This window comes from Phalacrocorax carbo, chromosome 25 (genome assembly GCF_963921805.1).
Source record: "Phalacrocorax carbo chromosome 25, bPhaCar2.1, whole genome shotgun sequence".
Lineage (NCBI taxonomy): Eukaryota > Metazoa > Chordata > Aves > Suliformes > Phalacrocoracidae > Phalacrocorax > Phalacrocorax carbo.
Genome location: NC_087537.1, coordinates 7446251 through 7517725, shown reverse-complemented (window position 1 = coordinate 7517725; position 71475 = coordinate 7446251). Strand labels below are relative to the sequence as shown.

Below are 71475 nucleotides of genomic sequence, written 5' to 3'. Positions count from 1 at the left end.
CATAACTGCTCAAACTTGTCTCCAGTTGTCCCTCCTTCACTATGTGATGGGGTTCAGGTTCTTGGTCCTTCAGGGTCAGAGAAAGTCTGTGTTGCTATTCTGTTCCTCCTGCCTGACAGTGCAGTCTGTTCAACTCTTTCCACAGCTCCCTCATCTGGTACTCAAGACATCAACTGAAACACACATCATCCATGTGAAGCTATCAACATTCCCAGCCTCAGGGAGAGACACAAGGTACTCCTTATACCCAGAGACCTAGATGCTTCTCTCTCAGGAATTCTGTCTGGGTAAAGGCCTCAAGGACAGTTGGTTCAGATGTTGCCAGAGATGGTGTCACTTGTTTCTCTAATCTGTTCATTCATACACTCTGAATCCTGTACTGGTTAATACTTAGCCCAGAGGAATCCCAGCAGAGGCAGAGATGGCTGCTTGACTTCCTTTCTTGCTACAAATGCTCACCATGTGGGTGTGGCTCCATAAGACAGTCCAGCATCTGCTAAGATAATGCCAAAATGAAAGCACACTGCCAAAATCATCAGAGGGAAGCTTCTTACCTTGTGATTAGTGCCCATGGTGTATTTTCATTCTGACTGCAGACAGGGCCACAATATATACATTTATGTAACAGCAACTTTTGATTAACCAAAAGAAAGTCTCAAATATGAATCTTCCTACAGATGTATGTATTGGACAGAAGAAAAAGGGTTCCATTCAAATGAAAATAAACCAGCCAATAATACAAATGAAAAATTTGTTTAACTGAGAATCAATTCATAAGCATCATTTTGGAAGCAATCTTCAGCTGGTAAAGCTACTGCAATAGTTTGCAACATCACTGCACATAACAAAGATCTTTGATGCTCCAAGTCCCCATTGCCTCTTACTGGATCTGTCATGACATGAAACGCACTACCATAAAGTAACTTAAACATTATTAAGGTGTTTTAATATTAAAAAGCTTCATAATATATTGAAAACAATGAGATGTTTGCTCACAGTTCTCCACATGCACATAGGCATGCAGAAAGACGTGTCATAAGAAAATGGAGTTCAGTGCTACGAACATCGTTGGAGGACCTGCCTGGGTGAAAATAATGTGGTGTCCTTCAGTGGTGTTTCTAATATGGATTAGATTACTAATCTAAAAAATTACATATTCTGAGGTTTTCACTGGGGAAAAAACTTTGTTGTTCCACTTCAGAAGAATCGCAGGACTTAATGTAGCCTGTGTGCAGCTTAGATAATTCAGGAACTGAGTGGGAAGGGAAAGGTAGAAAGATTCAGTCTGACACTGTAGTCACTTTCAGTAGCCCTTCTAAACTGTATTTCTTAAATCATTGAGACCTATATATTTTGGATCCCTTTGTAACTGCTTGTGAAAACTCATCTGTTTTACAATGTCTTAATTATAGAGCCTGGAATCAGGTCAGAGTACGATACTGTGGACTGGTGGGCTTTGGGTGTGAGAATGTCTGTGTCTATAGGGAAAAAAGCATGGGGAAGTCAGCTATGGGACCATCTGCATGTATGTGTTTGTGATGGTCTGTAACAGCAACTGGAGTAGGACTGCTGTCCCAGGTGCTTGTATGTCTGGATGCCAGCAACTGGGAGACTGAACCTGGGCCAGCTACTAGAAAGATTGAGTGACTGAACCTGACTGCTGGAGGAATACACCTTGTACATGTGTGTATACACACACACAATATATATATTCTCACTGGTGGACGTCCATTCTTCTTAGCCATACAGGGGAGCAGGGTGAGGCCATTGGTGCTATGTTTGTGTAGGTGCTCCGAGTGTCTGTGATCTGTGTGGCCAGCCATGAACATGTGTGCATATATGCATACATGTATGTATGTATTGTATATGTGTGCTCTGTGTGCATGGGCCTGCTGGGGATTCAACTTCAGCCCTGGGGGACATGGAGTCACAATAGCCTTGTCTCTCTCAGGCTATTAAATCCAGCATGATATATTTTTCTCTAACACTCAAAACATTGGAATTTGTGACTAGAGGCACATATCCTTAGAGATATTAAAAACTTTACTGAACAGGTCCCTGGGCAACCTGACCTAGTTTGCCATGCTGCCAGTAGGAGTTCAACCAGACAACCTCCAGAAATCCCCTCCAACCTAAATTATTGTATTATTCTCAAATTAATATGTTTGGGATCAAGCAGAGACACTCTATTCCCAGCATCCCCTTTGGGGTTTATGATAACATTTGCTCTCTAACATGTAGGACATATACTGTGATGTATTTCTAGCAGCCTCTTTTACAGTTTGTTATAGAAATGTTCCTCTTATCAACCCCATTATTAATGACTGGTTTCCAGTTTGGAGTGAGTGCGGACAGGGGAAGGATTTCAAAACCCCTTTTCTAGAGACTCTGCTGCAGCTAAAAGTAGCATTGGATATCAGGAAATTAAAATCAGCTCTTATAATCCCTCTCTGATAAGCTACTTGATTATGTCTGCTAATAGTGAGAGGCAATCAGTCAGAGCACAGCCCAAATTCTGGCAGATGGTGCCTGGGTGTGGATGGAGGTTTAGGAAATTCCAGGACACATTAGTTACAGACAGTTTAGAAATATATATCTAATTTAAGAGTGTAAAAGACTTTAATGTTAGAGACGTGGTTCTTTTGTATGCCAGTTGGTCTCAAAGCTAGAAAATGGTCTTGGTACATTTTATTTGCCAATATAGACTGCTTAACATGTTGACTCACTGGTGCATCACCACTGAAAAAAAAAAACGAGTAAATCTTTCTGCTCCAGGAATGTGGAGTTCCCAGAAGGTCCTGTTTTCCAATTACAAGTGCTCCACAGACATCTCAGATATCTTGAGGCATCTAAATAGCTATAGATGCCTTCATGTAAGTACCTGAATCACTCTTGCATACCACTCACAGAATCCAGTTTGGGGTGAGTCCTACCCAGTGATATTCTTACTCCTGCAACCCAGTGTTCCATTATGAACAGCTGCTCAGGTTTTGGTTCATGTACTGTCTTGGAAAATCCTCCTTTAAAAGAATCAGGTCCTTTGACAGAAGAACCTGATTGTTTTTTACCATTGTTTGAGAGAGTAGCACCAGGATGCAGAGCTATTCCTCGTTTGACAGGGATGACACAGGGAAGACCTCTGTCTTACTATGGTCCTTTCTCATGCAAACATAGTGTGTCTAATGGTCTTACTTCTGACCCGTACTGCTCTGAATGAAAGGAAAATTGGTCTTTTTCTGTTTGTGAGAAAGTGTATGGAAATCATGAATCCAAATCAGTCCTCTGTTTCTGGAGCACAGATGGTATGAATTAACCTATCTGCTCTGAAACAAGACAATCATTCTTGTGCTAAGAAGCAAATTATTTTGACTTTAAATTGGGACAGATCAGGAACTAACTGCAGTGTGACAGTGTTCACACAGATGACAGCCTCAGGTGCACCTAAGGTGAGAAACACTGATGCATTTTAGACACGGGGCAAATAACAGCAGGGTTTGGACCTCAGATTTTCCAAATGATATTAAAAATATCTTGAATTTGCATGTCTTTCAGTTTCTCCAGCTCTTCCCCTCTGCCTTTGTTCACAACCCTTACTTCTTTTCCCCTTTTCCCAAGACAGTGAAGTTTCTTTCCAAGATGCTGAATGCATTCATCCCAAGGCACTAGAGTTTCACCAAATTTTAACTAGGCCTTTGTGCTTAGCTGAGTCCCCCCCCAGGGGAGGCACTGGGCTGTAGAGAATTGGGGAGGGGGCCAGTCAGCAGCTAGGAAAGTTTTTAATTGCAGCAGTGAGTCTAATCCCAGAAGTCCTTGTTAGCTCCAGTTAATTGCTCTTAGTTTTTTACTGAAAACAAATATTTCATTGTCTGAAGACAAAAAAGCAGCGTCACTTCAATCCAAATCTAGATGTGACTGGAAACACCAGTCTCTCTGACATTACACCCTTGTAACATCAGAGCTGGAGAGTTAGGGTTTTTCAAAAACTTCTGAACAGCTCCGAGGGCTGTCAGGACATTGCACTGGGGTCACTTGGCCAGCATGCAAATAGGGCCTTGCTTAACCCTGGCCAGAGAAATCATAACATTATTTAACAACCCCCAGGAGCAAGGATCAAAGGCAGCAAATATTGCTTCTCGCAAGGGAGAGAAAACATAGGTAATATTCCTGGCTGGTGTAAATTGCTTTAACCAAAGCTGATGCACTCCTACTGAGTCAGGCCACATGCTCCAGTGTAAACAGAAATATCTCCACTAGAACCAGCAGGGCAGAATGTCCCCCTGTATCTCATAGTGTAAAATAGCAATGAGTGCCCTGGAAACCCTCAGACTAAACCTCCTCTTTCTCACCATTGCCAGTACATAAGGAGGTATATTACAAATTGTTCCTTTCCTTTCAATGTACTGATTTCCTTTTTTACACCAGATTCCCTCACTTGGTCTGTTGTACCAAATACAGTTCTTAGTTGTCTGGCTTGTGTTGCCCAACTTCAGTGTCCCCTGCTCCAGCTGCTGTCTGAATTAATGGAATACCCTTGCCTGGCCTATTCACCATGCCCCATTGTCAATGACTTAGTCTGAACTTAGTCCCCTATTGACTCTAACCATTTCCCTAGCCTTCTCTATTAATTTCATATTATTTTTTCCTACTGCCCCAATATGGCCTGACCATTATGCTCTATGCATTGGCCTTGGTGGCCTTGGACATATTCCTCATCCTTCTGTCCTTGTACTGTCCATACTATCTCTGCTCTGGCCTTATCCATTTTTCATTCCTTCTCTACCTCAGTTCAGCGCATCTGGGTTAACCTATTGATGTAGCCTTTTCCACCCCTGTCAAAACAGATTCTTGTCTAGTGAACACATTTGATTCCTCTGTCATACCAGACCCTTGACCCTAAATCACTGTTCTAAAATTCCCCATTCTGTTGTCCTGACTTGGTCTGTCCACTTCATTGTATGCCTTTATCCTGCTCCAACTATGTTTACCACACCACTGACAGCTGCGACTTCATCATGCATCATGGCTGTTTGAACAAGACCTTCAGCCTTCAGAGACATACCAACCATCTGTCCTTGTGCTATACATCCCTAATAGCCTTTTCCCTCCCAGCCATGTCCATTTTTGCCTCCCCCTACGCCACCTGAGTCCATCATTGCTCCATGGTGGACTGAAATACCTCTTCCATGCCTTGGTTCCTCCATTTCCACTTACCCCTTAGAAAATCACACTGGATTAAAACTGACTGAAATCAAGGTCTTGTTCAGCAAATAGAACTATGACAGTCAGCATCAGCTGTGCTCTACTGTGTTGATAACCACACATGCAAAACCCTTTGGATTTCTTTATCCACAATTTTCAGTATGTATCTACAGTGTGAGCCTCCTGATGTTTTGTCATGCAGAGAAAACCAAACTCTGCAGGCATGGATTAGGAAAATAACCTTGAACATGCTCATATGTAAGAGGTTACCAGTAGGATGAAAGAGGTACTAGTTGCCTGAATTGATGGTCTGGGGCAACTGGAAGCAGAACTGCAGAGCAGGAAGAAGTGTGAGTGTGGAAGAGTATTTCTGCTGAAACCCAGCAGTACCTGACTTGAAGAACACAGCCTATTCCATCTTAATGAGCTAATCACATTTGAAATTGTCTCCAGATTTGCCTGGGAAGACAGCTGTTTGCTTTCCTTGCAACATGTGTTGTTATAAGCCTTACCTCATTCTTCAGTTGTGTATTATGTTGTGATTCGATCCCCTGAACATAAATCACAGCCTTTCCTTAGCTTGCTCCATCACTGTTTCAGCCTCCACATTACACCACTCTATAGAGTGTTAACCTAACTGCCAAGTCCACCACTAAACCATGTCCCTAAACACCACTTTTAAATACCTCCAGGGATGGAGACTCAACCACTTCCCTGGGCAGCCAGGTCCAGTGCTTGACAACACTTTCAGTGAAGAAGTTTTTCCTAATATCCAATCTAAACTCTCCTGGTGCAACTTGAGGCCATTTCTTCTTGTCCTATCACTTGTTACTTGGGAGAAGAGACTGACACCCACCTCACTACAACCTCCTTTCAGGTAGTTGTGGAGAGCAATAGGGTCTCCCCTCAACCTACTTTTCTCCATGATAAACACTCCCAGTTCCCTCAGCCATTCCTCATAAGATTTGTGCTCTAGATCCTTTACCAGCTTTGTTGCCCTTCTTTGAACAGTAGTTCAAACCCATAGTTTCCAGATGCCTGACAGCAGTGCAACATCTTCTTTGATCTAGTGTATCCATAGTGACTCTCAGCTGCTTAAGTCCTCCTATTTGCTGGATAACCCCGGTGCAGTAGGGCTAGAGGAAGATTACTTCAGGCTGCTGCTTTCTGTTTGTCATGCTGGCTCACAGGCAAGAAATAGCTTGCAATGAACGCTGATGGGCAGTAGATGGAAGCAGTAGCCTAAGTATGTGCTGCAGGCACCATTTCCAGAGACAAGCGTGCCAAGTGCTAGAGCTGCTACTGCAGAAGGAAGAGCTGCGGGAGGGGGTGGGTGGTTCATCAGAATTGCAGGACTGTGCCACAAGTACTGGAGTTATTTCTGAAGGTGGCTTAGTGTACAACTGGGAAATTCATTGGCAGTGGAGAACAGTGTGGTGAGAAGATCGACTTTTGTCTCCTTCCTTAGCTTGACTCACTTGTCTATCACAGCTAACGTCATCTGGCTTCATATTTTGACCACTACCCCGATCGTTATGAATGCTGCCCTGTTCTGGTACATTCATTTTTACTTATAGCCTAGCCTGGTCCATATATATTTTCTTAGAAGCCTGGATATCCCATGCCCTGGTCCTATCAAACCTGACCCACAGCCTAGCATCTCTATTTCGAGTCCATACTTTCCATCTTAAGCCACTGATTTATCCTACTATAGATTAATCCACAGGTCACAAGACACTGTCCCGTTCTGATTCATACTTGTCACTGACTTCTTGGTCTGTTCCACCTTATCAGCTTCACACTTAGCCTGTTACATCCACCACAATTCCCTGACATAGCCAGTCCTTCTGCATTTACCAGCTGGACTGGTCTGGTCTGTTAGTATTCCACTGCCCTGGACAGGTTCAGCTACATGCCTTTTCCTCCCTCAGGTGCCAATGAAAATACACTGTCCCCCATTCACTCAGTATCCCTTGTGAGAAAACTGGCTCCTGCTTGGGAATTCTTTTGGATGCATTGCATCAAATTTCCTTCAAACACTTAGCTGACAAAGTCTACCAGAGAGTGAGTCTGACCTCTGAAGGCAACAAAGTGTGAGTCCTATCTTACATTCTCTGGCTACAGATCCACCTGCACTTCAGATTCCTGCAGCCAATGGATACAGAAGCTTGTAATGGACTTATATAAGCTCTAGGTGGCGTTTATAACCTAAAATATGCAACAGGCGGCTAATGTGCTAGCTGCAAGATACATTTTTCCAGGAAGAGGAATTTATATAGGAGTCTTCATTCTCCTTCATTCTCCTTCAGAAAGTCCTGAGGCTTCAAGAGCCTTTGTCTTACAGGGCCTCTGTCCTTTAGTGTCAGGTGTTAAAAGCCAAAGATTTCTGAAGGTGGCACAACTTTTAGTAAGAAGACAAACAAGCAGAAAATAATTAATTCCTACTGGGAGCATGGACCAATAACTTGTACTGCTGCCTTGCCCTGATCCATTCAGTTTAACAAAATGACAGAACTGGCCTACTATAGCCCTTTGATTTGGTGTGTTGAACCCTAATGCAATTCCTGGCTTGGACAGATCTTAGTACATAAAACAAACATGGTTCCAAAAATCAATCAACTGCCTCAACTCATTCAAAAAGAAAAAAAAGGGGGTGTGGGGGGGCAGAAATTACTATTACAGCCTTGTCCACTCCGAATAATGTAGTACCTTGGCCCAATACATGGAAATAATTGTGATGACCTGAGTTAGCCCACCCAGGGTACACCAGTCCCTAGCCTAGGTACCTCTGGTCATCATTCTTCTCTAGGGAAGCTGATTAACTTAAGATAGAGGATTAATCGATTAGTTGGTTAATTAAAATATTATGAAGCAGAGCTCTGATGCCCATTATTATAATCTGGGACTTCTTTGATCTGAAATTTTACCCTTATCTTTACAGAAGTGGGGTTAGCTTGTTGGCCCTAAAACATACTGATCTTGGATCCACTCCTGAGGACTAATCTGTCTAGTCATGATTGAAAGTCCTACAAGCTAATCATTGGTGGCTTGGGACAAAGGTTTTCTAAGAGCTCTTAGCCAAATATTCTAGCCCTGTATCAGCTTTATTACAAGCAGGGTGAAAATCATAGCACTGTTATTCTACATCAGTAATAGATATGAGTGCAGAGAAAGCAGTGGAGCTATCTTGATTACATTAACTTGACATTTTCTCTCATTAAAGATGGTTAATGGGATCTGGATATCTGGTGCACATTCTCTGCCTTGAGAGCAAAATTCTTTACTTCTTATTTGAGTCCTGATGGAAGCAAGAACTGTGAGATTATCTTCAAACTATGTCCTGGCTTTATCTATAAATTTTATCTTTCTGCTCTGCCTGGTCCTATTTGTTACTGTTTGTGCTCAATTTTGATCCAGGTTAGTTCCAAGTGTGAACATCTGCGCCTAGTCCACTATTCTTATGTGCCAGTCAACTATCCTACTCATTTCTTGCCCAGATCCATCACCCTTAGTTCATTTGTTTAGTTTGTTTTGTTCATTTTACACCCACTGCCACAATCTGGTTCAAATCTGTTGTTTCACTGACTTCCACTAGCCCCAACAAAGCAAAATAGAGTCTCCTTTGGGCTGACTTATCCATGTGCAGTTCCTATACACTATTCAAGAAAAGATAGTAGAAAAGAAAAGATAGTAGAAAAGAAAAGATAGTATTCAAGATAGTATTCAAGAAAAGATATAGAGCAAGATTTAGTGTGGATGGAGAACAAGAGCATTGTGATAGCAGTAGATTATCCATATTACCTGAACCTGAGATTTAATAAGAAGCTTTTAACATACAAACATGGGCACCTGGCTCTCATTCACTCAAGCGAAATAATCTATTTTCCTCCTACAGGGACCAGCAACTTTGTTACCCATTGAAGTATGCTGGGTTACACCAGTGAGATCTTACCTCACTCATACCAAAGAAGTAGTAATAATTTACCTCAGAGATATCACTAATGTATTTCAGGAGACCTACTCTACCTAATTTATGTCACAGAACACTTAAGTAGAAAGATACTGAGGGAGTGACAGAAATCTACTCCAGCTCCCAGTTTGAGCCAAAATACCCTGGCACATATTCAAGTTTGGTGGAAATCTGGACACAAGTTTTTCACTTGCCAATTCAGTGTTGACAAGTACATGGAGCTAAAAAGATCCCAGATATTTGTTCTAGACAGCTGGGACTACTGAGGAACCTAAGGAAATGAGGAGACTGGTTTTATTTTGCCTCTTCAATTCTCTTTTAAGCTCTGAAAGGCATCCTGGTTGAGCCTTACTCCTAGGTTAGGAGCACTGAAGACTTTCTGCACTGTTCTGACCTATCAGTTTTAACTTTCTCTCCTGGGTTCTTTTGCCCACATTATTGCAGTGTAACTCACTGGCATATCCCAACTCACTGTCTGGCCTAACATGGTTATGTCAGCTCCTTATTCTTGCCTGACCTCTCAAGCTAAACAACTCCATCTGGTCTCTACATATCCTCATTACTAGGTCCTTATAGCTCTTCCTGTATGAGAGGTGGAACAGACCACAGGAGTGGGTTACAATATCCATAACCCGTTCCATCCCTAATAATGGAAGGCCTTGGCCTTGTCAACACACTATGACCTGCTAATGTGTGTCAGATGGTCCAGGAGGCTAAACTATTTGTTAGCCTTTAGAGACTGACTTCTTATTCCAATGGGCCCAGATTTGGGAAGCTAGTGAGGATAAATCTCACCAGAAATCTTTATAGTGCCTTAAAAGTTTGATTGCAACTCAGCACAGACAAACTATTAAACCATCCCTTGCAGCTAGGTGTTTGACTGAATGGAAATCATAGTAAATGACATTTACTATGACCTTTTGGTATCTGGCCCACACTCACTCTCAGGCTGTTGTCCCGATTTCAGCTGGGATAGAGTTAGTCTTCTTTCTAGTAGCTGATACAGTACTGTGTTTTGTATGTGGCTTTTTTTGTGTTTAGTATGGGAATAATGTTGATAACACACCAATGTTTTAGTTGTTGCTAAGTACTGCTTACACTAATCAAAGGTTTTTCAGCTTCTCATGTCCTGCCAGTGAGAAGATGGGAGGGGGCTCAGCCGGGACTGCTGATCCAAACTGGCCAAAGGGATATTCCATACCATATGATGAGATGCTCATTACATAAATTGGGGGAATTTGGCTGGCAGCTGTTGATCAGGAACCGACTGGGCATTGATCAGCAGGTGGTGAGCAATTGCATTGTCCATAAATAATTTTGTATATTCTTTTATCATCATTAGTAGAAGTAGTAGTAGTATTACTATTACTATTAGTATTATTATGGTTCCTTTCTTTTCTGTACTATTAAACTGTCTTTATGTCAACCTACAAATTTTACTAATTTTTCCCAATTTTCTCCCCCATCCCACTGTGGGGGTAATGAGTAAACGGCTGTGTGGTGTTTAGCTGCCTGCTGGGTTAAACACAACAGTCCTTTTGGCATCCAACATGGGGTATGAAGGTTTGAGATAATGCGAGGTCTGACCAGAGCATGTTAAAGCAAATTTGTGATAAGCATTCATTATATTGGTTTAATAATTGCTGGTCACAATGTTGATTTATTTGCTCTCAAAGTTGCATTATGTAATACTTTACTTGCAGTATATATTCCCTGTTGTGCTGCTTATCACCTCTGGGAACTGGATCAAGGTAATAATTTTGCTGCCCTGTGTAATACTAGTTTATGATATGGTAAAATTATTTGGCCATGAGACTAATTTGGTATTTGTACACAGCATTGCCATCATCTCAGTACCTTGGGAGCCACCTCTTGGAAACTATTAATAATTACACTCTTTACCTTTTCTCCTTGGAGAATCAGTCTATGGTGGAGATAAGGGGGGACGCTTTCCCCCTACTCTTTTACCTTCTCTTTTTCCTTCAGCCTAGTTACAACAGCTTCTGTGAAATTTGAATGTCCTTTGGATGTTCAAACCAGCATGTTCCTATTGCTGTGTCTCCTGAATGTGGTTCAGGTCTTGTTTAGGGTTAAACAATATTTAAGAATAACATCCAAAGATCTACCCCCATGGCACCACTGCAGCTACTCCAACCCCGGCGACTGGCACTGCAACTGAACCTGTGCCAGTATCAGTTGTGTCTGTGCACAAGAAGAAATGCACAAGAAGAAATACACAAGAAAATCAGCTCATTTAGTAAGGAATGAAGACAAACCAGGGCCATAACGAGAACAGGAGGAGGAAGAGGCAGAACCTATAAATGAGGTGGGTTCCTATACCTGATACATATTCCTGAGTGAGCTGCAAGATACATGAAAATATTTCAGTCTTCATCCAGACAAGCACACTGTCACCTGGCTGCTCTGACGCTGGAATAATGGGGCTAGTAGCCTTGAATTAGAAGGAAAGGAAACAAGCACCTGGGATTTCTAAGGAAAGGGGAGATTGACAAAGTAATCAAAAAGGGGCTCAAGTCCTCAGCTCTGGAGGAGACTACTGTCAGGCGGGAAGGAAGGGCATCCCTTCAAGGAAGATGTTGTATGTCACCCAGGCAAGTGGATCACCATGAAGGGACGTATCCAGTATCAGAGGGAATTAGCTATGCTCGAGGTAACTTATGATGACCTGAACAATAAGCAGTTATCCAAAGTTCCAGATGAAGTCAAGTGCACACAACACAGATGGCAGAAGCTCATACGGAGCTCTCCATCAAACCATGCCCTGAAATGCAACATCTACAGGTTTTTTGAACACCTCCAGGGATAGTGACTACCACGCCTCTCTGGGCAGCCTATTCCAATGCCTGACCACTCTTGCAGTAAAGAAATTTTTCCTTATAACCAATATAAACCTCCCCTGATGCAGCTTGAGGCAGTTTCCTCTCGTCCTATCACTAGTAAGCTGGGGGAGGAGCAAAGAGTACACCCGTCCAAGCCATGAGCTGCCAGCTTCTCTAGGAGGGTGCTGTGGGAGACAGTGTCAAAGGCTTTGCTAAAGCCCAAGCAGACAACATCCACAGCCTTACCCTTGTCCACTAGGTGGGTCACCAGGTCATAGAAGGAGATCAGGTTGGTCAGGCAGGACCTGCCTTTCATGAAGCCGTGCTGACTGGGCCTGATCCCCTGGTTGTCCTGCACATGCCTAGTGAGCTCACTCAAGATATACCACTCCAGAATCTTCTCTGGTACCAAAGTCAGGCTGACAGGCCTGTAGCTCCCTGGATTCTCCTTGTGGCCCTTCTGGTAGTTGGGCGTCACATCGGCAAGCCTCCAGTCACCTGGGACCTCCCCTGTTAACCAGGACTGCTGATAAATGATGGAGAGTGGCTTGGTAAACTCCTCCGCCAGCTCCCTCAGTACTCTACGATTCTCTGATTAATATTGACGTAGTCAATATATGTATATTGTCTGTATAATGTATATATATACACATATGTATATATTCTACAATATAATGTATGATTTATTACATGTTATTGTGCTGGTTTTGGCTGAGAAAGAGTTAATTTTCTCCACTGTAGTGCCTGTGGTGGTCAGGGACCTTTCCAGCTTCCCGCGCTCTGCCACGTGGGCAAGAAGCTGGGAGGGGCGGAGCCACAGCCAAGACAGCTGACCCTGACTGGCCAATGGGATGTTCATTCCATACCATGTGATGCCATGACCAGTCTATTAGCTGGGGCAGTTGGTGGGGGAGGCCAGCTGGGGCTTGGGGAGGCATGGCGTCAGGTCGGCGGGTGGTGAGCGGTTGCATCATGTGTGGTTTGATTTGGTGGTTCATTCCCCTTCCCCGCCTCCCCCCAACCCGGGGTTTTGTGCCTCTCATTGTATTCCTTTCCATTGCATTTCTGTTGTTGTTGTTATTGTTTTATTTTAATTATTAAACTGTTTTTATCTCAACCCATGAGCGTTACCCTTCTGATTCTGTCCTCCATCCTGCTGGTGGGGGAGTGAGCGAGTGACTGTGTGGGCCTGAGTTGCTGGATAAACAACAACACCCTAGATCATGCTGGAATTAGAAATGTTGTTCATGTTACCTTCAGCCTGTAACACTTTCACATGAGTCTATGATTTTTAACTGTACACCTGGTCACTGTGGAGTACCACAATTCACCAGATGAATTTGTACTTCTGCGACCTCCCCTGCATGAAAGTTCTTATTTTATTGTTTATCTTGGTAATCTATACTGCAGCTGTGGTGGGGAATATGGGACTGATCACAGTCATTGTCAGTAATCCACAACTCCGCACTGCACCTGTGTACTTCTTTGGTAATATTCACTTCGTAGATGCTTGTTACGCCAGCAGTGTTGCCCCTGAAGTCCTGGTCAGGGCACAAAGGCATTTCCTATAATGGCTTTGCAACTTGATCTTTCTTTGGAGGACCCTTTGTTTCGACTGAATGCTTTCTTCTTGTGACAATGTCTTACAACCACTTCACAGCCATCTGCAATCTTCTGCTCTACCAGACTATCATGTCTTAGAGGGTGTTACCTGCTGGTTTTGGTTACCTACCTTTGTGGCAGTTTAAACACTGTAGTACAAACCAGTAATCTTTCAGCCAAACTTCTGTGGGTCCAATGAGATTGATCACTGCTTTTCTGAGCTCCTATCACTTCCAAAGCTCTCCTGCAGTGAAACTTATGTCAATAAGGCTGTGCTTTTCCTATTTTTCTCTTTCTTTTTTACCACTTTATGCTGTGTGTGATCCTGGTGTCCTACTGCAACATTTTCTCAAAGCCTTCTTTACCTGTGCTCCCTACTTTATGACAGTAGCTCTGTATTTTGGCATAACATTTGAAATGTACGCCATTCCTTCTGACTCCTCTTCACCAGACCAGATCAAATTAGTGTCCATGTCATACCATCTTTTCATGCTTATGTTAAACCCCATCATCTCTAGCCGAAGGAAGAAAGATGTGAAAGATTTTCTAAAGAAAACACTAGAAAGGAAATTATTCTAAGGAATTACACCTGTTAAGTCACATGCTTTCAAAGAAAGCTTTTTCAGAAGCAGACAGAAGCAAAGAGGAACAAAGCAAAGTCTCACAATGAATTTTTCCAATCAAAACTCAAGCTCTCTGTTCATCTCAATTTGAAAATTTTTCTAATTTCAAGCATATTTTCCTCAAAATTATTGTGCAAACCACTGCTGCATGTTCTCTTGAAGTCACTCCTGAAAGTAAAGTAGGTTTAGCCAATACTGGAAGTGCTTCGGTACAAATAAAATGTCGCCAATACTTTGTCATGAAGAGATGACTTTGGGAAGCTTGCAAGCTAAAGAGACATTAGGTAACAATTTATTTCAGCTCATTTGGTGTGGAAACATAGGAGAAGGGGGAAATTCCTGCTATGTCTCTCCATACCTCTTTTATGCACCTAATAGGGTGCCTGTGGGTGCAGGAGGAGATAGAGAAAAAGGGAGGTGGGCAGAAGAGAAAACATCTGAACTTCAGGGGGTTTGATGGATAGACAAATCAACAATCACAGACAACAGGTGGGGAGTTTTGAGAGTAGTTATCTCTACCATTTCTCTCTTCTTCATGACAAACAGCAGAAAATTTTTCCATTATTTTGTTTTTCCAAAGACATAAACAATAATTTTGGGGGTTTATTGACAATTGCAGAACCAGTGCAAGGAATTTTCTGCACTTGTATGTCTACTACTTTTTAATTACTCCCTGGTTGTACAATATCAGTATCTGAGACTGGGCCTCTACTGAAGATCTTTGATTCACCCAGGTTTCTCTTTGGAACATTTGGTATGTTTAAGTGGGGAGTCAAACTATCATCTTGTTTTCTAAGTTAACAAAAGTAATCTCACTTCAGTTAAGTCCCTGTTGCTCACATGCTAGACTTATACTATTCTTTTATGCTTCAGAGAGAAATTAGCCCACAGAAAAGGAAAATGAGGCCTACGATAGACCAATACAGCTTCAAGCTGCACCGTCTGGCTGCAGCGGATTTAATTTATTTGGCTTTGGAAAACTAAGCTTGCAGAAGAAAGAAAAGTTAGTGACGATGACAAATACATAACTGAAAGAGAAAGGGATTTCCAAAACTGTTTCTCTTACCAGAAAGGTGAATCATATCCTGGAAGTGTCTGTCAGTTACCACAATACATAAAATGAGATTATATTAATAAACTAAGCACAATTATAAACCCAGGGCGGAGACTGTAATTGCTGAACACCACAAGTACTTTTCAAAAAAAACCCTGTTCCTTCTTTGATTGTTCTTTTGAGGGGACACAATCGGAAGTAGCACTAAATGCTGTCCTGATTTTAATGCTGTACTGTTTGGTACAAATTATCTCACCCTTTGATTATGAATCTTCCACCAAATCAAGTTTCACCAATATTCCTAACCAAATAAAATCTGAGCAATAAACATTTCTGGGGGATTAAACTAAGCCAAAAATAGATTTCTGAAATTTATGGGGAAATGTTCTCCTGGATTTGCAATAGGAATCATATTGCTTCCTATTCCTGTTCCAGAAGGTTCCTGGAGTGTGTGGGAGATAAGTTCCTGACGCAGCTGGTAAGTGAGCCTACCAGGGGAGGTGCCTCCCTTGACCTCCTGTTCACAGAGGACTGGTGGGAGATGTGGCGGTCAGAGGCCCTCTTGGGCTTAGCGACCATGATATGATTGAGTTCTCAGTCCTTGGTGAAATAAGGAGAGGGGTCAGCAGAACAACTACCATGGAATTCCAGAGGGCAGACTTGGGCCTGTTCAGGGCACTGGCTGGGAGGGTCCCTTGGGAGGCAGTCCTGAAGGGCAAAGGGGTCGAGGAAGGCTGGGCTTTCTTCAAGAAGGAAGTCTTGAAGGCACAGGAGCAGGTGTCCCCAAGTGCCACAAGACAAACTGGCAGGGAAGACTGGCCTGGCTGAACAGGGAGCTTCTGCTGACACTCAGGAAAAAAAGGAGAGTCTACAAGTTTTGGAAGAAGGGAAAGGTAAATCAAGAAGAGTACAGAGATCTCATTAGGTCTTGCAGAGAGAAAATGAGACAAGCAATAGCCCGGCTAGAACTCAACCTGGCCACTGCTGTAAGGGACAACAAAAACTGCTTTTACAAATACATTAACAACAAAAGGAAAACCAAAGAGAATCTCCATCGTCTATTGGACGCGGAAGGGGAACATTGCCACCTAGGACAAGGAAAAGGCTGAGGTATGAAATGCCTTCTTTGCCTCAGTCTCTAACTGCCAGACCAGCTATCCCCATGGTATTCAGACCCTGGAGCTGGAAGGCAGGGATGGGGAGTGGAATAAACCCCCCATAATCCAGGAGGAAGCAGTTTATGACCTGCTGAGCCACATTAACACTCACAAGTCTGTGGGGCCATATGGGATCCACCCAAGAGTACTGAGGGAGCTGGCGGAGGAGTTTACCAAGCCACTCTCCATCATTTATCAGCAGTCCTGGTTAACAGGGGAGGTCCCAGGTGACTGGAGGCTTGCCGATGTGACGCCCAACTACCAGAAGGGCCACAAGGAGAATCCAGGGAGCTACAGGCCTGTCAGCCTGACTTTGGTACCAGAGAAGATTCTGGAGTGGTATATCTTGAGTGAGCTCACTAGGCATGTGCAGGACAACCAGGGGATCAGGCCCAGTCAGCACGGCTTCATGAAAGGCAGGTCCTGCCTGACCAACCTGATCTCCTTCTATGACCTGGTGACCCACCTAGTGGACAAGGGTAAGGCTGTGGATGTGTCTGCTTGGGCTTTAGCAAAGCCTTTGACACTGTCTCCCACAGCACCCTCCTAGAGAAGCTGGCAGCTCATGGCTTGGACGCGTGTACTCTTTGCTGGTTAAAACCCTGGCTGGATGGCCGAGCCCAGAGGGTTGTGGTGAACAGAGTTACACCCAGTGGTGGCTGGTCACGAGCGGGGTTCCCCAGGGCTCAGTGTTGGGGCCAGTTATGTTTAATATCTTTATCAATGACCTGGAGGAGGGGATCGAGGGCACCCTCAGTAACTTTGCAGAAAACACTAATTTGTGTGTGAGTGTTGATCTGCTCGAGGGCAGGAAGGCTCTACAGAGGGACCTGCACAGGCTGCATCGATGGGCCAAGGCCAATTGTATGAGGTTTAACAAGGCCCAGGGCCGGGTCCTGCCCTTGGGTCACACCAACCCCAGGCAACGCTCCAGGCCTGGGGCAGAGGGGCTGGGAAGTGCCCGGCGGAGAAGGCCCTGGGGGTGCTGGCTGACAGCCGGCTGGGCATGAGCCAGCAGTGCCCGGGTGGCCAAGGAGGCCACCAGCCCCCGGGCTTGTGTCAGCACTGGTGTGGCCAGCAGGGGCCGGGCAGGGATGGGGCCCCTGTGCTCGGCCCTGGGGAGGCCCCACCTCGAGTGCTGGGCTCAGGTTTGGGCCCCTCGGGACAAGAAGGGCCTTGAGGGGCTGGAGCGTGTCCAGAGAAGGGCAGCGGGGCTGGGGCAGGGTCTGGAGCACAAGTGTGCTGGGGGGCGGCTGAGGGGGCTGGGGGGGTTTAGCCTGGAGAAGAGGGGGCTGAGGGGAGCCCTTCTCGCTCTCTGCAGCTGCCTGAGAGGGGCTGGAGTGAGGGGGGGCTGGTCTCTGCTCCCAAGTCACCAGGGACAGAACGAGAGGAAATGGCCTCAAGTTGTATCAGGGGAGATTAAGGTTGGATATTAGAAAAAATTGCTTTACTGCAAGAGTGGTCAGGCATTGGAACAGGCTGCCAGAGAGATGGTGGAGTATCTGTCTCTGGAGGTGTTCAAAAAATATGTAGACATGGCACTTCAGGGAACGGTTTAGGAGACATGGTAGTGTTAGGTTGATGGTTGGACTTGATGATCTTAGAGGTCTTTTTCAATCTTAATGATTCTATGATTTTCTCTATATTATCAGCTGAAAAAGTGGACTTTTTTTTTATATTTACTTTATTATTTATTAATTTTCCCCCCTGAAATATATTTATAATAAGAAGAAAATCCAAGAAAAATGCACAGGCTAGCATCAATGACACAGGGACTAAAGGAGCCCTCTAGCCTTCTCGAATAGCAGCAGCAGTCTGACAGAGTACCATACAGCTATAAAATGGTATTGCGTATTTGTATTTTGCCACCTCTATTGCTGCCTTTTAAGTAACTGAAGGTAGGCAAATGAAATTTAATTCTGAGACAGATAAATTTCAAATTGGTATTATCTGTTTACATCTAGATACTGTGAGATTGCTTCATCTGAATCAGTTATGTACAGTACTTCTACAATAAATTTAACCCTTCTTAAAATCACTACTCTTCTAAAAAATTAGGTATTTATATGACTGTTCTCTGAAATTGCTTATTTCTCTGCAATAGCCATTCAGGGAAGATAGACAATTGCCTCAGATATGAATGCTAACGATGCAAAATATACAGTATTTATTATTTTTATTTATACTTAGAACAAAAAAAACCCTGCTATTTCTCCTTATTTAAACTAATTTAATTTATTGTTTGTTTGTTTGTTTTTTCTTAGATTAAGGTGATCATGAATATGAATGTAAATATAAGTTTAGGAATATAAATATGAGCCCATAAATTAGGCTAGAATAGAAGCCAAATTCTCAGTGATCGTTAGATAAAATAAAGGTAGATAATCTGCTTTCTTTTAATCACAAGAAAGGTTGAAATATATGAAAAATTGGCTTCACTGGTACATCTGCATTCAAAGGGAGATAGAATAAATTTAATTTCAATAGAGTTTTTCAAAAGTAAAACTTATTTGGAAATAAACAGAGATTAGAAACTATACTAAATTTCCACTTGATTATTAATTTACTATGATCTTTTCCATTTTCACCAATTCCCACTTCAAAAAGGGAAAGGGAAAGATGAAAGGGGGAAAGTTAAATTTGTTTCTTGGGTTTCTTTTGTTTGTTTATTGTCTTTTGTTAATTATCCAGATAAATATAACTTATGGTAATAATATGGGAGAATGAAAATAATGTATTATGTTTACATCTCATGATGCATATGCACAGGTATATACATTATGGTGTGTATGTGTATTATATATATATGAATTTCTATGCATACACTTACATGAATAAACCCTTGGCTGTTTTTACCTCTCAGCTGAGGTAGAAAGCAGAAATAACTCCAAGATGAACTCAGCTTTATTCTGTTAACTTTTTTTCTTCATCAGGGTTCTGCCATGGAAAATTGCTGCATGGTGACTGAGTCCACACTGATGGGGTTCAAAATCAGCTAGAACCGAATATCTTTCTTTCATTGTCTTCCTACTGCTGTATGTCTTGGGAAAGAATGCCATGACTGTAATCATTTGTATAAACACTCATCTATTACCAAACAACCATATATTACTTCCTCAAGAACCTTTCCATCTGGGACCTCTGCCACACCTCTCTCATCACCACTCCTTGGACCGCTTCTTTGCTGAGAGGTAGGCCATTTCCTGTGGTGGTTGGTTAGCCCAGCTGATGTTGTTCCCTCTCTTTGTCACCAGAGAGTACTTCCTCATGGTGGTCACAGCTTATGACTGCTTCATGGCCATTGGTAACCCACTGTTCTACCTCCCCAAGTTATCAAAAAATGATACCATCAGCTTGCGTTGGTATCCTACATCTGTGGCTATGCCAACAGCATTCTACAGACTGCAGTTCTGTATTGGCAGCTAAATGAACCACTTCTTTTGTCATATCCCAGCTGCTATGATTTCTTCCCTTTAAAGGCAATTTAATAACATCCATCAGCACAGCAGTGATATTCACCTCATACACGTATGTCATCTCTACTGCCCTAAAGTCAGAGTAAAATGGGCAGCAAGTCAGGAAAGACCCATCAGTTGAGGCTCATCTATCTCAGTGTGGGTATCTATAATACAGACATCTCTGTCTGGACTTTATTTAAAATGACCATTGTATACATAGACTTACTGCAGCATAGATTTTCAGGTTCTACAGCAAGAAAGTGCAACTGTGGCAACCAGATGAGGTGAACAAAAATTAGAGCTGCTTCCTTTGCTGCAATATATTTTGGGTCTAATGTGAACATCTTCAAAGGACAATCTGAGAAACTACAGATCATTCAACATCCTCAATTCTGCTCCTGGGAAAATAATGGAACACACTTCTGGTCATGTGAAGAAGGAGGTGACTGGGAGCAGTCAGCAGAGATTTACCAAAAGTAAATAATTCCTGGTTAGTGTAAATCTGCCATGAAACCACCAGATTTGTGGATGAAGTAAGAGCAGCAGATACCATTTACATGAACTTTAGCAAGAGTTTCAACACTGTCGTCCATCGTATTGTAGTCAAGTTATGATTTTAGAATCTGGATGGATGGACAACTAGATGGATTAAAAGGCTGGTTGGATTATCAGGCTCAGAGAGCAGTGGTCTACTCTACCTAGAGTAGTCAAGGGGTCTGTTCTACCCTGAAATACTGCAGAAGGAGGTGAAGGAGTGCTTACCCACCAGGTTTACTGATGACACCAAATTGGGGGAGGGGGAGGGGAATGATGCTCAAGGGCATAGTCTGGCTGGAAGAATTGGCCAATAGGAACTGCCTGACATTCAACAAGGACGCAAAAACAATGCAAATTCCTGCATGTGGCAAGGAATAACCCCTGGCAATGACTCGGGGGGGGGGGGGGGGGGGGCGGGACGACAGACTGGCTAGGTAGAAGCTCTGCAGAAGAGAAGGATTTGGGAGTCTTAGTAGACAGCAAGCTGAACATCAGTCATCAGAGTGCCCTGGCAGCAAAGCAGCTCAACTGTATTCTGGGCTGTATACACAGCACAATAGCCAGTACATCAAGGGAATTGTTTATCCCCCTCAATTTAACATTCATTAGACTGCACCTGCCTTGAGCAGGAGGTAGTACTTCAGATCTCCTGAGGTCCCATCCAGCATAAATTATACTATGAGTCTACAGAAGGCAAGGACAGGATTCATGTGCCTATATGTTATTAGGTATTGACATTTTAGGTGTCCCAGAGCATGACACCTGGCTTCCTGCTCCCACTGAGGAAGAATATAATTTAACATATGTCTTGTACAGAAGTGTCAAATACCCTAAGACATGCAAAATATTACTCTGTGCCTGTGTTAGACAGCTCACTTGCTCCTTTAGCATATGCCAGGCTAATCATGGTAGCTTTCTTTCTAGTTCTGAGAGAGTCACTAAATGCTGTACATGGATTCTAAGAAGTAGTAAATCTCATTGTAATGCACCCATTCAAAACAGAACAGATAAAGGGAATTCTAGATTACTATGTCATGTATATATATAAGTAGAAGAGCCAAATCCTGTCTATTGTAAGTAAAAACTAGTGTTTTCCCCTTGGCACAAATTCTGTGTGGACCTGATTTGCTTATCAGTTCTCAAAGTGGAAGTTCTTGTACTGCAACTTTGGTCTACTTGAAAAAAAAATGAGAGCAGTGTCAGTGACCACAGGAGGAATGGTTTTTTTACCTCTCATGTTGGAGAAAGAGGAGCAACTCAACATATGGAACTCAAATTGGTCCCTAAAGAGAGAGAGGTTCATTTTTCCCATGCAACAGAAGAGGAAACAGTGCTCTCCCAGCCTTGTCTAATTCTTGATCTGTAACTTCTAATTTAAAAAAAAAATTTTCTATGAAACTTCTTTTTTTAATCTGCAGATTCCTATTTTCATGCCTTAAAAGACATTTGTCCCGCGACATTTCTTTTTCTTTTCATCAGCTATTTCGAACAAACATCAAGAAAAAAATAGGCTGGTATGTTCATCTTCATCCTTTTCTCTCAAGTAAGTAGTGATTTATATTGTAGCATGTTAATGCACATTTATTATAGAAATATCTTTTCCCATTGTCTGTCTTTCCTTCCTTCCCTCCTTCCTGCCTTTCCACTTTTTAATTTTTCACTTGTTTATAATTTATTTTCTTCTCTTTCTTCCTTTTTCCTCACAGTTGTGTGGGATGAGATTAATTTCCCTTAAGTGTACGTATCTACATCAGTAACAACAGCACAGCCCCCTCCATAGTTTATTGTCAATATCTCTTTTGTCAACTACTCTTTGAATACAATTCACCTGAATTATTTTGAAGTCTACTTCAGGTGCTTCATGCTACATGCTACAGAGAGGTAACCTTCTGTAGAATTCATTGATTAAAATCTGTATTTAATATTTGGATTGGTGAGACTTCTCTTATGAGTAAAGTTTATCCATCTTGAAATTGACCTCACATGAGATTTTCCCTGCCTGTGACTTACAATAGAGCAGGCTGTTATCAAATCTCTCTGACAATTTCTCCTGCATAGAGGTTCATGATTCATTGGCATCATAATGTTTTTGAATCCAGTGGGCAATTGCCTAATTAAAGGGTGGAGTCAGACCTTCTGATGCCAAATTGAACTAATCTCATGAGAATTGCCTCTCATTTTTTGATAATCACATTTCCTTAAAGTGTCTTTAATTCAGAAGAAAAAAAAAGAAAAAAAAGGGCACTTCTTAAGAAACATTGCACATGATTATTTATTTTTAGAACTTGCACACCTACACATGTCTATAATCACATTTCAGGTATGAAATACTTTTGCTTTCATTCATTTTCACAGCTATGCACATAGAGAGATAAAGATATGGAGGAACAGTATAATATTAAAGTGGACAATTAAGAAGTCATGAAAAAAAGCAGTCTTCCTACCATGCTATATGGTGTATAGGTATGTGCAATCTACATTCTGTTTGTACAGCATATCCTTTCTGTCTGCCCAAATCTGATATTAGAAGCATATTTATACTACATATATAAAAGAAATATTATCAGCTAGACAGTGTTGATATGTTGGAATAAGCATAGATGAATAAGTAGCTAAATATGTGTGTGTGTGTGCTCTCTCACATAGCGCATTTGTGAAAGGGATTAACCTCACAGTTTGCCACAAATATAGCATAATAGATGCATGAAGATTTAACAAGCTGTCTGCATGCAAAATAGTGAGTTTGTGCATTTATGTTGGTTGTGTCTAATGATGGAATTTCTGCCACCTTGCTTAAACCATCCAGAAGATAGGTCAGGTTCATTGTAGTGAATTCATTAGTGGCTCAGTACAGTTACTAAAAATAAATTATTTTGCAGGTTATCCAAGACATCTGCACAGTGCCTTTAAATATCTTATACCTTTAAGTTTCTATATCCTTCAGAAGCAAGAGCTGAAAGCTGGGTGTCATAATCTTCATCATCTTTTGTGGCCACAAAAACATATTTTTAGGCAATGCCTGCTATCTCACTTCTTAATCATATCTACCGACAGAAGAGGAATTCAAGTACTTAAACACAGGCATCTCTAGTGTTATTTTAAACCTTTTGTGGTACTCTGCATGGCCTTCAGCCCTGGTCTGGAAGGACACAGATCTTCTGTGGGTCCCATATTATATTTGCCAACTCCAAGTGAGTGGCTAAGATATTGCTGGCAGCTAAAATTGCACAATCTCATTCTATATGGGTGCCTGAATATCACCATGAGTGCCTAAAGTGGAGTAACATGTGCAATGCTAGCTGTCTAAGCTCTGATTATAGTCATATAATTATACATAATAAAGTGTAAGCCATATAGATAACAGTGTCCAGTAATATTTAACCCATTCCTAACTAGAATCCTATATAAGGCCAGATGAATCACTGTTCAGAGTCATGGACTGTATTAGTTAGGGATTTGATTTGCTGGTCCATGCATAGGCTCTCAGTGACGTTTTGAGAGGCCCTTTGTTCTCCACCAGAGGTGGAGGTGTCACTCCAGGTTCTGAATGTCCTGTAGTCTCTGTGTCCTAATTTTTTGCTCTGTATGAATGGCCCAAGTAACTACAACATACAAAAGACATTACATGTATCCACAAACTCATATATGGACACTGAAGGTGGGATTCAAGAACCTAAACACAGCCATGGGAAAGCATTTGCCATGTGCTAGAGTGTTTCACAAATTCCTGCCAGGTATGACACAGAACCTATAGAAATCTCATAATCTTGTAGACTGAAAGCTAGAAGGCCAGGGTATCTACACCATCTCAAAACATGCTTATGTTTAGGTACCTAAATCACTAATATAGAATTTAGACACCCACCATGTGGTTAATTCCACACTGTTTGCTTAGAACAGGTTAACTTCACATTTGAATGTCCTCTTCTGGTCAAAGGAGAAAGACCAACACTTCAAGGTGGATTAATTTATTCTATTGTGTTTTATGAGATATTGTTACTTCTTAACAGTGTTTGTGTCTCTCTGTTAACTTTTGTATTCACTACATAACCAGATTATTCACAAGGAGATCCACCTACTATATTTAAGTAGAGACAGGTGCTGGTCTCAGTCTTAAAGAATAACAATAGGAGAGATGGAAATGCATCTAGAAATTATACCACAGGCATTTACAGGAAACATATTAGTCATTCTGTGAAGATCCTAACTTACACAAGGATGACTAACCTTAAGATTTAGTGAGATGGCTTCATTATCTGAGTCCCTAATAGTTCAGAGGCTCTAAAGATCGATGTCCAGAATAGTGTTATAACAGTAGCTGCTTAGAGTTCTGAATGAGGAGAAATGTGGAGGCTGGGTGAAAAACTCAAGTAAACAAATGAGTATGGAAAAAAAAATCCTAAGCACTGCACCCTTTCACGCACCTAGCACATTTCAGATCATGCTGTGTTAGTATCATGAGATGCTTGAGGTCTCGATCAGAAATGTAACTCAGTTTTGTGAGCATGATCCTAACTATATTTACAAAAACGATCCTAGAAAAATCCTGCAGTCTACTTTGGAAAATTCCCCTTGTGCCTCAATAGTACTTTGTGAAGTTGCTATGTTGTCGCCATTGGTTGTTTTTTCCATTATGAATCATTCATTGCAACGAATATTTTTATATTTTTTCTCAATCCAGACAGATCTAATTACACAGATTTTCAAGTCACGGTGTGTGCATACAAGATAACTGCTGCTACATCTGTTTCTCCTGCAAAGTCTATAGCAGCTTCTGTATGATTTTCAACATGCCCTCAGGTAACTTGACGCAAGTGGTTGAATTCATTCTGGTTGGTTTTCCAGGAAAACAGGAAATGAGGCTTCTGCTCTTTTTTATGTTCTTCCTGGCTTATGTGCTGACAGTGATAGAAAATGCAATGATTGTTGTGCTTGTTTGGACAAATCTCCAGCTTCACAAGCCAATGTATTTTTTCCTGGGCAATCTTTCTTTTCTGGAGATCTGGTACGTCTCTGTCACAGTGCCCAAAGTGCTTGTGAGCTTGGTGACGAAGAGACAAGGCATCTCCTTCACAGGCTGCATGGCTCAGCTATTCTTCTTCCTGGCACTGGCCTGCAGTGAGTGCACTCTCTTGGCTGTCATGGCCTACGATCGCTATGTGGCCATCTGCAACCCATTGCATTACTCAGTCATCATGGATCACACTCTTTGCACCCACCTGGCCATTGGCTCCTGGATGAGTGGCTTCCTGATTTCCACAGGGAAGGTTTACTTCATTTCACATCAGACCTACTGTGGGCCTAATATCATCAACCACTTCTTTTGTGATGTCTCCCCCTTACTGAAGCTAGCCTGCACCAACATGTCAGTAGCTGAGCTTATGGATTTCTTACTGGCCCTGCTCATCCTTCTTGTACCACTCATTGTGATTATGGTCTCCTATGTGTGGATCATCTTCACTGTCTTGGGCATCCCCTCAGCCCAGGGGCGTCACAAGGCCTTCTCTACCTGTGCCTCTCACCTCTTAGTGCTCACATTGTTCTACACAGCCTCCCTGTTTATCTATGCCAGGCCTCAGCCTATTGATTCCTTCAGCTCCTACAAACTGATTTCTGTGGTCTACACCGTACTGACACCCCTCATCAACCCGGTCATTTACTGCCTAAGGAACCAGGAATTCAAAATTGCTTTTAGGAAAACAATATACTGGAGCAACATCTCATCATAGAAATTTCATCTAGGGTTTCCCTTATTTATTTAACTCCCTTTCTACTCTGTAAAAGTGATTTCTACAGGTCCTAATAAATTACCTAGTGTTCATCTATAAGATTTGGGAGATCCTGAAGAAAGAGAGGAGAGAGTTCAGAGGAACGTGCACTACCTCCCATGAGGAAAGCTAGTGGTCAGGGGAACAGAGGCTAATCACAGGTAAAAAGTAGATTGCGGACAGCTGTGGGTCTTAGGTCCTGCTCCCAGTTTTAGTGCTCCCCAGCCCCATATGAGCCTTAATTAGCCTCAGAGCCCTATCCAGATCTAAGATCCCTAAGCTGGGAATAACTTTTTCTCTTGTTCCCACTAAAGATACTCTATTTAGTAGTACTATTCTGAGAAGTCCTTAGGATAACATACACCTATATCATAGGAATCTAGAATAGAATGACAGAGTTAGAAGGTATTCTAAGAGGTCTGTAGGCCAACCTCCTGCTCAAAACAAGCTCAGTTACATCAGGAACTTGTTCAGGTGAGTTTGCATACCTCCTATCATGGTTTAGCCCCAGCCAGCAACCAAGCACCACACAGCCGCTCACTCACTCCCCCCTGGTGGGACGGGGGAGAGGATCGGAAGAGTAAAAGTGAGGCAACTCGTGGGTTGAGATAAAGACAGTTTAATAGTAAAAGCAAAAGCTGCGTGCGGAAGCAAAGCAAAACAAGGAATTCATTCACTCCTTCCCACGGGCAGGCAGGTGCTCAGCCATCCCCAGGAGAGCAGGGCTCCATCACGCGTAACGGTTACTTGGGAAGACAAACGCCGTCACTCCAAACGTCCCCCTTCCTCCTTCTTCCCCAGCTTTATATCCTGAGCATGGCGTCGTATGGTATGGGATACCCCGTGGGTCACTTTGGGTCAGCTGTCCCGGCTGTGTCCCCTCCCAGCTTCTTGTGCACCCGGCAGAGCACGGGGAGCTGAAAAAGTCCTTGACCAGTGTAAGCGCTACTCAGCAACAACTAAAGCATCTCCACATTATCACCGCTGTTTCCAGCAAAAATCCAAAACACAGCCCCATACTAGCTACTAAGAAGAAATCTAACTCTATCCCAGCTGAACCCAGGACAGTATCCACCCCTTATTCCATACCATTTACATCATGCTCAGGTTCCACACTATCCAATACAACCACACTAACCTCCATCCCCCTTCCCATCCTTTGATAAAGTACACAGATATCATTTAGTCCACGGCTTTGGGCTCCATCTCTTCTTGTGGTCACGCAGGACAGGAGAGGTGGTGCATTGCATGGAGTTACTGGGCACCAAAGCCAGCTCAGGTTGGGTCACTGCTGCGCTTGCACTGCTTCTTGAAAGGCTTGTCCTCCGTTGGTTCAGGTGGTTCCTGCTGTAGTAATTCCTACAACATGCAACTCAAATCACAGGTTACAACAATTTAAAGGTATACCCATCAAAATCTCCACCCCTGGCCCCTTTGGGCTAGGTTATAGGTTTTAACATTGCAGTGAACTCCTCCCCTTGCTCCCAGCCTGGCTAGCAACCAGGGGTTTCTGCTATAGTAATTTCCACAACAAGGAACTCAAATCCCGGGTTAGAACAATTTAAAGGCATTTCCATTACAGTCTCCACCCCTGGGCCATTTGGATCAGACCATCAGGTTTGACGTTGTAATGAACTCCTCCCCTTGCCCCTGCTCTGGTTCGGACTTACCCACAGACTGTAGTCCTTTAGGGTTGTCCCTGCTCCAAGGGGAGCCTTACCCGGGAGCCACAGTCTCTCCAGGGGCACACCTGCTGCAGCATGGACTTATCCAGAGCCACAGTCGCTTTGACTCGAGTTCGCACTGGAGTTCCAGCCTGTCCAGTGCAGCAGCACAGAAACAGCAGCGGGGCCCTGGCCATCTGCCAGCCCAGGCGCATCGCCATGGCTGTTATCAGAGTGTTCCCAGGCCCGGCAGGGGAAGGGGATAAGCAGCACAGCGAGCAGTGAAAGCAAAAAGCGCCACTAATGAGCACTAGATTTTAAGGAATGCAGTAAGTCAGGCGAGCCCCCAGCAAGCACAGAAGCCTGCCATACAATAGCTGAACAGCAATAACCGCTATAAATTCCATCTAGCACATTCAAATAAAATCTGTCGTTATCTCAAACCTTTCGTGCCCCACGTTGGGCGCCAAAATGGACTGTCGTGGTTTAGCCCCAGCCAGCAACCAAGCCCCACACAGCCACTCGCTCGCTCCCCCCTGGTGGGACGGGGGAGAGGATCGGAAGAGTAAAAGTGAGGCAACTCGTGGGTTGAGATAAAGACAGTTTAATAGTAAAAGCAAAAGCTGCGTGCGGAAGCAAAGCAAAACAAGGCATTCATTCACTCCTTCCCACGGGCAGGCAGGTGCTCAGCCATCCCCAGGAGAGCAGGGCTCCATCACGCGTAACGGTTACTTGGGAAGACAAACGCCGTCACTCCAAACGTCCCCCTTCCTCCTTCTTCCCCAGCTTTATATCCTGAGCATGGCGTCGTATGGTATGGGATACCCCGTGGGTCACTTTGGGTCAGCTGTCCCGGCTGTGTCCCCTCCCAGCTTCTTGTGCACCCAGCAGAGCACGGGGAGCTGAAAAAGGCCTTGACCAGTGTAAGCGCTACTCAGCAACAACTGAAACATCTCCACATTATCACCGCTGTTTCCAGCAAAAATCCCAAACACAGCCCCATACCAGCTACTATGAAGAAATTTAACTCTACCCCACCTGAAACCAGGACACTCTTCTCCCAAGTAACAAGCAATAGGACAAGAAGAAATGGCCTCAAGTTGCACGGGGGGAGTTTAGATTGGATATTAGGAAAAAAATTCTTAACTGAAAAAGTTGTCAAGCATTGGCACAGGCTGCCCATGGAAGTGGTTGAGTCACGTGAGCTTCTCGCTCCTGCCTATTTGATGAATTCCACCCTTTCTGAACTTCAGAAAATGCTGTAGGTCTCCAAATGCAGATTAAACTTCGTGTCTGTCAAAGACATCAGTGCAGGCCCTAAGAAGTGAGCATTGTGTCCAAAATAAAACCAGAGAATGAGCACAGACAATGAAAAGTACAACTTCCCTGATTCTCCCCCAACAAGCGACAAGAGGCGTTTCAGCATAAAGCAAGCAGTTTCTAATTATTTTGCACAATATACAGTCTGCCTTCATCATCTGAAGTGCACGCTGCTGAGACAGGTTCAACAATCTGCTCGCCAGGTCTCCAGCCTGTCCTCTGGAGGGGGCTTATTTTGTCCCAGGTGCAGGACTTTGCAAATGACTAGCTAGGCTGCAGGCTCTTTTATTATGTACACACTGTAAGAAAGGCTCTTTTGTGCATTTCAGCTAAATCCACTAAGTTCACCCAAAATACACCCTCAAGTCTAAGCTGCCTATGTAGGCTCCCGCAAAAGTCAGCCTGCTGAGAACATCAACTGGAGTCTTGTGTACTTTTCTAGAAAGGTCAGAACATACAAGGCTTGGAGAAGAAAGCTACTTTAGTCCATCCCTGAAATAAGTACTGATACCCAAAACCAAAATGTTATGAATGCTTTAATAATAAAAGCAAGAAACAAGCAATACACTTCAGAAGGAAATACTACTTCACTCCCTCAAAAGATTTTTCTTACAATCCATACATTTTTAACTGTAAGAAATGTTGCTATTTACCTTTCCTATTGTTTAGCTCATGATAATATTTTTGTTTTGTTTGGCTGACAATGGTTCTTTTGGCTATAAATAGTATATGAATTTTAAATGAACAATTCCAACAATTACTTTGACATTTCCAAAGAATTCTTCCCTCTATTCTGGCTGAACATATTGTTCACATTTGAAATGTCTTTGCTATAACTTCCCATGTTCCCATCATGGAAATGTTGAAAAATGGTGTTAACTTTAGAAAAAAAAAAAGCCAGCCCAAACAAACGCTCCTATCCCTAGTTCCACCTCATTACCTCTGTAATTCCTAAACCAGTCAAGTTGATGCCCAGTTGTCCTGTCCATCTGCTAAATTATCTGGCAAGGCAATGGCGTTCTCTTCTGCATGTGCATTCAGTTTTTCTTAATTTGTTTCTGTCCGTTCCATTGTTTAAACATTCCTTAATCTAATTGCCTCTGAAATTTTCTCTCCACTGAGGTAGCTCTTTTCAGGGTTCATGTCCTGAGGAAACTGGAGTTCAGGGGGACCAGGGTAAAAGATATTACTTTTTTTTTAAATAAGGTTTTTCCTTCTTTCATTAAAAAAAGGTCTTGAAATTCTTTTGCAGTTGTAATGAATATTCCTTCTGTGTCTGTGATTAGTTAGCACAACAGGTAAAGACAGTGCTAATTAGAGCAGACAAAGACTTTGCAAATAAAGCCTTTGACACTGCTGTGGGCTGCAGTGACAAGAGAGTAGACTGTAATAAGAACTGTCTTACTCCCAGCACATGAATTTAACTTTTACTTTGGTCACTTGTTGCTTGATCACAAAGATACTTTTCCTCTTTCTGCCTGATTCCCACCAGGATATAAAGCCTGCCTAATTTCCTTTCAATATTTCTTAATTTCCATTCTCCTCATTATACATAATGAAAAGCAATGACAAATGAAAATTGTGCTGTTCATTGAAACACATCTGGGAGCTCCCTAATTAGTTACACAGTGCTTGCAGTGCTATGGGGAGTGGCAGAAAACCAACCACAGAGCTCATTGTGGCTGTCAGTTTTTACCCACAAGCTCTCAGCCTGTTTATCGCTGATTTTCAGACAGCTCTGTGCAGACAATTGTTTTTTTTACATAGAGGGAGTCTCTACTGCCCAATCTGATAAGCACTGAATATGCCTGTCCCATCTTCCATACAGTTGGCGATTCAATCTCTTGTAACTGCAGGGTCTTGGAGAATAACCCACCAGCTGGGGTTTTTGTTTGTTTGTTTTGTTTTGTTTTGTGTTTTGTTTTTGTTTTCATTTCTGGTGCTACATAGCCTTCTGGCCTCCTCCAATAGTTCAAAATTTGGTGGCACAGATCCTCAACCACTATACACTTCCTGCAGACAAGGACACTTGGTGTGGAGAGAGGCACCAAGAATTCCCTGTAGCTTGATGCCTGAAGACCTGCATCCTCCCTTGGAAGCTTGGTCTGAGATGAGACCTGTACCATTCCAAGGTGTATTGGTTTTGGTTGGGATAGGGTTAATTTTCTTCATATAGCTCATATAGTGCTATATTTCAGATTTGTGACCAAAACAGTGTTGATAATACACCAAAGTTTTAGGTGTTGCTGAGCAGTTCTTGTACAGTGTCAAGGCCTTTTCTGCTTCTCACACTGCCCCTGCAGTGAGTAGGCCCGAGGTGCATAATAAGTTGACAGGGGACACAGCTGGGACAGATGACCCCAGCTGACCAAAGGGATATTCCACACCATAAGACACCTTGCTCAGCAATAAAAGCTAGGGGAAAGAAGGAAGAAGTGGGGGACATTCAGGGTTATGGTGTTTATCTTTCCAGGTAACTGTTAGGTCTAATGAAACTCTGCTTTCTCGGAAAGGCCTAAACATCTGTCTGCTGATGCAAAGTGGTGAATGAACTCCTTTTTCTTTGCTTGTGCATGCAGTTTTTGCTTTACTTATTAAAATGTTTTTATCTCAACCCATGAGTTTTCTCACTTTTACCCTTCTGTTTCTTTCCCCTATCCTGCTAATAGAAGAGCGAGTAAGCAGCTGTTTGGGGCTTAGTTGTGTACTGGGGTTAAACCACAACACAAGGGCAGTTGCTCCAGTTTGTGCTGGGGACCATGCCCTGCAGCACATCACCACTGTTCTTGAGCACGTGTACATGGGACTCAGCAGAATTTATGGCCCCCGTCAGTGCAAAAACTGCTGAGTCCATTGAATGCTGTCTCTCAGGGTGATAAAGTTTTTCCTTATATCTGTCTGGAGTTTCCTATGTTGCAACTTGTGTCTGATGCTTCTCATCTTAACTGTGTACCATTGGGTAGGAGAAGACAGGAAGAAGAACAACCCTTCACCTTCTCAAAGATGAAAAAATCCATCTATCAATCAACTTCTCCTTATACATCGCATACTTCAGATCCCTAACCATCTTTGTGGCCCTCCAGTAAACTCACTGCAGGATGTCAGTGACTTTCTTGTTCTGGAGAGCCCAAATCTGGACACAGTACTGCACATACGGTCTCACAAGGAGCGAGTATAGTGGAAGAACCACTGCAAAGCAGTTTTTTACACATTGGCCCACAGCCTGTCTGCTTATGTGAATTTAATGCTTACATTTGCCTTTACTGAACTTCATGAATTGCCCTTGTTGAATTTCATGATGTTCCTGCAGCTCATTTATAGAGGCTTTCAAGGTCCTTTTGAAGAGCTGTCATGTCATCCTGACTATTGACCTCTCTCTCTAATTTGGTATCATGCATCAAGTTTCTGAGAGTACATGCTATCCCTTCAACTGGATCAGTGATAAGGATGTTCACCAGAGTTCTTGATTGTGGGATTCCAGTTGTGACTGGCCTTCCTGTGGGCCTTATACCACTGATCATAACATTTTCAGCCTGGCAGTCCATCCAATTTTCTGCCTATCTCATAGTCCATTTATTCAGCCCATGCTCCAATATGGCTATAAATATAATTTAGAGGACCATCTCAAAGGCTACAGTCAAGGAAATAAAAATGTACAGTTCTCTGCTTATCCACAAAGACAGTCATGTCCTCATAGAAGGCATGAAGGTTGGCTGGGCACAATTTTAAATTGGATGGTTGTTTCCCATCACATTTCTGTCCTTCATGTGCTTGTAAATCACTTCTAGGCGAATATGCTCAATGACTATTGAGTTTAAAGTTGAAATTTAAAAGATTTTTATCTGGTTTACATGTTTTCCTTCCTCATAAATGAAGGAACACATGGATCAAGTGATTACATTCAGACCTATATCTGAATCAAACAAGGAAACGTATTCTTCCACATAAAAAGTCTTTCTTATTCGTAGCTGTACAAAAGGAAGATGGAATCTGTAAGACCAGACTGAACTGTTCTCTGTATTAACATTTCTTTAAGATAATAAAAATTATTCTGGACCTGAGTCTTAAGAGGCCCAAGAAGAGCTTCTGCAGGTATATCAGCAGTAAAAGGAAGACTAGGGAAAATGTAGGCCTGCTGCTGAACAGATGAGGGGACCTAGTTACCAAGGACATGGAAAAGGTTAGGTAGTTAAAGCTTTTTTCTCCTTGACCTTTATTAATAAGATTTGCCTTCAGGAATCCCAGGACTCTGAGACTCATGGGAAATCTGGAGCAGGGAAGACCTGCTGTCAGTGGAGGATGATCAGGTTAGGGAACGTAAAACAAACTAGACCTGCAGAATTCCATGGGATCTGATGGCATGTACCCATAAATGCTGAGGGAACTGGGCAGTGTCATTTCAAGGCCACCCTCAATTGTCCTTGAAAGGTCTCTGTGATCTGGGGAGGTTCCTCAGGACAGGAAGAATGCAAAGGTCACCCTTGCCTTCAGGAAGGGCAAGAAGGAAGATCTGGGTAACTACAGGCCAATCAACCTTCTCCTCAGTTCTTGGGAAGGTGATTGGTCAAACGTGCCTAGAAGCCATTTCCAAATATATGAAGGACAAGAAAGTGGTTGATAGTAGTCAGCTTGGATGTATGAAAGGGGAATCATGCCTGAATAGTCTGATGCACATCCACAATGAAATGAATAGCTCTGTGGGTGAGGGGAGAGCAGTGCATGATTTTTGCCCTGACTTTAGCAAGGCTTTTGACACTGTGTCCCATAACATCCTCATGAATTTATTCATGGAGTGTGGATTACGTAAGTGGACAGTGAAGTGGATTGAAAACTGGCTGAACTGCTAGGCTTAGAGAGTTTTGATCAGCGGTGCAAATTCCACATGGATGAGTTAGAGTGCACTGTCAAAAAGTTTGCATATGATACATAACTGTGAAAGGTGTTTGATAAACTAGGTTGTTGTGCTCAGATGGACCTTGAGAAGCTGGACAAATAAGCAGACAGGTATCTTATGAAGTTCAGCAAGGGGAGAGCAAGGCTGAGAGCATCCTGGGCTGTATTGGCAGTAGTGCAGCCAAGTATGGACCAACCAGAAGTGGTTAGTCCACTTTACTCAGTACCCATCTGACCATATCTAGAACGTTGCATCCACTGTTGGGCTCCACAAGAGAAGGAAAATGTTAATGCCCTGGACTGAGTCGAGCGGTGTGCCAGGAAGGTTGTTGGGGCTGGAGGAAATGGCCTATCATATGAACCTTTCCCACAAGTCCCCAGCTGCCCCACTGCCCTCCTGTAGAATCGTTGTTCTTTCATGTAAATGGAAACCCCTTCCACTTCATCCTTGCCTGTCTTTCCCGTTTAGCCTTCACAGAGCACAGAAATCAGTCAAGTAAGAGCTCAGTTACTCCAGTGACATCACAGCTGTGCATTGGCTTGCAGAGCTCTGACTCTGTGTGTAGCTACTTACAGAGAGACCAGTTTTATGCTGTTTTGTTTTTCCTGAGGGCTGTCCCACTCTCATTACCCTGCCCCATAGATTTACCACACTGTCCTCCGTTCCTGCCCTCACTTGTAGGCTGTCATCCCCAACCTCCAGTGGACCTTGTTTAAAGCTTGCCTCATCAGTCTGACTTCTTGACAGATTTCTCATTGCACTTCCAAAGGGGTGCTCCAAAGCAGCACCCCTTCCAGGTCTGGAGTTTTGGCATTCACTTTTCACAGGGGTATGGCTCCAAGCAAGCTCAGCAAAGTCTAGAATAAAGATTCAAGATGCACATCTCTTCTTCTAAGGTTTCCTTGCTGGTCTAAAACTCTCTCCCTACCTGAATCCTCTTGGACCTGATGAGGCCTACTGGAAAAGGAAAAGTCAGGGGAGGGTGTCAGGAAGGCAGGCTGAAGTACCTGTGTGGGTGTACTTTGGCTGCAGGAATGGGATGGCTCCCTGCCCAGCAGCCACTTTCGCTTCTGGTGGGGGGGTGCTTCCCTCAGGGAACACGGGAGCCTTCCCCCACTCCACCCCTGCCAGCTCCAAACCCGCCCCCACGCAGGGCGGGCAGTACTGGGCAGCACCCCCTCCCTCCTTTTCTTTCTTTCCCTTCCCTCTCCTCCCCTCCCCACGTGGGGCAACACTGCTGCAGTTTGCTCCGCAAAGCACCCCTGCTACACGCAAGAGGCCTTTCCTAGGCAACATCCCCATTTTGGAGCCTCCAGCACAGGGCCAACCCACAGCATGGTCTCTATTAATGCCTCTCCCTCCAGACTGGCTCCCCGATCTGGGCCCAAAAAGCACCCTCCGTGCTCCTGCTTTCCTCATGGCTCCACTGACTCCCCAGAGCTGCCCAGAACCTGGAGCACCCCTGCACACAGCGCCTCCCACCCGCCCCAGAAGACAGGGCTGGCAGCACCTCTGGTTCCCAAACATATATGCCAGAGTGCATGTTTGGCAGCATTCTCATTCTCGGAATCCACCCAGGCACTGCAGCAATGACTGCAGCTCCCATCCATCCCTGCCACTTCCTGCAAAGACCAGCCTTCTGCCTCCTCCTCCTCCTCCTCCTCCTCCTCCTCCTCCTCCTCCTCCTCCTCCTCCTCCTCCTCCTCCTCCTTCTCCGAGAGCAGCTTTTCATGCTGAAACTGGGAACTACAGGTTTCAGTCCCGGTGCCATTGCTCCTGCTGCAGTCTGCCATTCCATGGTGAGTGCGTTTGTCTGTGCATCCATCCATCCTTCCTTCCCTCCTGCAGACCTGTTCTGCGTGCATGTGTGCATTTGTTTGTCCGCGCTTGCCATACCCTGGCAAAGACTTGGAGGCTTCTGTGTGTCTCCCTGTGTTTGCTGCCCCATCCTGCCAGGCCACTTAGTTCAAATGGTACCTACACATTTGGGCTCTTTAAGGTCAAGGATAGCAGACTAAGGTCCAAAATCACAAAGAGGTACACACACAAATCATTATATTTATATCATGATATATCTTACCTGACAGAAAAAAAAAATACAGGAACATGGATGTGCAAGCATATGAATTTTGCTGTTGGGACCCTTAAAAGCAGTTGCCCATAAACTGGGATTGCTTCTGCAGACAAAGAATCATATCTTTAGTTTTTTGTCAGTGTAGCATCCCTCTGTTTCATCAAATAGGGTCTATCTCCTCAGGAATTCCTCTGACAAAGGGGTCCTCCAGAATCCGGAGGATTATCCAAGTACCATTTAAAGAAACTAACAGCAAGGATGACTGTCTGAGGGTAGAAACCTCTGAGAGCACCAGAGAGAGAGAGAGAGAGAGCGCTTCCTGATATGAGTAAAGCAAGGAAAATTATACCTGTCCTTAAGTTCGGCGGTGAGTGAAGTCCAAGCCGCTGGTGTCGGGTTTGCACCTGCTGACTTTCCTTCCTTTCTTTTTTTTTCCTTTGACTTTTCTCACTCTCTGCTTTTGCTCTGCACAGACCCCAGACTTACGTGAGAAACTTACATTGATTCTTGTGGAGGCGTCTGAGATTTACATGTGGTAAGCAAAAGGGGCCGTTAACTAAGAACGCCTGTCTGGGGCAGCACTGGTATAGAATAAAATACTGCTGGCAATGCTGGGCTGAGCCAGGGAAGTAGGAGATAATTCTGCGCCTGGGAACAAAAGGGAGGTGCCCAAAGGCCATTCCCTTGGAAATCTCACACCGAGCAGGATCAAGCGCTAACAGCTCCTCCCAGCTCTCTTGGTGCTGTTATTACTATGCCTGGGAGGGAACTGCACAATCATGCACCGCATCCTCCCGGCGGCAAGGTTAGAAAGACTTTTCGAGACAGTTCTTCTGCCCTCCACCCTGATTTTGTTACCAGTCGTGACTTCAGTCCTGGGGTAATGGGGCAGGTTTCCATGAATGAGGGTTACGTCTGCCCCAGTGCACAGCCGGGCCGTAGCCGCCGCCGCTGTGCCGGTTCCGCTGCGTTACAAGCAGGGCGTAGGGGCGGCGGCCCGGCTGAGCCGCGCCGCAGAGGGGCCGCTCCTGCTCCGGGCTCCTTTGCGGGGAGGAGGACGCAGTGAAGGCGGCACCTCTTCCCGGTGACCGGGGTGGGGCGGCCGGGGCCGATGCCCCGGGGCTCCGCGCTTCCCTTCCCGCCCCCTCCTTCCCCGCCTCCATCGCCGCCGGCCGCACGGATGTGCTGCTGTGCCCCATCCCCGCCGGGGTCCCCGAGGTCTCCCACCCCCGCTCGTGTCTCAGCGGTGCCCGGGACGGGCCGCCCGGTGCGGCCCTTGCCCCCGCCCCGCCGCTCGCTGCCCGGGACCCCCTTGTGCTGCTGTTCCTGCAGCTCAGGAGAGGCCACTGCTTCTGCCCCAAACGTCGTCCTGTCCGCTCCAAGCACGTTAGTAACAACCTAACACAGCACAGGTTTTCCTTGCCTTTTCCTTGCTCTGCCCCGTGTTTCTTGAGACACGTTAATACTTCAGGTAATACATTCAGATAATTCCTCCTCACCTTCCCAATTCACTGGGAAGACCATCTGGGCCAAGTTTCTTGTGACACAGCTCCCCACGGCTGAGTGCGGGAGCCAGCCAGGCCCTCAGTCTGTATCTTCCTCATTAGCCTTTCTCCAGAAAAGTATTTGTCACTGGCATCCACTGGCTGCACCAAATGTTTTGCCCCAGGAGGTGCTAGTTCACTATGACCCCAGTAAGAAAGACACTCAGATTCTGCAAAGTACTATTTGAAACATCATTTTTTAGAGCTGACCCTATAAAGAAAGAGAGAATAGCATAGATAATCTTACATCTGCTCAGATGCTGGGAACCCTGGGCTGTGCAGCGTCCAACAGGCCTCCAGTCAGCATGCAGCGTATTACAGTGCACATGTTCCAGAGCCGCTCTGTTACAATCAGCTGGCTGAGGTTATCCTGCGACCATGGGGTTTGTGCAGCCCAGCACAGGCCTGAAGGCCAAGCTGTACGTGCAGACCAGCACAGTCCTGTGCATCCTCAGGTTAACTGCTACGTGTATCACTAACTCGGCGTACAGCGGTCCGCCCATTGGGATCACTACAGCAGAGAATGCACAACCCTCCTTCCCCTCGTCAGCCTACCCCTCCTCGCATCCCCCTTACTCCTCATTCGTTTGCCCCATTCTCACTCCCTCTTTCTGTGGGGTCTGGCAAACCCCCTTGCCTGGGTTTAGAAGTTAATCTGAATGTATCTATTTTAAATACCTCCATTTATGTGTAATAATCTTGAACTGACTCTTACTCTTGTGCTAAGGAAGAGGCTCCTCCTCTTATTTAAATTCGGGGTGAGATGTAGTTGTTGAGATGTGGGTATCTAGTGTCATTTTAGATGTCCTGTCATTTCCAAGATAGATACATGATGCCAATACGCATAGCACAGGACCTATGGGAGACAGGTACATTGGATTTCCTCACCTTTGCAAGGACCACTCACCTGTGCTAGGGCTCCTCGCTGCACATGGCCCTCCTGTCCAGTGTTTTGGCAACTGAGTTAAGGCTCCATTCAGTGTTGGAAGAGTTCTGACCTGTACACAGACCTGGTGGTTTTAGGTGCCTGACTGACAGATCAGTCACAAAACGGGCACTTTCTACCATCCTCTCCCTCACATTCCGCACAACTGCATTTGGTCACCAATTACTCCAACACCCTCCTGCCCCCCACTTCCCTGGATGTGCATCCATGCATCCCAACTAAAAATTCATTCATCCATTCCCCTCCCCAGTTCCCTATATGGTCGCTATTTTCTGCAATGCACTCCCACTGCCACTAAATACTTCCCTATCCAACTACCCATCTACACCACTCTCCTCACACAAACCCATACATTCCTCCACCCATCCTCCTAGACCATGATTCACCTGCTCTCTGTCCATCCTTCTGCCCATTTCTTCCTCTGCCAACATTGGTGTCCTCCAGGTGCACATATCACTGCTCATGCCCAAACTCATAAGGCACAGTATGTCTCGGGCTGTGACCCATCATTGTTCCCACATTCCCCGTGCACCAATGTCAATACAGCACCACACCCCATTGAACCAACAGGCATTTTTGACACCTGCAATTCCCATCCCAGGCCTCTCTTCTAGTAATCTGCTACCAGGCTGGTGAGAGGGGGACAAAAACGATCCTGGGTTGGGATGTGAGGAAGCAAAGAGTCACCTTGGCCCATGTATGGAGGGAGGTGGGGGCGGAGCTCCATATCTTGGAGGAAGAGAAGGTAGAGTTGCCCCCGCTTTTTTTCACAAGGTCCTCATAGGTCACTTTATGCTCTTTCCCACACAGAAGCTGTCTTCAACCAAAGGGTCAAGATGAGGAAGAGTGGCATCCTGACTAAATGCTATATGTATAGGGGTGAGTTGGGGCTAGAAGGGTGCATCTGCGAGCAGTGGAGATTTTAGCTGGCAGAGCAATGTGGGAAGGAACTGATTTCATAGGTGGTTGACAGGGAGGCACACGTCACCATGTTCTGGCAACTAGGGGCATGGCCTCTAGGTAACCTTCACTTTTCTGGTTGGCATAGCGAAAGATGCTTTTTAATTGTGATTCATCTCACCCATAGTGTTGAAGGCTTTCCAGGGAAACCATCACAAAGTGGGAGGATGATGCAGAAGAGATGGCTACTACTGCAGGATGGGGGGCAACACTCCTCAGTGCTGTGATACTGCCTCTACTGTAGTTCTAAGTCATAGAATCATAGAATCATTAAGGTTGGAAAAGACCTCTAAGATCATCAAGTCCAGCTGTCAACCTAAGACTACCATGTCTCCTAAACCATGCCCTGAAGGGCCACAGCTACACATCTTTTAAATACCTGCAGGGATGATGACTCTACCTCCTCTCTGGGCAGCCTGTTCCAATGCCTGACCACTCTTGCAGTGAAGAAATGTATCCTAGTATCCCATCTAAACCTCCTCTGATGCAACTTGAAGCCATTTCCTCTCGTTCTATTGCTGGTGACCTGGGAGGAGAGACCAACCCCCACCTCACAACAGCCTCCTTTAAGGTAGTTGCAGAGAGTGAGAAGGTCTCCCCTCAGCCCCCTCTTCTCCAGGCTAAACCCCCCCAGCCCCCTCAGCCGCCCCCCAGCACACTTGTGCTCCAGACCCTGCCCCAGCCCCGCTGCCCTTCTCTGGACACGCTCCAGCCCCTCAAGGCCCTTCTTGTCCCGAGGGGCCCAAACCTGAGCCCAGCATTCGAGGTGGGGCCTCCCCAGGGCCGAGCACAGGGGCCCCATCCCTGCCCGGCTCCTGCTGGCCACACCAGTGCTGACACAAGCCCGGGGGCTGGTGGCCTCCTTGGCCACCCGGGCACTGCTGGCTCATGCCCAGCCGGCTGTCAGCCAGCACCCCCAGGGCCTTCTCCGCCGGGCACTTCCCAGCCCCTCTGCCCCAGGCCTGGGGCGCTGCCTGGGGCTGGTGTGACCCAAGGGCAGGACCCGGCCCTGGGCCTTGTTAAACCTCATACAATTGTCCTCGGCCCATTGATCCAGCCTGTGCAGGTCCCTCTGCAGAGTCTTCCTGCCCTCAAGTAGATCGACACTCCTGCCCAACTTGGTGTCGTTTGCAAAGTCATCACATACTGCATTGTTCATTGTTTGATTGGTGAGTTGCTTCATCCCCTCCAGGTGAACTATACCATCTTCTACCATCTTATATATATATATACACACCCCTATATATATATACCTAAGAGAAACATTGTGCCCATCTTTAAGAAGGGTAGAAAGGAGGACCCAGGGAACTACCGGCCTGTCAGCCTCACCTCTGTGCTGATCATGGATCAGATCCTCCTAGAAGCTATGCTAAGGCACATGGAGGACAGGGAGGCGATCTGAGACAGCCAGCATGGCTTCACCAAGGGCAAGTCCTGCCTGACCCACCTCGTGGCTTTCTATGATGGAGTGACTACATCAGTGGACAAGGGAAGAGCTACGGATGTCATCTATCTGGACTTCTGTAAGGCCTTTGACATCATCCCCCACAGCATCCTTCTCTCTAAGCTGGGGAGATATGGATTTTATGGGTGGACGGTTCGGTGGATAAGGAACTGGCTGGATGGTTGCATCCAGAGGTTAGTGGTCAATGGCTCGACGTCCACATGGAGCCCAGTGATGAGTGGTGTCCCTCAGGCATCTGTACTGCGACTGCTATTATTTAATATCTTCATCAATGACATAGTGGGATCATGTCCACCCTCAGCAAGTTTGCAGATGACACCAAGCTGAGCGGTGCAGTTGACATGCCAGAAGGATGGGATGTCATCCAAAGAGACCTGGACAAGCTGGAGAATTGGGTCTGTGAGAACCTCATGAGGTTCAAAAAGGCCAAGTATAACATCCTGCACCTGGGTCAGGGCAAGCTCCAGCATCAGTACAGGCCGGGAAATAAAGAGACTGACAGCAGCCCTACAAAGAAGGATTTTGGGGTACTGGTGGCTAAAAAGCTGGACATGAGCCAACAATGTGTGCTTGCAGCCCAGAAAGCCAACTGTATCATGGGCTGCATCAAAAGCAGCTTGGGCAGCAGCTCAAGGGAGCTGATTCTGCCCCTTTGCTCTGCTCTGGTCAGACCCTACCTGCAATGCTGCATCCAGCTCTGGGGCCCTCAGCACAGGAAGGACATGGACCTGTTGGAGCAGGTCCAGAGGAAGACACAAAAAAGACCGGAGGGCTGGAGCACCTCTCCTACGAGGCCAGGCTGAGAGAGTTGGGGTTGTTCAGCCTGCAGAAGAGAAGGCTGCAGGGAGACCTTGTTGCAGCCTTTCAGTACTTAAAAGGGGACTATAGGAAAGATGGGGGCAACCTCTTTAGTAAGGCCTGTTGTGACAGGACAGGGGTGATGGTTTTAAACTAAAGGAGAGTAGATTTAGACTGGATGTAAGGAAAAAATGTTTTATGTTGAGGGTGGTGAAACACTGGCACAGGTTGCCCAGAGAGGCTGTGGAGGCCCCATCCCTAGAAACATTCACAGTCAGGTTGGATGGGGGTCTGAGCAACAAAGCAACCTGATGTATTTGAAGATGTCCCTGCTCACTGCAGGGGGCTTGGACTAGGTGACCTCTGAAGGTCCCTTCCAACCTAAACCATTCTAAGATTTTATGATTCTATGAATCTATGATTCTTTACACTATCCCCTTCCAGGACATTACAGCAACTCCTATGAAGGTCTTATACATTCTTTTGCTAAGTGTCACTCTATTCCTACTACAGTGTTATGCCATTCTTGACTAAGACACTACTCCAGCATTGGCATTTTACCATCAGGTTTGATGCACCACTGATGCAAAACCTTGCCCTAATATGAAATGCTCTTCATCTCAAACCAAGGGTAAATGTATGGAGAAGGTTATCTTTTGCATGGGCTGCTGTCAAAGCAGGAAGGGCGGTCATCAAATCTGTCTTCCAACCAAATTCAGATCTACACATTGTTGGCCTTAAAGAAACCATAGCTACAGGTATGCCTGGTGAGAAAGGGAGGTCAGCAAGAAACATCTCCCCTGCTGACAGTGAAGAGGAGATGAGGTGACTTCCTGTGAGTCTAACTTTGATGCCATGCTAAGTGCCCTTGGTAAGGCCCCACCTTCCCTTCCAGTAGTCCAAAACTAGAGGTGTATCTGCTTAAGTAGAAAACTGAGCTCATCTCTTTGGAGCATTGGCCTCAAAGCAGGTGGTGAGACCTGCTCCTGTCTCTGAGATATAGTTTGGAGGTTTGAGGAGGTGTAGGGCACCTCCTGCCATTTGTGTGGAGCTCTATGGTGGGACTGTCTCATGCTATGTTCTGGGGGACAGACAGACTCCTCTCAATGCCATGGTAGGCCTGAACTAAGATGAAGCATGGCACATTTAGATGATCTGAGGGCACAGCTGCCATGTGTGTTGGACAGAAAAGGGCCTAGAGAGATGAGGAACTGTGATCTAAGGGAAACATGTTGGCAGCCTTACAGGGACCTTTCATTGCTATTTGTCAGCTTCTGCAACTGGCATTTCTGTGGCAGGTTTGGACACACAACCATTTCCCACTGCAAGCAGACACCTCAAATTTAAAGTTTTTGATGTGCAACCAGGGAGTCTGAAAGCTCTTGTGTCTTCCTCAGGCTTATTCCAGAGGGGAATAAGGTTCTTTTCTTCCTCTCCTGAAGTGAAGCTGGAAGTTGTGACAGTAAATGTAACCATCCAGGACTTCATAGCTGATGTGGTGTCTGAGCTGTTTTTCCGCAATACGCAGCAAGTCTCTAAGGAGACCATGTTCATCTTTCCTGTGGACTCTCACACTGTTGTACACACCTTCTACGCTACCATGGGAGACACTCGTATTGAAGCAATGCTTTGGGAGAAGGAGGAGGTACTGGGATTGGGGTGGGAGGGGGTAGTCCACAGACTGGGATGAAGGGTGGAGTTGAGTGAATGGAATCCTGTGGAGACCTCAGTGACACATTATTCCCCCTTTGTGGCAGGCCCAGCAGCTGTGCAATGCCACTTCAGGCATGGAGAATTTAAGATACCTGCAGGACCAGTGGGATCTTTGGGGTCCTTTCTTCGCTTGTTTCCTGGGGACCCTGCCTCCTAACAGGGAGGTGGCCATCAGCCTGTGCTATGTCCAGGAACTGCCACTGCAGCCTGATGGAGCTGCCCAGTTTTGCTGGCCGTGCGAGCTGTTCCCTCCAGTTTACCACATTGGTGAGTGATCCCCCAGGTGCATTCCCCAGGGAGGAACACTTCATTCCCCAGTATCCCTCTGGGGGGGACCCCCATCTCTGGACACATGCTCAGTTGCACCTCACAGTCAGGGACACCATGGTGTTGCATTAATAGGTGAAGAAATTTGGCAGAAAATAAACCCCCTTGTGGTCCAGCTGGCCCTCAGGTGTCAGAGGGGCCTGGGGGAGGCTGGGCTTAGATTCTGAGTGATACCCAATTCAGTTGCAAGGGATTCACTAACAGGATGCTCACTATTAGCCTAGTTATGCCTAATGACTCTCACAGCCAGGTTCACCAATAGTGCAGTTTACTGAAGCAACAGAAATACAGGTTCTTATCAGATTGCCGGTGATAAATGCACTGTCTGCAAATGACATGCAAGTATAAAGCGCTGAAACACAAACCACAAAATGACAGGTTTGTTCTCTAAACTTCCCAGTGTCCATTCAGTATAACCAAGTGTTCGAGTCTTACCCAATGGTCCCTATGGGGGGGAAGAGAGGTTCAGCCTGTCGTCTGATCCCAGTGGTCTGTGATGGTATCTTCCCTAACGTCCCTCTCTCTTTAGGTCATTTTATACTATTTTAAGTTTAGGTGGAGCTTGAGTGACTCTAGTCATACCTACTTTTGTTACTGATTGGTGTAGAAATTCCTCGCTTCGATTTAAAGGTATAGACTAAGAGAAATTCAGAGCACATGCTCAGTGAGGGGTGGTCGTGCTTTGGAGGTGGGTAACTTTTGGATGGAGGTGTGTGTTTTGGTATTATAATGACCAAAGTTCATCCACACAGCATGATTGTATGGTGCTTGTCAGGGAATGGCTTCATGGTTCCATCTAGTTCTCAGATCTGCAGTGATTTATGGATGACTTTGGCCATGGAGCCTTTGCTCCACTCCCTCCTCCAATTATCTCTCTTAGAACTAGTACACCAAGCACCCTCAGTGTTGCCAACATCTAAGAGTACAGGTGATGTTGCTTAGGGAACAATCACTGAACCAATTTCCAGCGTGCCAATCACATTCCACTCTGGAAGTTAACTTTTATGAAATGTGGATATAACTTTAGCCTCAGTAATTTCATCCTCAGTAATTTCACCCCCAGTAATCATTCCACGCACGGGTCTCCCCGTCCATCCCACAGCAAGAGATCCACACAGATCCCTATACAAACCACAATGTGAGTCTACATACTCACCCCTACCCCCCCACCCCCCACTAAGCACCACAGTGAGGGATGTCTCAGATGCCACACTTCCCCGCTAGTGATGACAGACGTAGCTGTCCGCTGCCCTAGGGTCTCTTCTTTCACCTTCTCACACCTCTTTCTCGCTGCAGGCTTGTTGTCTTCTAAGGAGGAGTCGTCCGAAAAGCTGCACTTCAGCATCTGTCTGAAGTCAGCCCATGGTGTGTCCCATATAAACATTAACAGCAGCCACACCCCTCTGCAATACACAGCTCCAGATCAGACGTCTGCTGAGGTACGGCCCTCCCAGATGCTAGAGCCTCAAAGGGGCAGAGGACGGCAGGGTCTGCAGCCTGCTGACACTCCTTAGGGCTCCTCAGTCCTTTTAGTTGGTTCTCTTTCCTCCTCACACCCTACTTGTCCTCAGGTCTCCTTGAAATTGCCACCCTGGTTGCAGACTGATCTGAAATTGCTGGTGTATTACAGAGGTTCTCACACTCTCAGCGCTGTGGCAGAGAGGAGCGATCCCAAAGCCCCACCTGGTGAGTGAGGAGGGTGGAAGTGGGCATAAGGGAGAGGGTGTCAGGGAGGCAGGCGGGATTTCAGGCAATAGTTTAGAGCTGGGGGCTATGTGGACGACAAAAGCAAAGAGATGGGGAAGGGGACTCCAACCTAAAAATCCTCCTTGTTTCTCCCCACACACTCCAGGCTCTCTGCTGGGGGACCCTGCGGTGATGGTGACACTGACACCCAGCATTCCTAAGGTGGCACCCAGTCCAGGCCACCTTGGGGAATTCCTCTTTCTCATGGACCGCAGCCTCTTCCGGGATGCACAGGTACCACTGGAGGAGGTCTTCAGAGGGAATTTTCCACACTGGTCATGCCCAGATGGTGGGGAGAGAGGCAAGATGCTTCATGTGGGCAGATGTTCTGCTGAACTTCCCCATCTGAGCTCTGTCTATCCCTCCATCTGTCCCCAGAACACACTTCTCTTCCTCCTCAAGAGTTTGCCTCTGGGCTGTTACTTCAACATCTACAGTTTTGGGGCCACATTCAAAGCCTTCTATCCGTGAGTCAGGGGTGATGATGGGGCAGGGCCAAGGGGTAAGTAGAGGATGACTTTTCTAAGTGAACCTATGTCATGAGATCTTGCTGGAGGGCAGTTATGGGGCAGGATATGTTGGGGGCAATGAGAGGGTAAATCCTCTTTCAGGGTGCTTCTGTAGCACTGGTAATGAGGTATGGCTTTTCTAGGGTTCTCCCCCTTCTGATAATCTGGGTGCCCTCCCACAGGCAGAGTGTGGAATACACACAGGGAAGCATGGACAACGCAGTGGGGCGCATCTCCTCCATCTGCCCTGATCTGGGGGGCTGTGATCTGTTGGGCCTCCTAAGGTCTATCTACAGCACTCCTCTCCTTCATGGGCGTGCCCGCCAGGTACCAGGGGCCAAAGGGTTATGGGGAGAGGAATGGGTGTGAACAATGGGGTAAAGGTAGCCTTCAGGGCTCAGGGTGAGATATTCTGCTGCTGTTTGCACTGGGAGTTGGCATGTGGAGGGGTGTCCTCATGGCAGAAAGTGACACCACCTTTGGGATCGGCAGCGTGGGAGGGCTTCTCTGGAATTTGCCTGCGCTTGGGGAAGGTGGATCTTCCTTCTGGGGTTGCCCCTTTGTGCTAAGAGTTGTCCTGGTGTTAATGAAAGGAGACACACAATCTCTTTTCCTGTTTCAAGGCCAGTGGGTGCAAGAGGGTAAGGGAACAAACTGGGAAGGCTTCCTGCATTTTAGGAAGGTGTCTTTCCTTTACGGGGGTGCCTAGCCCTGGCAATCTTTGTTTCCCCTCCTCTCTCCCTCAGCTTTTCATCTTCATCCAAAGGAAGATCTCTAGTGAAGAGGAAGCTGTCATGGCTGAGGTCTACCGTTACCGGGACCACCACCGGTAATGGGGGAGCCCTGTTCCTGTCCCCTAACATGCTAATTCATAACCTTCCTCTCCCCCTGACTGTCCTTGAAACATTCTCCAGATCCTAGGCTGCCCTCTTCATCTCAATGGAACATCAGCAACAACCTACACACACACACTTTCCTTACCTCACTAAGACTGCCTATACTCTTCATCTATCGAGCCTCCTCTCCCAATCTTTCCCTGCTCTTCTCAGCACTTTTCCTCTTCCCCCTCACCCTGAAATACCTCCATGTTCTGTGCAGGCCCCAAACCCATTCTCACGCTCTCCCTTTCCAGCAGGCAATTTCTCTCACCCCAGAGTGGATAAGAAAACTCTGAGTCAGTTTCATTTCTACAATTAGAAGCATTCTTACCTCTCCAGACTTTGTCCTTTGCACCACTCCTGTCCTTTGTGCCTCTCTCCTTTGTTCCATCTCTAACCTGCCCCTCTTTTCCCATACAGGTGTTTCTGTTTCCCTACCGGCAGATGTGACAGCTTCAACCTTTCCCAGGCCATGGCCCTGGAGACCAAAGGAGAATGCGTGTGCATCCACTCTAAGATGGACATGGCATCCGAGGTAATGACCAGGTACCCCTCTGCTCTATTCAGTACTTCCCATGGCTCTCCTAGACATGCAAGGCAATTCAAATACCACCATCTACTCCAACTCAAGAGACCCCCTCCAACTTCCCCTCCGCCCAGAACTGGGAGGGAACCCAAGTGGTCTGTGCTCTCCGCTTCCCCTCACCAGGCAGTGAAATGCCTGCAGCGGGCTCTGCAGCCTCTGGCAAGTGGGATCTCACTACATTGGGACCTTCCACCTGGCCTGGAGGTGTCGATGATCAGAAAAGCTCCTGAGATGATCTTCCAGGGACATAAGAGCTCCATCTATGCCCAGATCCATGGGCAAGCACAGGTGAGAGTGATCCAGGAACCATATGCACTGGGGCAGGGCTTTCTGAAGGTAAAGGACCTACTCCCTGTTTCACCTTCCCAGCACTAAGAGTCCTTCACCTCCACTAGACCTGAGAGAGACCATGATCAGTGCTCTGCGAACCCTCTTCTTTCCCCCAGAGACACCACTGCTTCTGTTCCAACCATGGACATCTTCTACCTCAGTAGAGCAGGGTGGGAACCTAGATAGCCAGGCTGCCTGTGCCCTGCACATGAACATTTCTGTCTGACTCTTTCCTTTGCATCACCAGGATCCAGCAGTGGGTGAGGGAGCCGTCACCCTCCAGTACCACGTGGGCAGCCAGTCCTTCAGTTACACACTCAGGTTCTCACTGTCCCCATCATCAAACAACAGGTGAGAGGATAACACACTTTCCCACAAGGCAGGGCGGCATTGGCGAAGTCTGGAGGAGGGACAGCAGGTGTCATTTGCTTGCATCCTTCCCACTGTAGCCTGAGGTGGGAAGAGAAGCTGGGCATCCAGTGCTGTCTCCTTGTCCCCTCTGCCCTGAGCTTGGGAGAGGACCTGGGTGACCATTACCCCAATGCCCCCTCTCTTTTCTCCACGTGTCCCATGCCACTCCCTGAGGTGGAACCAAGGACTAACTCCCTGCCCCTGCAGGCTGCCTGTGCACCGCATGGCCATGATGCACCTACTGTGGAAACTGGCCTGGGAGAGGACCAGCAGGGCAGAGAAGGACGTCCAGCACAGTGAAGTTAAGTCCAGCATCAGCCTGGGGATTCCGTCCCCCTTCACATCCAGCGTGGCAGTAAGCATGAAACAGAGGGATGCCTGGCAGCATGGTAAGGCCAGAAACAGTGGGGATAGGACTGGGAGGAGAAAGCAGGACTTATTGGTCTGATGCCTCCTCACCAACAGCAGCACCCTATCCTGTGGGCCTGACCAGCCTTTTGCCTATCTCTAATACCCATGAGTCTAACCCCCATCTCCCTGCCTCTCTCCCCATATTCTTTGCCTCCAGACTCTGCCATGTTCTTCTTTCCCTCTTGCAACCTGGTTCCCTGCCAGCTGCTCTGGTTGCGTGGCTTCAGGCCTGTGTGGTTCAAGTCCACCAAGTTTTGGATGGTCCAGAAGTGCCAGTTCTGCCTTGAGATGCTTGGTCGCAAAGCCCCTGACACTGAGGCACTCACCCAGTTTTCAGCATCCTATAGAGGTAAGGAGGACCTTCTTAGCTGAGCATTCTCAAAATGTTTTGGACTAGGGTTGAACCCTCCTTTCAGCATTTATCTTCTCACCAGACTTCCTTATTGTCATTGTGCTGGGGATGGATGGAGTGACAGACAAAGCAAACTCCTACATCTCAACTCTGGGCTGGAAACCAAGAATCAAATTCCTTAATACTTCCCTTTTTCCAACTATCCTTAACTCCATACACAAACACTTCAGTTTCTCACACTTTCTTGGAAGTGCACAGCATTAGGATAAGAGGCAACAGACACTATTTGGAACATGGGAAATGCTGAATGGGTATGAGGGAAATTTATTTTCCTTTAAAGCAAATGGATAATAAAAAACTGGTGGAATCTCTACCCTTAGAGCTATTCAAGACTTGACTACACAGGTACCTGAGTGAGCTGTTCTAATGACACCGGCTTTGAATTGGGATTTGGATGAGATGACTTCCAGAGGTCCCTTTCAACCTCTGTGTACCTTTAGGCCAGCCTTAAATGACCCTTAGTCCTGCCTCAACTACTCCGTGCCTGAGTGCTTCTTTTTCTGCCCATAAAAGCTCTTAAATCTGCCCCGGAACTGAGCCATGCCTGGGATAAAAATGTCCATGGGCTGTGCTTGACCCTCCTCAGCTTCACTCTGTTGTGACGCAGTGCTGCTGTAGCTCTAACGAACTCTTACATCTTGGAATGTGGAAAGGAAAAGCTGATGCTGAGGCTGGTGGGTTTGAATGGATGATGGAGAAGGACGCCTGTGGGGGCCTCAGTGGTGAACATGAACCATAATCACAGAAGTGGCAGGGAGGAGTAACATTAGGGAAGCTCATGGGCAGAATTAAGGATGTTCAGAGAGAATTACATGTGCTGGGTAAACTAGAGCATATAGGACAGATTTTAGGATACTTATGAGGGCCTGGGAAGATCTGAGGATGCTCTGGGAGGTCTGGAAAAAGTTCAGAACGCTTGTGGAGGACCAGGAAAAACTGGGAAGTCCAGAGAGGATGGAGAACAGTTAGGTATGCCTGGAGAAGGCAGAATTTAAGGTTACTAGCCATTGCCTATCTCATATGAGCTGTGTGAATGTTTCTGTATTCCAGAGCAGGAGCCTTCTCCTGAAGAGCAGGTGATGGAAGATGCACCAGCATTTAACAGCAGTTGGGACTGGACAATTTCACCACTGTCAACAAGGCTGTGTGACTTCTCCAGGCTCAGGGTGGTGGTGGCACTCCAGAAAGCAAATGGCTCCTGGGCCCTCACCACAGCCCTGGCCTCTGCCTTGGGGCTCAGCAAGGCTGATGTTGAAGGGCAAAAGCCCAGTGAGGTAAGCAGGTCAAGGGCACAAGTGGGGCACCATCATGAGCTGAACCTTCCCCTGCTCCAAGTGTCCAGTCTGAGCTTCTGAGCTGAACTGAGAGGAAGAGATCAAAACAGTCTGGATTAGAGCTTCTCCGCTCATTGAAGTGGGCCATGGAGGGTGAGGGTGGAATCAGCAGAGGTACCTGGGAACTTTCTGATTTTGAGGATTTCAGAAGCTTAGAGAGTTTGTGTGTATGTGTGGAGGTTTTACTTTGTCCCTGTGCTGCTTTAGGTCTGATCTTTTTATTTCTTCCCCTTGATTGTCCTGTTTTCCCCCACAGGATGTGCAGCCAACTGCCTGGGCCACAGTCTTGGCGTTAGCCTGGTTGCACCAGTATAAATGGAAAGTATCTTGGTCAGAGCTTCTGCAGGCCAAAGCTTGTAGGTGGCTGCGAGACCAAGCTGGTAAGATTTGGCTGGGAGGAGTCATGCTTTGGGCCTTTCCCCGCAAATCCACAGCCGACACCCATTGACCCACGTTCCTCTTTCCCAGTGCTCCTGTACAGCAGTCTATGAGACTGTCAATACACAATTCCCTTACTGAGTTGTGGTCCCCCTCTACTTTTTCTCCCTGCTTGCAGAGGTCCAGCTGGATGAATGTCTGGAGGCAGCAAATTCCCTGCTAGGCTGCTTTGTGGCTCCCAGCATCTTCAGGATTTGAACTTACCCCACTACCTGGGGTGCACAAGAAGCTGGGTGGGAACACAGCCAGGATAGCTGACCCGAAACGGCCAAAGCGATATATCACATACCATTAGCATCATGCCCTTGTGGGACTGAGTGAGTTAGTGGCTCTGTGGGTGCTTAGTTGTTTTCTGGGGCCAACCCACCTCAGCTGGCTTGTTCACACATTTGCTCTCTACCATATTATGAGAGTTTCCACTGGGTTCTGAAAAATAACCCTAAATACATATACTAAACTTTGCTTCATTTTCCCGCATTCTGCTTTTCTCTGAGATTTACTCAAATAGTCATCTGCTCAAAATATCAGATCTCAAGGAGAAAAATGCTGTTCAGATTCTAGAGAAAAACACCTTCTTCATGAATCTGTTTGTCTGCCTGTCTCTTCAGCTAGTGAGCTATTTCCCTCCCTACCTGCCTGCCTACCTATGTACCTTTCTGTTTTTCATAGACATGTAAGACAAATTTTATTTGGTTTTGCAGGCATTGATTCACTCATCCTCACAAGCTAGAGGACTTTGTTTGTTTGTTTGTTTGTTTGTTTGTTTGTTTGTTTGTTTGTTTGTTTGTTTGTTTAAAGGAGGGTTTGTCAAATAAAGGGGTGGATTTCATTGCATCACTGCAGTGCCTACTGTAGGTGCCCAGTGCCATTTCAGCTGTTCTGAGGTATCTGAAACACCTGCCAGATAGGAGGGGCAGGATAATAAAGGGCTGATTTTCTGAGGTGACAGCTGGAGTGTGAATGGAATACCATGTGGCATGGGCTTCAGCTGCCTAAATATGGATGTCTTTATCATTTTGATAGACCATTATGATGTTCTAGGATTTTCAAGTGTATTGAGATTACATGGCAAGCTTTTGGCAGTGGTGAGGCTGCAGGGGTGACCTCTGTGGGAAGAGATTGCCCCATGCCAGTCACAGACACTTCCAAAACAGACCCACTGCTGGCCAAAGCTGAGCCAATCAGCAAATATGGTGGCACCCCTGTAAAAGCATATTTAAGAAAAGGTAAAAAATGCCGCACAGGCAAAGCAGGAGGGAAAAAAAGGAGGGAGAACAACAGTGCAAACACCAAGGTAAGAGGGAGAGGAGGAGGTATCTTACTGTAGACCCATGCTGGAGCGGTTGGATGTTTGCTAAAGGAATTGCAGCCCATGGAGAGGACCCATGCTGGAGCAGAAGAAAAAAGTGAGGAGGAAGGAGCACCAGAAAGAAACTGCTATGTATTGACCATAGTCCCCTAGCCTCCACCCTGCCTGTACAAATGGCAGGGTGGGGCGTAGAGGAAGAGTCAGGAGTGAAGGAGTGAAGTTGAGCCTGGGAAGAAGGGGACCTGGGTGGAGGGTGTTCTAGTTTTTTATCTTTGTTTCTCACCATCTTACTTTATTTTTAATTGTCAATAAATTATATTAACATTCCCCAAGCCAAGTCTGTTTTGCCCATGACAGTAATTGCTAAGCAATCTCCCTGTCTTTTTCCTGACCCACAAGCTTTTTAATTTATTTTTCTACCCTGTCCTGTTGAGGAAGAGGTGTGAGAGAATGGCTGCATGGGCATCGAGAGGAAAATTTTTCACAGTGGTTGACTCGGCCATGTTGGACACCTTCAGCAGTTGTCTGGACAGGGTGCTGGGCCATCTTGTCTAGACTCTGCTCTTCCTAGAAAGGTTGGACTAGATGATCCCTGAGGTCCCTTCCAACCTGTGAGTCTGTGATTCTGGTTCAACACCCCTCCCATGGGCAGGGACATCTTTCACTAGATCAAGTTCCTGAAAGCTCTGTCCAACCTGACTTTGAACACTTACAAGGACGGGACATCCACAACATCTCTGGGCAACCTGTTACAGTGCCTCACCACCATTTGTAAAAAAATGTCTTCCTTACATCCAATTTAAGCTACTCTCTTTCAGTTTAAAACTCTTCTCCCTTGTCCTGTCACTACAGGCCCTGGAAAAATGTCACTCTCTTTTATAAGCCCCCTTTATATATTGAATAGCTGCAATAAGGTCTCTACAGATCATTCTTTCCTCCAGGCTGAACAACCCCAACTGTCTCAGCCTTTCTTCATAGGAGAGGTGTTCCACCCCTCAGATCATTTATGTGGCCCTCTTGTGAACCCACTCTAGTAAGTTCATGCCTTTCTTTTACTGGGGACCTCAAAGCTGGATGCGGTACTCCAGGTGGTGTTTCACAAGACTAGAGTTAGTGTAGATGCCAGTGATGTAATTATAGCAATAGCCATAAAACCAGGAAACAGATTCAAGTCAGAGTCAGGACTTGTAGTTCATCTGGTCTGTTTAAACAATGGCTTACCTATTGCCAAATATCAATCACAAGACATTGCTGCTGGAAGGTAACATTCCAGAAGAACGTTTGTGCAAGGCAGCCACTAGCAGACATTCTCCCACCCCCTGTCAGGAAGCTGGCCAGCGTCCTAGGCAGGATGGTGGAGGCATAATCAGTCTCCGAGGATGACAGCTTCCCTAGAAAAAGTACATCGGTGTGTAAAGGTGCTGATCAGTTCCAACTAGAGCAGTTATCAGGATGTTTCCACTCACAGTAACCCTGTAAATGATGAGGAAAAACAAGAAAAGGAAACCCATTGTTCAGGAAGATACTCAAATGCAAGGAGAATAGACTCCATAATACTGGGTTGATTTCTGCACTCTGTTTTTGATATCAGTCTTATCTAGGCAGTAAGAATGAACCAGAAATACTTTCAATTATCATCAAACATCCTTGCTTTCTTTCTTGAATGTAGAACTCCTTAATTCCCTTGTCGTGTTTTTGCCTATCAGCTGAACCAGGACCTCAGAAATGAAAAGTGCATTGAGAAGGAGGGAAGGAGGAAAACAAGAAAGGTTCCTCAGTATCAAAATTACTTCCAGTTTTATTGAAGATGTGCATTATTCTCTGATGAGGACTTCTGAGCTACATCTTCTTTCAAACTCTATAATAAAAAGAAGCCAGGGTCTTTCAGAAACAAAGGGTTTTACAAGGAAGCCCAGAAAATCCCTGCTGAATGTCAAGAAGAGTGCCAGCTGACAAATGACTGCATGATGATTCCTTCAATAAATGCCAGGCAATTACCACAAGTCAACTGTGCCTTCCCTGCATACATCCAGCTTTTGATTTCTTTATGCTGTAAGAACACCCTGTATACCTCTATGTGTGCTCTAGGATTGGCACTCACATGCTCAAGCAGCACTTGGTTACTTTTTCCTCAACATTCAAGGGACTTCCTGGTGACATGAGATGCCTCCTGTATCCTTCATGCCTCCCCTGATACCACTGCCCTGTAGCCAGAGGTGGAGGCTTATTTTCTAGTCATATTCTCTTCATCAGGTTCTGGTAGCGCTGACATCCAAATTCCCATCTCCAATGCTTTCTACTGTTTGGAGGGAAACTGCAGGTGGAGATAGGTGACCTAGGCATGCACATGACCATACCATTGTGATGCTGCTAGTGTGGGACATTCAGGAAATGCTGTTCTTTCAAAATAAAAGACACACAATAAGCTGAAGTAAAATGTAACTTTCTCGAATAAAGGCAAGTGAAACCTGGCTAACCTATGAAGTGGTGACAGATGCATCTTTTTTATTGCTTTCTTAAGTGTTTTCAGTATGCTACACTCATATTGAAATTTAAAAATTAATGAAAAAAGTGAAATTAATGAAAAAATTACTTACTGTGAACTCTGTCTCTGTTCACCACCAAAGACATGAATCTAGGTATGCTCTATATTGCTAGTTCTACAGGGGAAAAAAAAAGGTGTTTGTAGGTTTGACTTCCAGCATCACTTTGAGAGTGACTGATTTCTTCTTTATCAAAATATTCTCAAATTATACATACTGAGGTATTGTCCTGAATGGAGTAACAATAAAGAAAATTTTGACATTTTTCAGCAGTTCTGATAACTCTGTGTGGTTGCAAATGAAAACCACATCTACAGGCAGAATCATTGCAGTTGAACTCCTTTAAGCCAACTTTCCAAACCCTAAAAAGTCTGTAAAGATGGAAAATCAGATATGAATGTCCATCCTGAGACAAGCCCCTGGTTAGTCTGCTTGTCGATGTCAAGGGGAGGGAGAAGGGGCAAATGAAATGCAAGCAAACATCAGTAAGGGAGTTTCAGGAATATGACCTTTGAGTTTAGTGGTTGTCTTACAATAATAATAAAAATAATAATAATAATAATAATAATAATAATAATAATAATAATAATAATAATAATAATAATAAAAATAGAGTACTACCTTTTTTACAGTGACCCGATGAACACAACAAAAAGCAGTTTTACTATGAGGGTGCATTGCATTTACTATGAGGGTGGTCGAACTGTGGAATGGGTTGCCCAGAGATGTTGTGGAGTTTCCATCTGTGGAGGTATTCAAAACCCATCTAGACACAGTTTTGGAACATGTTCTACCTGACCCTGCTTGAGTAGGGGGAGATTGGATAAGATGACCTTGAGTTCCCTTCCAACTTAATTGTTAGTGATTCTGTGACACTGTAATTCCACCTTAGTGAAGAAGGTAAAGCTAGTTTTCTTACTGTCAAACTCTTTCCAAGCTGGAGTGGAATCAGTGCAGTAATTCTTCACATGTTCCTAGAGTTTTCATTTGTATGACCGAGTCTCTATCCTCTAGATCTGTTCTGCATGCTGACCCGAGGAATAGAACTTCTGTGACAGAATTCAGTCCACAGGGTTTTTCATCAGAGATGACTCCCTCTGTTGCACTTGCTCTTTTGTCTTGTAGTTGTTTCTGGGAACACTCTTACTGTATGTGTGGACTGAAGCCTCCACATCACCATTTATTTTTTCTTGGGTAATCTTTCATTCTTGAGATCTGCTATACAACCAATATTGTTCCTAGGATATTAACCAATTTTCTTACAGAGAAAAAAGTCTCTCTTTCAGGGACTGTACTGCAGTCGTGTGTTTGGCTCTTTGGGAGGGGCTGAACATCTTCTATCAGCCATGATATTTTGTCATCACCATTTAGCTATCTGTAATCCTCTTCATCATACAGCTATAATGAACCAGAATATTATTCCAGGGCTGGCAGATCTTTTCTGAACTACTGGCTTAGCAGTCACCTTGGTGACCATTGTATTGATGCTGAGTTTGACTTCCTGTGGCCCCAATGGGGCTGCAGAAAGCCATTTCTACTTGTTCATCTCCCCTCATTGTCATCATGACTTTCTGTGGGATCCTTGCGATCATGTATGTATTACCACCTGCCAAATAAAGTGTCCTCCACCTCCTATACAATTGTGATTCCAATGGCAAATCCCCTCACATACACCTTGAGAAACAAGGAAGTCCAGGAAGCCATTAAGAGGTTCTGGGGTAGAAAATCAACTTTGCGTTATTATTTTGGGGGATTTCTGCATGCTGTAACCATCCTGGCGTATGGGGTAAATACGATCTAATCTGAAGCATGAGATTCAACTGTCCAATCACCATAAAAATTGTAGGTGTGGAAGAGTAACCATTGTTAAAATATGATGAATTTTCCATAGGGCTTGACCTTGGCTAGCAGCCAGACCACAGAATCACAGACTCACAGGTTGGAAGGAACCTCAGGGATAATCTATTCCAACCTCGTGGGTTAGGATAAGAACAGTGTAATAATTAAAATAAAACAGCAACAACAAAAATGCAATGGAAAGGAAAACAACGAGAGCTGTGAAACGCGGGGGAGGTGGGGGGGGGAGGAAGGGGGATGAACCACCAAAACGAACCGCACGCAACACAGCCACTCACCAGCCACCAACCCAACACCGCCAGCCCCTGAGCCGCAACTGCCCCCTTTAATATACTGGTCATGGTGTCACATGGTATGAAATGAACATGCCATTGGCCAGTCAGGGTCAGCTGCCCCAGCCGTGGCCCCACCCCTCCCAGCCCCCTGCCCATGTGGCAGAGCGTTGGAAGCTGGAAAGGTCCCAGACCACCACAGGCACCACAGTGAAGAGAATTAACCCCTTCTCAGCCAAAACCAGCATACCATGTAACACAACCTCCCTTGGAAAGCAGAGGTGCTTTCTATGTTTAATTAGCATGAATATAGACCCCTTTCTTTTTGTTCAAGCATTGTTAAATGTCTTAATATTTAACCTAAGCTTAGGGAGAGGTTATCTTTGCCATCAGCATTATCCATTTAATCAAGAACAAGCATTCCTTTTGGAAGAAAAAGGAGAGTTGGCATGAGAAAATAGCCTTGAATTGTCCTTAGGTGACACACACCATACATGGATAAAAAGGGTTAGGTTACTTAATCCGTAAAGGACCCCCAAAGAGAGGAAGGCATGTGCAGAAGAATCTGAAGCAGAGCCAAGAAGAGTAACTTAATGCCATTATGCAGCCTATGTAGAATAGAATGAATATGTATTAGATAGGCAGAATATGTATGAATTTATTAATGAAGACTTGGACTACCCAGTTAGAGAGTGATTTCTGGCCTAGCCACATGGAGAAAAGAAAACCAGAAATCTTGTGGGAAGAAAAAGGGAGGAGAAAGAGCAGAAAGCATAGTTCAGGTTTCAGTAAGCTTATTGAAAATTGTTTGAAGGTGGATGGATGGATGGATGGATGGATGGATGGATGGATGGATGGATGGATGGATGGATGGATGTGTAGGAATAGGTATGTGAATGGATGGATAGATGTCTATGGAGAGGCAGGAATGTTATTAAATTATTTTCTTTCACATTCTCCATTGCATCCACATTCATCACAACCTCAAATTTCTGGGTGTTTAGAAATAACTAGATTCCATTTGATGCTCTCCCTTAAGGCCTCCTTAAACTGTGTGCTCCTCAAGCTACAGATGAATGGATCGAGCAGAGGAGATACCACAGTGTTCAAGATGGTCACCACCTTGCTGAGGTCCAGTCTGTTGATCTGGGTGGATGTGAGGTACATGAAGATGCAGCTGCCATACACCATAGGCACCACAGTGAGGTAAGAGGCACAGATGGAAAAGGCTTTCTGTCTCCAGCCACAGAGGTCTGCCTAAGCTAGGCTACCCAATAGGGTGAACAATACTAAGATGAAAATCATGTGCTCTAGGACCTTGCTGCTTCTGCATTTTAGCTCATGTACTATCACAGAAAAAAAAAAGATTACTGATGTTTGAGCCACAGAATGGCATCTGGAAATATACCACTGATGGAGAAAAAATGAGCACAGCCCCACCAATCCAGGCAGTGATGAACAGCAGGCTGCAGACTTGTGAATTCATAATGGTCACATAGTGTAGAGGTTTGCAGATGGCCACATGCTTGTCAAAGGACATTACAGCTAACAGAAGAAACTCAGTGGTACCTAGCATGAAGTAGAGAAAAGCGTAAGTGAGACAACCCCTTAAAGAAATTGGTTTCTTGCCTAAAGACAGGTTGGCCAGTGCTTTGGGGATGACAGTGGTGGAAAGCCAATCTCTAAGATGGAGAGGTTCCTGAGGAAGATGCGCATGGGATTCTGAAAAAGATGGTTTATCAGGGTGATGGTGATGATGAGAACATTAGCTGTTAAAGTCAAGATGTAGGCGAGTAACAGGATGGTAAAGAACACATAGATCATCATCCGCAACACCCAAGAGGATGAACTCAATCACTGTTGTTTGATTCTCCATATGTAGCTTATCTTTAAACAGGTAAAAAAGTTCTGAGGGAAGATAATAGCACAGCACACAAAAAAACCAACCCCAAAAGTATTGAGTGAGAGTCTCCAAGTCTGTTACCGGGTGTTCTTCCAAAGAAGAGGAGTCATGAAGGTCAGTAATATCACCACTCTGAATTGCCTACTACCCGTCCCCACTGGTTTCTAAGATGAAATCTACACTGCCTTTCTGAGTAATACTCAAACTCAGTGCTAAGCGTGTAAAGTGAAAGGAATCCATAGTGTAGAAGAAGCTCTTGAGTATGAAGCAGTGATCCTTCCTTCTCCTTCTGTATCTGATCTTTGGAACCTAAATAAACAGTTAAAATAAAATGGGACATGCGGGGGGGGACACTGGACAGTTAAAGGAGTGGAGCTTTATGGTGGGTGATTCTGATATAACATATAAGCACACCCAAGGGTAGTTATGAAAAGGAGCATCATTTGACTGAACATAGATAGCCTTTATGAAAGACTCCACTACCAAGCTTTAACTAAACCTAACAATACTCCTTGCCCTTGGTGTCAGATTCTTAGTTAAATTCATCTTACACAACTCTACCTTACAAAAAAAATAAGGTGCTAAATCATACTACTAGTATCTAGGAATTTCAGAAAGGAAATTCTTCCCTTATTAAATGAACATGATGATTAGCCCCTGCATTTGCTGAGGAGCCATTCAAAGCCATTTCTATCTCCAGAAACAAGCAGAAGATAAGAGTCTGCTCATCTACCTTCAAGCATCTTTTCTTGTAGAGAGCTACATGACCAAATCATATAGAAACCAGTTTTCAGCAATGGATTATAAAAGGCATTTGTAGTACATGATTCATCTCATGGTAGGGTAGATACTTTGATTTCATGAGAACTGGTGTCCTGGATTGCCTATAACTATCCCTTAAACAAAACAAAAGACAGAGATGTAGATTTCAGTTTAAGTGAGAAAAGTCCCACTTGTGGTGAGTAACTTACACTTCGACAACGGAGATGTAACTCAGTTGCTTAAACATAGATGTCTAATAACATCTTAGGCACCACAGAGTATTCAGGTCATCAATACAGTGCTGGCAGATTGGACATGTATTTATAGGTTTCTGCAACCTGGAGGTAAGATGGGACATCGTAAGGCACATAAAATGCCACTGAGTTATTCTACTGATTTTTAAACATTATCAGAAGGATGCACATGAATTCCTAGACTAATGAGACATCTATAGAGGAGTGGCAGACACTGTGGAGGACCATTGTCCCATTGCCCCAGGGGGTACAATGTGAGGCTGGTCAAGTAACCCTGAGACATTTCAAAAGGAGCTAGACACCTCTATGTATGCAATCAAATTAAGCATTTAATGCTTCCAGGTGCCCTAAATGAGGTTCCTAAAACATGAGCAAGTTCTGAGTTAGTCACAGCAGGTTTTTCTAATTAACTGATAACAATAAGCTTTGGCAGGGATGACTTACCTTCATCATAAGTAGGTAATGAAGACAAGTCTGAAAATTGCCTTCTGGACTTCTCTTGTGCTCTCCACTCAAAAAACACTGCCCCTAAAGTACTTCCTCAGACTTGGATGTCTGACTTGTAGAGATGAATACTCCCTGGACTCTTGTGCAATGATTTTAATGAAAAAGTTCATGCCTATTACAATGAATGAAGTATGAATTGCTACTAAAGGTTAACGGGAATCCTGACATTAATCTAACACAAAATCTTGAGTTATAGCAGAGATAATAATAATAGTAGTAGTAGTAGTAATAATAATATGCAATATTATTATTGATAAAGTGACTACTTCTAATAAATTAATTGGACAGCACATTCAGAGAATTTTGCAAGGGCTAGAAAACCTCTTCTTCTGGGGACAAGACAATACACATTGTCTTAATAGACTGGTTTCATCCTCCTTCAGGGAGTTCTATTGATACCGTAAGTCAGCAAATATAAGAACCCTCTAAAACTCCGTTTGTAATTTTAGAAAGTGGACATTCTTTATTGCGGCACCAGGCGCACAGGGGATCGCTCGACATAGTGTGTGCACCGAGTTGCTCTACTACAGGGGTTATATGCAGTCAAAGTATACATATTCATGAAATTTCTATAAAATAATTACCATATTCATACTACTCTTGGAACTAATGAATATATTCAAATGTCCTTAACACATGTGCATTCATGTTCATTGGTGGCCTTCCAGGGTCCTCTGGTGGTTGTGATAGTCTTCCTCACCATGTCTGCTGGTTGAACTCAGCCTCTGGGCATGCTCAGTTCATTTTTGGCTTGGTTACACAATTCTTACTGATACTGAACTATCTCATTCTAGCACGTCTCCCTTATTGATTCTACTCAAGGATACAGAGTCTCCAGACTCCCTTCTGTCTAATCACATACAGCAAGTTCTATGACTATCTTATTAGTAAAGTATTCCAAGTATTTCAAACTTAGCTATGTTGCTCCAATTAAAGGGGGCCGTATGTTCTTTTGAAGCTGGTGTCACATATCAATCACTCCTTTTCTTTTGAGGATTTGTAGCCAACAAGATACAATCCTCACCATATTAGCTCTCTATTTTTACAGCAAGGGTAGGAGCGATAGTTATAACACAGTACTATTACAAAGGCAATTACACATACAGCTAAAATGAAAACAATCAACAGAAATTATCTCTTTAACCAGAACCAATTGGGCAACCACAAGGTTCATTTGTGTCAGATTTCTTCAAACCCTAAAGATGTGTCATCCTCCTGTATTTGTTTAAGTATGCTGACTCGGTGTGTTATAACCCCTTTAATAGGTATGGTCCCTCCTATATGAGGGCCTGATGTTGTCTCCCATAGAGCGATTCACAGAGACTCAAGGTATTTTACCCCGAGGCTGTGTCCTAATTCTTAACAATGCCAAAGGCAAAGCTTGTACCCAGGTCATTGAAGCTTCCTGGAATATTTTCCCAATTTGGGATTTAAGAGTGTAGTTCATTCTTTCTATCTTTCTGCTTGACTGAAGTCTGTATGGTGTATGTAACTCCCAATGCATATCTAAAATTTTACTCAGTTGTTTTTTAACTTCATCAACAAAATGTGGTTCCCGAACTGATGACATCCTTAGGGGAATATCAAATCTTGCCATTTCTTTTAACAAAACTTTAGTTACTTCTCTAGCCTTATTGGTGCAACAGGGAAAAGCCTCTGGCCATCCGGAAAAAGTGTCAGTTAAAACCAAGATGTACCTTTATCCTCCTTTTCTGGGTAGTTCTGTGAAATTGATTTGCCAATAACCCCCTGGGGAATTTCCTCATTTGATTACTCCAAAAATCAATCTATTACTACTATTTGGGTTCTTTTACAACAAATTTCACATCTTTCTGTAATTCCTGTCTTACAGCTATTTTCCAAAGATGCTTTACTAAATTTTGCATCCCCAGTGTACTGTGTTATGTTCTTGCCTAGTAATTCCTGTCATTAATAAGGGTGGGATTACTACTTGCTCTGTGGGTGTAATAGCCCAGCCATCATTTGTTCCTATGCCTGTAAGGCCTTTATTAATTCGGCATCTTTAGTATCATATTTAGGTGGTGTCTTAAGTAGAGTTGTTTTCTGATTATAATGCCACAATGCCTGTTTCTGCAGCCTCTTTGGCAGCTTGATCTGCCAATCGATTACCTGTTTCTGGTGGGGTCTTTCCTGTTATGTGGGCTTTGCAATGCATTATTGCAACCGCCGTCAGTTCTTGGATGCTCTCTAGCAATCCTTGTATTTGTGTTGCATGCTTGATTTCAGTTCCTTGTGCTGATAATAGTCCTCTTTTCTTTCCAGATGGCTCCATGGGCGTGTACAACTCCAAAAGCATATTTAGAATCTGTCCAGATATTAACCTTCTCCTTCACTCAGTTCCAATGCTAGAAATATGCTACTGCTCTTCGTTGTCCTCCTAGAAACTGTTCCAGGAGCCTTAATGCCACCCCTCGCTGCTCATAAGCGGAAAGTTAAAGGTTTTAGTCAGGTCTGGCAGTTCCAGGGCCGGTGCTCTCATCAGAGCCTGTTTCAATTGTCTGAACACAGCTCTGCTGTCATTTGTCCATTCAAGGATCCCTCTTTGGGAGTCCTTTAGTAATTCGTACAGAGGTTTTACCATCAATCCATAATTCACAATCCACAGGTGTCACTATCCCACCAAGCCTAGAAATGCTCACAATTCTCCTGGTGTGTGTGGCTCAAGAGGGTGGCAAATAGCTTCTTTTCATTCCATTCCTAGTTGCCTCTGCCCTTTTAGAATTTCAAAGCCTGGGTAGATGACCGTTTCTCAGACAATCTGTGCCTTTTCTTTTGATACATGGTATTCACTAATTCCCTGCCCATTTTCTTTCCCCCAGATTTCCAATTCTTCTGACCCTGTATAAAGTAAGCATTCTATCTCTGTTTCCTCTTCCCCCAGCTTCATCTTAACCAGAGGCTCTGCTGGGGAAGATCCCTCCAGCCTCCTTCAGTCCCTAGCTTCTACAGCCATCACAGGAGTGTCTGATTTCACAGACCTGCAACTGAAAAAGGCACTTTCACCATGACCGGACCATCACTCTGACTGCTTGTCTGAGCGGAGCTTGCAATGCAGCTCCCTGCCAGCTGTGAGTTTTCTCCACCACTGGAGTTATTCTTGAAACACTTCCCTTTGACTCTTTGTCCGATCCCTTTGCCCCAGAGGGTTTGGACCCACAATTTTGAGGCGGCCCGTCTTAACCTCGGGGCCACTAACATCTCTGCACCCTCCTCCTGTTCATTCTGAGTCAGCTTTAAACATCTCTGTCCAATACTGCATGCTGAACAGCACCTCTTTTATGTTTTCCCTTTATCTCTCTCTCTCTCGCTTATCCTTCTCTAATGCCAACACCAGAGAATCATTCGCGGTCAGTTTGATTCCACGGTGGGTGGGGGTGGCTGTGGGTGTTTTGCCAGTCAGGATGTTTTCTTAAAGTAAAAACCATATCACCATACAATACCTCATCCCATTTTCCTTCCCTCCTTAGAAACAGCATTAACTGTAACAAGGTACTATAGTTTAAAGTACCATTTACCAGCCACTTTTCTCCATGCTCCAATTCATATAGCGGCCACCACTGATTACAATACTTAATTAAATCATCTCTTCTCACAACCCCACCAGGGGATCCAGCAATCTGTTTCCAGTGCATCAGAATACAACCTAAAGGTGATTTCCTTATAATTCCTCCACCCACAGATGATCCAACACCCATTTCAAATACAAGGAATGACAGATGTGGGTGAGTCCTGTGTACAACAGCAACACAAACTAATTGCTGTAACAAGCAAATGAGCAAGTATACAAGTAACCAAACAATTATAACAACTACTGCAGTTATTCTCTGTTTGTCTCAAGTGGGAACTTTCAACCGCTTCCCAAACCAAACAGGGATTCCAACCCCAGCCCAGGTCTTAAACCCAACCCTGCGTACCTTTCACTGCATCTTATGGGCAGGCAACCAAACCAAACTAAATTGAAAGAATGCCTTAAAACTTACCAGGGGTCTTGCTTCAAGCACTTTGATCGAGGTTCTCCCCGAGAATTCCTCAGTGCTGGCTGGAGGCCCTGCAATCCCATGGATCCATCGAGATTCAGAAGCAGTGTCCCATCTGGGTTGCCAAAACTGATACTGCAAGTCGGCAATTGTAAGTGCCCTGTCTTGTAAGTGACAAAATCATATCTTATTTTGTGACATTTCAAGTATGTAGCTTTTTCTTAAACTTAAACTAACCTGTACCCAGCAAAAAAGATCTTTTGCCTGTATGCTGGTTAAATGCATGTACAACCTGCCTTTCCAAGTACAATATATATTCTAAAAGGTTCAATACTAACTGCCTAGAAGGAGCAAAAGAGAATCCTTAATTTGGTGCTATTAACATTGCTTCTATTTTGCAATTACTTTAAGAGACAGTGGCCTAGCTTTTTCTCAGAGCTTCTCCTGTGTGAGTTGTTACACCTGTGCTACTTAATCTGGTTTATTCTAGTTCTCTCCCTTCCCAAGATGACATGTGATGATCTCCCTAGGAAGATCCTGTGTGGTCTTCTGGGAGTGTAATTGTTTGTCACAGAAACGCCTTCTTTCTTGGCTTATTCAATTGACTGGACTTATGGTCCATTCCAAGAGGTAAAAAGTTTAGACAGTAGTGGATATGATTCATCTTACATATCTTTAATATCAACACTGTGGGGCTTTGATTCAGTTCCCTACACATACTAATGTGTTAGTAATTTGCCTACTCATAAGCATCAGGACTACTGGAGACAACATAGGGTGTTCCGCCAGTTCCTGAAGGCAGTCGTGGGCCACATCTACCAGCAGTTGGTTCACCCACTTCCTCAAAGAACTTGCTCTCCCTGGGTGTAATGAGACCGGACGCTCTGTGGCAGAATTGGAACAAAGGCAGCTAGACTGTCCAGGCTGGTCAAGGCCACCACACTGTCAGCACAGCCCTTGGAGTGGTCTTGTCTGAGAATCACACCAGTCCTGAGAGGCAGACTTAGGGAAGGTGCCCAGGTTTGGTGGCCAAGTGAGAGTTCAGTGAGAGACAGCCAGGGTGTGCTAGAGCAACACGTCTGAAGTCAAATGCAATTTGGTCCCTTCAGTGCCTAGAGACCACCAATGAGGTGGGTTGTCTCAACCAGGGGCTGGCTGCCAGGGAGGCATGAGCATGGGCTGGCTCATGCGAGGAAGGTGGAGATGGAACATCACAATAGAGAGGAAATGCCCATGTCAAAAGTAGGTACATGAGTTTCAGCTTGTCTGCCAACTCTCCCCATGCCTCAGCTGGACAGTGTGTTGATTTTGCTTCTTTGCAACCCACCACCCAGTTAACAGCCTGGCACTAATCAGTGTATGGGCATGAGCCCAGCCTCCAAACCCGCAGCCAGCGCTGCAGGACTGGCAGGGGGACAGATTCTTGCAGGGACCACTGCCGCCTCCTCAGGCACACTGAAGACAGTGACCTGGTTGCAGGGGGGGCCTTGGCAGCTGCTGCCCATTGCATCAGGTGTGAGGACAGTGTGGAAGGGCTGGGCGGTGGGGGGAGATTTGGCAGACTCCCTTTGCCTGGAGCAGTCCTGCTGAGGGATCTGCAGTCCCTTGGCTGTGCCCGGAGCATCCTGCGGCGGCGAGGACGCTGCTCGCCGCCCAGCACACCCTCCCCGCTTGGGCGCTGCCGGGCGGGGTGCGCAGACGCTCCCGGGCTGCAGCCGCTCGTGCGGGGCGGCATCCCGCAGCGCAGTTTGCAGACGCTCCCGCCCACTCGCCGCTTAAGCTTCCGAGGCGGGGAGGCGGCCCAGGGGCCCGATCCCCTCCGCCGGGGGAGTCCCCTCTCCCCGCCCCATCCCATAGCCTCGCAGGCTACCCGGCATCCAGGGTCCCCGCTGTCCCCACCGCCCGCGGGGACCCAGGCGCCCGGGTGCTCGGGAGGAGGTTTGCAGCCGCGCGTCTCCGCGCCCCTGGCCCTGCCTCCCCACCTTCCCGTCCGTCTGTCCGTCCGCCTGCCCCTCCCCCTCTCTCGCCATGGCAGCCATCCGTCTGCTTACGCAACCCTGCATCTTCCTGTCTGCCCGAACATCTCTTGTTCTGCCCTCCATCCCTCCCACTTCTGTCCGTGTATCTCATCCATCTGCCCCTTACTCTCTTCCTCTTCCATCTCTCCCTCCGTCCGATTGTCAGTCCCTCCCTGTGGACGCCAGCCTTGATTCTGGTGAGTGTCTGCTTATTTCTGCCTCACTTCATCTTTATTCTGTCCTTATTCTCTGTTCATTGTCCCTGTTCACTGTGGAGAGCTTGCCCCTATTCAACCCATCCCTCTGTCCATCCCTCACCCATACCCCCCCGAGGACTTACACCCTAGTTGCTGTCTGTCTGTCTGTCACCCTGATGGTGGGACGGGGTTTTTTCTGGTGCTCCCTGCCCTGTCACCCCAGAGGGGCAACTGGGGAAACTGAGGCAAATGTGTCTGAACTATTGAGATTTATGTGGATGGGTTGGGACAGAGGGCAGTCCCTTTCACCTGGCACTTGGCCAGAAGACAGCCACTTGAACTACACCCTCCCCCCAGTGCTGTTCTGGGATTTGCTCTGCAATCATGGAATATCTGAATCTGGCCTCATTTCTCTCCCCATCATTTCCCCCCTTATTATCTGGACTTCCAACCTGCCCTCACAGGTGCTATCTCTTGTGCAGCTACGTTCTCATAATACTGTTTATAATGGGAACCTGCTCATCTCTTCTAAAATTGACCTCTCCATCTGCTCATCCATACATTTCAACATAAATTCTGATGTCTGTTTGTCCTCCTGTGCATCCATCTGTCCCAAAATGGACCTCATCTGCCAATCTAGCCATCCAGCCATGGATGGATAGCCATGTATTGTTCATCCCAATATAGTCCCATCCATCCACCTACCCACCCACCCATCCATCCATGCACTCTTGCTTTCATACCTTCTTCCCTCTGTCTCCCCTTGCCGTCCCACAGTTCTCTTTGAGATTCTCACATGGCTGGGTTGGGGTGCCAACCTCCTCAACACAGAGATACTCCTGGTGATGTCCCAGTGCTCATGAACAGAGATGTCTGAATCCCTGTGTTTGCTTTGCCTGTATATGGTGGTTTGGGGCTTCCAGCTCTGTGTAGGACTGGAGAAAGAGCAAGGAATCTTCACCAGATAGGGACTGTCTGGTGCTTTCTGTGGATCTCTCCTCTTACATGAGACCCTTCTTGTCTGCAAGACTCCAGAAATGTGGTGTCAGAGCTTTGACTTCTAGGAAAATCCTACACCCATGACAGGATCAGATAGCTGAGGGACATCTGGGGGATGGGGGATGCTCCCAAAGGGGGACAAAGAAAGAATGATAGGCAGCCACAGGGGGAAATGTCTGGTCTGGATCCTCCCAGAGTGAAACAAGGATGGGAATGGACAAGAGCTCTATAGGAAACATGCAGGGAAGAGAGGTATGGGGAAAAAGGGAAGCTGGAGTGGTGGTGGGCAGACACTGTTCTATGACAGACTCACACTAGACCCTCAGTAACGGTCACCTAGTCTTGGTTTCCAGGGCGGGAACAACCACATTCTTGACATAGCCCCAACCACCTCCTTGTGTCATTCATGTGTGCTGATGGACAGGTTGCATCTCTCCCAACAGCAATAGGATCCTTTTTGCTGGGGAAGTGGCTCCACATACCCCTGTACACACTGCCTCTGTGTAGTGCTGTGGCAGATGTTGCCATCCAGGATTATGTGGCTGATGTGGCCGCTGAACTTGTCTACCAGAATAAGAGTCCGAAAAGGGCCCCTGGCACTGCTGCCACCCCATCTCAGTCACACGTCCCCTGCGAGATTGTTGAGTTTCGTGGCTCCAGTAAAGTCTCTTCCTGTTATCCCAAGTGCATCTGGGTTCCCCACCTGGCTGGCTGACAGCCGTGTGCGACTCATGGCTTGCACATTGTTGACTCACCCATTTTGTTGCTGCCCTGCCCAGCTGGGGGCTTGCTCAAAAGGTATAGGATAATCTAGTGCATTATAGGAGGATTATGCTGCCATGTCTTGCTCACGGCATGGAAACCAATTAATTTTGCCTTTAACCCTTCCCTTAGTTACCCTTAAATCTGCAAGTCCTTCAGGGAATATGAGGCTCAGTTCAGGGACATCCAGGGAGGGATCTGGATCATAAATACACAATTGGATAAGATGTGTTGGGGGGCTATCAACAGAGGTCTTGGGACATGGCTGGGCAGGAATGCCAGAAGAGGCAATGGTCAAAGCTGAGGGTGAGTTAGTGGTGCCCAGAAAGGGCTGCAGATGGGAGTGCTCTGGGGACATGCAGGAAGGAGCTTAGACTGCAGGCAGCTACCTAAAGAAGAGCAGAGATAATGCTCTGGGGCATTGCACAGGGGAGTAGAGAGGGGTCAGCTTCCTGTGATTCTCCCAACCCTCCTATTCACATCTTCCCCCACAGCATGTAAACCACCGCCACCATCTATTTCTTCTCTCAAGTATATGGATCCCATGGAATTTTTTTCACACTCTCCAATTTTGTGGCGATGGTCCACTGAAACCATTGCTGAGTGCCAGGAGCTGGTGGCGCTGCAAAACGTAGATGGCTCCTGGGACCACAGCTGAGGACTGGCCTCTGTGCTGGAAATCAGTGAGGCTGAAATCAATGGAAAGATGCCTGGTGAGGTAAGGGGAGAACCTGTTACAGTGCTGGAGTGTCATGCTGGGGCAGTGGCTTGGTGGCAACGCTGGCATCCCAAGGGCAGCCAAAGAATAATGAAGGGATCAGAAACCAGAATCCACAAAGGAATGGGTGGGAAGCAGTGAGGGTGCAGGGAAGATGCTCAGCACTGCATGCTGGTCTGAGTCATTGTTCTACTACAGGTCCTGGAGCCAAGCATCTAGGCCACAGTGCTGGCTGTGACCTAGCTGCACAGAAACGGCAAGTGTTACCAAGACCTCTGTGAGCTGCTGAAGGCCAAGGCTGTGAACTGGCTGTGCAGCCAAGCTGGTGAGTCTTGAGGGTCCTTTTCCTGCTGATCCCCACAGCACAGCCTCCTCCCTTCTCTCTTCAGTGAGACCTGCCTCATGCCTTCACAATTTTCTAGGAGCAGTTGAAGGAGTCCTGTGTCCCTTTCTCCTTGCTATCTGTAGGGTCCCTCCTGCCTGACTCCCCTATTGCCCCTGTCTCTCCCTGACTGCAGTGTCCCAGCTGGGCAAGTGCCTGGAGGCAGTCAATACCCTCTTTGAGAGCAGTGTGAGGCCAAGTGTCTTCAGGCTCTGAGCTCAACACATGCCTTGTGCTACAGACCATCAGCACCCGCAGAGCTAAAAAGAGCCAGAAAGTATAGCCTAAATTCACCTACCATGCTGGGATACCACTGGTGCTACCAGCTGGGGTCTTACATTACAGATTAATTCTCACTGCTTATGCCTTATACTAGTTGGGCTTAACCTATATCATGCTGAAGTTCTCAAGAAAAAAACTCTAGTTCAGAGCCTCCTAAGTTTTTCATTTGAGTAGATGTGGGAGTGGGAAGGAAGCATCACATTCCCCAGTGGTTGCCCTTCCTGAATTCAGCTTTGGCAAAATGGGCTACTGGGCTCCACAAAGATGGTGCTTAGGGACACGGTTTAGTTGTTGACTTGGTAGTGTTAGGTTAATGGTTGGACTTGATGATCTTAAGGGTCTTTTCCAAACCTAAATGATTCTATGGTTTCTGTCTTGACAGGAGGCTGCTGCACACACTAGAAAAGTTGAGTGTTTAGAGGTGTCAAAAGCAGGCACAACAGCAGTGTCTCCCAATGAGGGTCTCCTGCTGCACCCCACTTACTGACCTCTTTGCTTTACCCCAAAAGACCAGGTTGTGTCAGGAACTCCCATATCTGCATTGCCATGTAAAACAATCACCTTGGAAGTAAAAATCTCATCTACATCAGACCCAGCCCATCACAATGTACAAGAGAACTCGTGGGGCAACTATCAACATGTTGGAGCTGGAACTGCAGGAGCTTTTGGTCAGCAAACCAGTCATGCAATGTACTCCCTCCTGCCCCAGAGCCCTGAATTCATGGGTCTCATTCCATGTTGGCAAAGACTCTGGTTCATTTTCCAATAAACAGTGAATCTTCTATAAGCCAAAAGGTGTGACATCGCCTTTATTTCAGTTGGGTCGATGATCCTTCCTTCCAGGGGCCATCTATGAGTCACTAGGAGGGGCATGAAAGGGTGTTGCTTCCCTGAGAGCTCAGTATTGTAATACAGTAAATAAGGTGCTGCCATTGCTCTTGGAAAAGCACAGACTCCCCAAGGTTAGCAAGAGAGGAGCTGAGGACTTGCCAGGCTTTTTTTGACTACTTTTGGCTTGAACTTATTTCAGCTTGATCTTAGCAGTAGCAGCTGTTGCAACACTTTGCCCCGCAGATAGATGACTGATGTCTAACTTATCCTAGTTGTAATAGAAAAGCTGTCAGGTGATTGATGTCCAACATGATTTTAGCTTTAAATTTTTAACTCTATTGGAGTGTGCAACTCTGAAAATAAATGCTCTTCTCCCTTCAAACTTCACCTCTGCTGTCTGGAGCAGACACAGCACAAATGTCTGTGTGGTCTTGCAATCCCCTCCTGCCCTGGAGGTCACTGGGGAAACAGAAGAGTAACCTTCCCCAGAGATGCAAATGGGACAGTGCTGAAAGGATTGTTCCCTCCCACACTCCTTGGGGTGCAGAAGGAGGAAAGAAGGACATTGGGGACTTCACATTTTGGACAGGTGAGTCATGACTGTGAGGAAATACTGGTAGCTCAGCTCACTTCAGCCACCAACAAATGCACTGTTGATCCAGGAAGAGGTTTTGGCTTCTTCCCTCCAAGAAACTCCCAAGGGTGACTTATATGATTGCACTTTGTTGGTCTCCATGGCCTGGAGGGAATACCAGACTTTCCTTCTTTCTCCCTGTTGACTGTTGGCAGAGGCTGAAAAAGCAGCCTCAGTTACTCACAGCTGCCTAATTCTGAAGGAGTCAATCCCATTATAGTTGTTTGCAGGATGTGAGCTGCACTGCCCTTCTGGAGCCTCACCTGGCTCTACTGCATC

General features: G+C 45.5%; 2 protein-coding genes, 1 long non-coding RNA gene and 1 pseudogene across 3 annotated transcripts; 3 read left to right on the top strand and 1 right to left on the bottom strand.

Annotated features, from left to right (window-relative positions):
* Window positions 1–25230: 25230 nt before the first annotated feature.
* Window positions 25231–26169, top strand: LOC104043685 (olfactory receptor 6B1). The gene has a single exon (XM_009503359.2). The coding sequence runs from the start codon at window positions 25231–25233 to the stop codon at window positions 26167–26169; it is 939 nt and encodes a 312-aa protein (XP_009501654.1).
* A 10702-nt stretch (window positions 26170–36871) lies between these two features.
* Window positions 36872–52603, top strand: LOC104040817 (von Willebrand factor A domain-containing protein 5A). The gene is made up of 18 exons (XM_064473267.1): window positions 36872–36965; window positions 39461–39529; window positions 43271–43518; window positions 43631–43853; window positions 45210–45352; window positions 45485–45599; window positions 45766–45893; window positions 46038–46126; window positions 46351–46495; window positions 46915–46997; window positions 47467–47581; window positions 47756–47920; window positions 48210–48313; window positions 48581–48762; window positions 48942–49133; window positions 50247–50470; window positions 50787–50910; window positions 51087–52603. The coding sequence occupies exons 2-18, from the start codon at window positions 39487–39489 to the stop codon at window positions 51164–51166; spliced, it is 2403 nt and encodes an 800-aa protein (XP_064329337.1). The 5' UTR covers window positions 36872–36965; window positions 39461–39486; the 3' UTR covers window positions 51167–52603.
* Window positions 52604–57933: 5330 nt separating this feature from the next.
* Window positions 57934–58825, bottom strand: LOC104050199 (olfactory receptor 6E1-like; annotated as a pseudogene).
* A 7637-nt stretch (window positions 58826–66462) lies between these two features.
* On the top strand, window positions 66463–70508 carry LOC135317290 (uncharacterized). Its single transcript, XR_010376298.1, has 3 exons — window positions 66463–66588; window positions 69266–69392; window positions 70241–70508. It is a non-coding gene; the product is annotated as an uncharacterized LOC135317290 (long non-coding RNA).
* The last annotated feature ends 967 nt before the right edge of the window (window positions 70509–71475 follow it).

Bases quoted from the DNA above. Each gene is read 5' to 3' on its own strand.
- LOC104043685 (XM_009503359.2), top strand. From the start codon at position 25,231: ATGCCCTCAGGTAACTTGACGCAAGTGGTTGAATTCATTCTGGTTGGT.
- LOC104040817 (XM_064473267.1), top strand. From the start codon at position 39,487: ATGAGGAAGAGTGGCATCCTGACTAAATGCTATATGTATAGGG. The intron at 46,127-46,350 runs GTGAGTCAGGGG...GCCCTCCCACAG, and splicing joins ACATTCAAAGCCTTCTATCC to GCAGAGTGTGGAATACACAC. The intron at 46,998-47,466 runs GTAATGGGGGAG...TTTCCCATACAG, and splicing joins CGTTACCGGGACCACCACCG to GTGTTTCTGTTTCCCTACCG.